Raw genomic sequence first — 62,073 nt, 5'->3', positions numbered from 1 at the left:
TCTATGTGGAAAAAACACAAGGCAAGCTTTTATTTAAAGTCAAGTAGAAGAAAATTGTCTAAAGTTAACCAACTTTAGGTAAAAACTTCATAAAAACACAATGGATTTTTTAGAGTCTAAGAAGACATATGGTTGAATTTTGTTCACTAATACCTCGTACAGTATACCATTACTTTGGGGACTTGAGTTATCTATGGGGAATTGAGCTATCATTAACTGAAATACAACTTCCCACTGGCTCTAAAACTTTGTTACATTTGAAAGGTTAACATATGCAGCCTTTCCAATAAAATTATGAGTTCATTATTCTATAGCCTTATAAATTGTCTACCCCTTCAAGAAAATAATTCTTCTAGTCTGATATTTGGTCATGTCTAATGCATTGTAGTTAAAATGTCCTCATAAAAATGGGACTATCAGTGTTGCCTATATCATGATTCTGCTATGGGAAATTTCCATGAGCAACTAGTTTTGGTTTTGTGTGGTACTGCAGAATCGACTGAAGATATATTGTATGCTGTGGGATACAGCTTTCTCTAGTCAATTGCTTAATGCACCGTTTTCAAGTGCTCAGAGACAATAGCCATTCTGGGCCACAGTTAGAGAGCCTTTCAAAATCAGTAATTTTGTAATTTTATGTGATCCAGAGAAACATCATACTACCAGAGCTCATGGTTTGGGACTAACATAGGATGACTGTGAAGTTGTGAAATGGATAATGAAGAAAACTCTCCGCCAGTATGAATTGTTACAAATCTCGTAAGTGGGTGAATGTGGAGAAAGAGATAAAATGAGGCTACCACTCAGAAGGTGGAGGATGACACCACAGCTTTGTAAGTAGACAGAGTCCTAAGTTACTAAACACTGAAAGACATACTTTTGAGAGGTACCATGAAACTTTGAATTTTATGTCCTTGTTAAGGCATTTAGACTCCTCCAAGCCTCCTTTTCAACTTCATGTAATAACTGGAATTATTAAGGGTTTATAAACTATATCCAAGGAATTTGCACATATCTATAAAGATATTTTAGGCTGTAGGCTTGTTTGTCTTCTGTAGCAGCAACTAAAATCAAAGTTGGTTCCCCCATGAACAGTTGCAGCCCATCATCACAACTGTCTAGTGATGTCTCATCACTGTTGACTGCCATCTGAATTGTTTCAGAAATTTTATAATGGGAAGAAAGAGTTTATGGTCTACAACAGAGGGAGATGCCCACAGGAAGTAAGCTCAATGATTTCTCTAGGTTACTGTCTTTAATGAAACTCCCTAAAATGAGAAAGGATACCACCAGTAGACAATAGCTATAATATGAAAGAATTACAGTGTTTGTTAAACATGCTGCAAGATCCCCGGCAGCAATAGGCAGCGGGCCCACAGAGCAGTTAGTCCCAGGCAGACACAGCTGCCAGTCTCCAAGCGGTGGCTGGTCCTAGGCAGGGAGACACATGGCGGGCGGGCTGGTCCCAGTGAACCTGGGGTTGTGAGCTAGCGGCGGGTAGAAGGCACATGGACAGACACATCGTACAGAGTAGAATTGGATATTTATTACTTAGAGGAGAGAGGGGGGAAGAAGGAGAAGAGAAAAGGGGAGCGGGGAGAAGGGGGGCCCACCAAAGGCGAGAAGCCAAGATGGCGAGAGGAGCGGAGGGGTTGCAGGGGGAGTGGGCGTGGCTTGTCTCTTAAAGTGACAATTAATCATAATAGTGTTTGCTACAGAAAGGGTGTAGAAATAAATATAGCACACCAAACCTCTTTAAGAGTATTCACGCCAGGCAGTGGTGGTGCATGCCTTTAATCTCAGCACTCAGGAGGGAGGTAGAGACAGGTGGATCTATGTGAGTTCAAGTCCAGTCTGGTCTACAACCGCTAGTTCCAGGAGAGGCTCCAAAGCTCTAGTAAAATCCCGTCTGGAAAAATCAAAAAGAAAAAAAAAAAGAATAGTCATTATTCAAAAGTAAATTCATAATAACCAACACCCAGTCAAAACTAACCAAGCATGAATAAAACAACAACAACAGCAACAATATAAGTTCTCTATGTAGAGTGGAATCAATCAAAAGAAAGTGAATTAATACTAAAAAAATTAAGAATTTATCAAAGGATAAATTACACATATTTTAAAGGCCATGAAATAAGACAATATTAAATTGGGGGGGTGTGTGATCATATCCTTTAAAAGTAGCATAAATTGAAGACATAAAGGTGGAAAATACTGTATTTAAAGTGAAAAAATACTTTGGATAGAATTAACAGGATATTTTATAAAAAGAACAGAAAAACATACATTAAAATATCCCAGATGACACATACAATACAATTGAAAAGAATGACGCATCCCAAAATAACCTCTGTTGGTTTGTTTGCTATATGTGCATAATTGGAATCTCAAGATAAACAGTGACAAAATATTTGCCAAAAAGTAGCCACCCACATTTTCTAGACTGGATGAAAATAATAAACTCAGAGCTCTGAACTGCTCACTAAGTTCCAGTTGCGTCGCTGTTTCCTTGGTATTAAAACATCCACTGTGGAGGAAGAGTGGAGGCCCACACAACACACAGGAAAGTCACACTGCATCAAGGAACCTTCAAGACTCTCCAGGCTCCTCCTCAAGAATATTCAACAATAAACAATGGCTGAAGAGAAGACTCTTTGGTGACACAGCTGCCTGCCAGTTGCATAGGAAGCTCCTGTGGTAGTGCCTTCCTGAGTCTTTATTTGTGCTGGCATGGATTCATTGGTGAAGAAGTTGCCTGGTCACCTGCTGTGGCTGTAAGTAACCCAAAACAACTCAAGGCTCACCCCACTAGCTCAGATAAAATTGTTTCTTTCATCTCTCATTGTCTTATCCATATGGGAAGAATAGAAATAGACTTCATAGGAAATGTAATGTTATAACTCCAAAGAATATTTTTTTAAAAAAACAAGATAAATCATAACCAATTATCTATAAACTAGTGACAAGGGTAGAATCTTCTTCTTCTTCCTCTTCCTCTTCTTTTTCTTCTTCTTCTTCTTCTTCTTCTTCTTCTTCTTCTTCTTCTTCTTTTTATTTGGCACTTAAAAAGGCACGTACAGAAGCTCCCAACTAAGGACACAGAAGGAGCGAATGCAGAGAACAGTAGGGCAGCACACTCAGTGTGGTAAAAGGAAGATATATTAGCCTGGAATGCTTTGCCGAGTGATGGGAAGGTATAGACATAAGATGAACAGAAGCCATAGGTGTTTAAGGCAAGAAGTCTAAGAGATACTAAAGGACATCTTCTTGGCCAAATAAAATGACATAAAACAAATTTCACTCTTCAATGAGTCAAAAGCTAACAATCCAAATAGAAAATACATGGATTGATGATTTTAAATTGTCTCACCATGTAAGAGACCGCTGACTTTTAAAATCAGAGATTAAGGCATGTAGCTTTCATAACACAAGTAATAACAACATAGAATAACCCTAGCATGAAAAATGGAAGGAGTAAATTTCACTACTGTGTGAACTTGATGAGAAAAGGCATTTTATGTGTAAATCAAAACATTAACAAAAATACAATTTAAATCCTAAAGCAGATTTGGAAAACTACAATCCTCATCAAAATCTGACCTCCTGGCTGAATTTGGTCAAGTCTTTTAGCTTACATGATATCTGGAATTGTGCTTGTTCTGCAAAGGCAAGGCCAAGCAGTTGAAACAGAAAAATAAAATAGAGCTGAAAGTCACTGTCTTGTTACAAAAAATGTTTGTCACATACCAGCTTTGAAGCAACCAGTCAAAACAATAAAACAGAAGACTTTATATAGTAAATAGTGAAGCAAAACAGAATCATAAAATACTCAACACAAAAGAAATCCCAAAGTAGAAGAAAGAGGGGAACAGAAGGTAGGTTTCCTAAATAGAAAACAAATGGCAATACTTTAAAATATAACTATATCAATTATTATATGCAATACATCTCATATTAAAAGTAGGTTATTTAAAATCAGAAATAATCAAATATCCAAGAGTAAAATAATAAAAAACAAAATGTTTTTAAAATGTATATGCCCGAATCTATCCCTAAACATTTGAACAATTATAGAAAAAAGAGAACATGCTTCACATCCATTAAATAGCAACTGTTTAAAGAGACTGTGGCATTACTATACAAGAGGAAACTCAGCAATGACAAAGGAATGACGAGCTAGTGTAGGCAATGATGGGTATCATCTCATATGCATTACACTAAATAAAAGATGTGCACAGAGGATAACATTCTCTGATGCAGTCGTATCAAATCTAAAGTAGATAAGACAACAGTAATAAAAACAGAATATTGGCACTCCATATTTTTAATGCAGGGTAGGTTAATAGCAACAAGGGAATGTTATGGTGTGGTAGAAAGGATCCACATGTTGACTGATGTTACTAATTTAGCTGGCTGTCTACTGCTGTGATAAAATGCATGCCAAGCTTCTAGACGGCAGTTTACTTGCCTTCACATCCCTTGCCAGGGCCCACACGTGTAAGTCCTTTACACCTTGACTAAAGATCAGAGAGTTTGAGCTTATTCTTTCTCTCTCAAAGTTGTTGACAATAAGTGTGACTACAAATAAGAGATCCTGATCTAGGGTGTGGTTAGTTAGTATTTTGGGTTCAGAGTTGGGTCTACTCCACCTTGACCAGAGGTCAGAGAATTCAGGTCTATTCTGCCCCTGCAAGGGGATTAGAAGGAGGTTCCAGGGACCGGTTTACTGCAGGATGCTTGGCCTATTCCTTTTGTCATGTTAATGAAGTTTGTTGCCTCTCCCCTTCCCTTTTAGAGTTAAATCCTTAAGCATGTGGAAATAAACGCGGGTGATTTCAGTATTCAGTGAATTTCCCTCCCAGTGCTGTTCTGTGTTTCTGTTTTATTTCTTTCAAATCTCCGTTCCTTTTGCTTAATAATTCTAATCCTCATGCTCCTACCCTGAAACCCGTGGAACTCATTGAGGCTGAACCACAACAGATGTTACCTTAAAGTATAGCTTATGACAGTCCCTTTTATATACTACCATTGAGAGAAGCCGGGACAGGAGCTCAAGGCAGAAACTGGAGTCAAGAACTGAAGTAGAGACTTTGGAAAACACTGCTTACTAACTTCTTCACTCTGCTTTCTTCTACACCCTGGGATCGCCTAGAGAAGGCACCACCCACACAATGGGCTAGGTCTTCCTACATCATTAATCAAGAAAATGCCCTGTAGATGTTTCTAGAGTCCCAGATGACCTTATAGTGTATCAAGGTGACAAAAAGCTAACCAGTATACCAACACACAATTAGACAAGAATATGAAAATTTATTAAAAATTTGCTTTAGAAACTGGTGAATTTTATTTGTTGCAAATCACATAACAAAGCATTATACTCTGCAAAGATTATTATTATTAATGGATATTATCATTCAATAAATAGCAGTGTGTGTATTTAATGACAGTGGTATTGGGACTCATCAAACATTAAAATTCTTGATTATTATCTTTCATTTTATGAAACCAACTTGAAATATGTGTGTTGTCAGTGGGCAAGTTTTTTTTTTTTTCCTGAGTTCGTATTCCCCTGTGGCGTTATAAATTAGGGTGATAACTGACCTGATGTGGACTAAAAAGAACATACAAGATTCCTGAGAAGTCTGTAACATTCCATGTCTTGAGTACCAACAAGAAAAATGTTCAATTTGTAAAATTCATATGTGAAACCCCCAATATAGTACATAAAAGTAAAGTTTCAAATAGACTGTAAGCAGCAATTGTGCAAATAAAATCCTGGCGTTTCTTAATGAACATGAAGCAGTGTCTACATACCTGCACCATCATCATCTTTAGTCTTTAAAAGGGAGAAGGCAGAAGAGAATAAGCGACACACATTGTGGGCTCTTGTTATTAGCAATTCTGAAGTGTCTGGTATGGTCTTTGTTAAAGGAGCCTTGAACTAGGCAAACTGTGTCAGAGATCGCTCAAGGTTCTTGTGTCTTTGGTGACAGTAATAACGGCATGATTTCCTTCTGATGCAAAGTTCAGAAAGGCTCTCTCCCTGTAAGAGCCAAAATGACAAGAGCATTAAACAACATTTCATCCAGTGGAGCAAAAGTGTTTTTGTATAGTGATTTCTGGATATGTAATTGAATCAATTTCAGGATACATGATTTGAATCTGTTCGATGGCATTATCAGGCATCCCATTTTCAGTGGAAGGAGAACAATGATCCAATGTTTTTCCCTGAATTAGGTTTGTTTATGTCACTTTCTTTTCAGAGTAACCTGTGTGTGGCATACGATACAGCTTTCCCACAACACTGTCAAATCCCGTTTTGAAGACACTTAAGGTGGTACATTCCTACAATTCCAGCACTCAGGAGGTGGAGGAGAGCAAAGGACAGCTTGGACTACTTAGTAAAATCCTGTCTCCAAAGCAAAAGATAAATATAAGATAATCGTTTTATAGAAGGACTGGCTTTCTGATTATGTATAAGAAGACAACAGAGGAGAATTAGTTCAGAAGCAGGTTGGATGGATATCCTTTTTAGCATATTGGATGAGACTTCCAATAATCAATCACAGTTATGAACACTGAGATAGTCTATACTTTGTAAGTTGCCTGGGAACTAATGTTATAGCTAGGTGCGTAGACACATAAATACTTCATAAGACATAGCCCCATAATACCTCTTTTCATTGTTTAAAACATTTTATGCATGTTTCAGGAGCATGCATGTATCAAACACATGTTTTAAAATGTTTTACATGAAACTATACCTGAAGTACCCTTTATACCAATTCTCTCTAAAATTTATATAACCAAAAGGGCACATTTTGTACAATCCGTTTTAAAATATGAATATCCAAGTTCCCAGAGGGTCTCTTTCATTTGAGAGCTTTATTCAAATATGAATTTGAAGCTTTTTTTTCTTTCTAAAGTCTCATTATTCCAGGAAAAAAAAATGAAGTTAGTGGAAGTCAATGTCATTTCCTTCCTAAATACTTCGGAGTCCTCAGTTGATTGACCCTTAAAAATAAGAGTCTAAGACTGCTGCTTACGGGTGGACTGGGACAAATCCCATGTGACAGAGGACATGGAAAAGAATCTGATGTTTCCAGCTACAACTCTCTGGCTCCAACAATAGAGAAACCTGTTTCAATCAATAAAGAAAGAAGATTTTCCCCTGGCAGATACCAGCATCACACAGATGAAGCGCAAAAGGTGACAGTGCACTCTACTCAGTCATTTTCTGAACATAGCAGTAGTTGGAGGATGAGCATTTAACTCTTTTGTTATTTATTTAAGCAATAATCCAGAGGTGAGGACACTGGCTTCCTGGAAACTTTGTATTGACCTCCTAGTGGCTCCATAAGCTAAGGAAACAGAATGAGCAGTGGCCAAAGACTGAGTCATCCTGCAGAGAAAGCTTTCAAATGCACCGTGTTTCCCTCATTTTCTACTTTAAGACTGTGTAGCCAGCAGAGAAACAGATGAATATACCCAAGGAAGCTGTAAAAAGCTGTTCTTCAGGGTTGCAATTCTCCTACTTACTTTCAGGAAGAGAGTAGACATATCATAACGTGTGTGTGTGCGTTCCTTACTTGGGCATTAATATCAGAAGATTAATGTATCATACTTTTGCTTGCATTTCTATTCTCAAACGTAATGGCTCAGCTAAGTGCCTTCTGTTTTTATTAATGTCTCCAGAATGTGAAAGTGATGGCTGGATCTGTCTTCAGGGTATGCAAATTTTATGAAATCCAAATATATTGGAGAAATGTAAACACACTTGTATTGACTAAGGGCTGTAGCTGAGGATTGAGTTCTTGGTTTGAAATTTTCAGAAAGGAGTACGTTATATAGTTTCAAAATCTGTTCATATGCAAAGTTTTATTTAATAACGGTATACCTATGAGGGATCTATTGTGATAATTCTTATTTGACAAGTGGGGAACAGTATGATATTTATTTTTACAGTTTCAATAAAGGGCAGAGCTGCCTATCAGTCACAGATCTCTTCACCCCGAAGACATATTGTGTGTCAGATATAATTCTGGATGTTAGAGGACCAAGATAAACAAAGGAGAGGACTAATATTACATAATACGGCATAAAGCAAGCTATAAAAACCTTACCAAGCCTGTTGGAGGTGGCACATGCCTTTAATCCCAGTACTCTGGAGGCAGAGGAAGGTGGATCTCTATGACTTCGAGGCCAACCTGGTCTACAAGAGCTAGTTCCAGGACAGACTCCAAAGCTACAGAGAAACCCTGTCTCAAGATCTCCTGAGCAAATTGGGAGCATGGGGATCATGGGAGTGAGTAAAAAGGTAAGGGAAAGGAGGGTGAGGAAGCAGAGAAAAGTGTAAAACTAAAAAAAAAAAAAACCCTGTCTCAAAAAAAAAAAGAAACTTTCTAAAATATTCTGTTTTTAGGAGTCAGTACATCTAGAATGTCATAGGAAAACACAAATCTACAGATAATGTAGTTTATCTGTATGTACCAGAGGGCTGTAAAAAATTAGCAGGTAAAGCATTGGTGAAGGTTAATAGGATAAAGGACTACATAGGACATCCAAGGTAGTAATCAGTATGCAATGTCGAATGATTTTCTACGTAATCATGGAACCAACCAATCTACAAGAGGTTCAGGAACATACATACGGTCAGCGAGTAGAGTGATGGCTAATTAAACTGCGCTTCTGAGGGTGAGATCCTGAGAGATCCTCAGATTTTGCCAAGGAGGTTTTATATTGACCATAAGACCATGGGAAATCATGAAGACATCTTTGGAGGAACACACATTTGTTTTCACAGAACAAAACAAAGCCACTTCTGGCAGCATGAGTAAGAATGGTTTAGAGATGAGATAGAGGTAGAAACAGATATGAATCTTCAGCTGACAAAGCAAAGCCTCCATTAAGGTAAGAAGGGGCCCTAAGAATATAAGCACAGAGAAATTTTTTTTCTTTTATTAATTAATTTTTTAAGACAATCTTTTTTTTCATTTTACGTACCAATCCAAGTTCCCTCTCCCTCCTCTCTTTCCACTCCCTCCACCTTCTATCCATCCCACCCCAATCCACGCCTCAGGGAGGATAAGGCTTTGGGGAGTCAACAAATTCTGGCATCATTTTGAGGCAGGAACAAGGCCCTCCCCCCTATACCTAGGCTAAGCAAGGTATCCCTCCAAGAGAATGGACTCCCAAAAGTCAGTCCAAGCACTAGGGATAAATCTTGGTCCCACTGCCAGTAACCCCACAGACTGCCCCAGCCAAAGATCTGTCACTGACATTCAGAGGGCCTGATTTGGTCCTCTGCTGGTTCCCCTGCTGTCAGTCTGGAGTGAGTTTCCATTAGCTCAGGTCAACTGTTAATGTTGGTGTCCCCATCATGGTCTTGACCCCTTTGCTCATATTATCACTCCTCCCTCTCTTCAAATAGACTCTGGAAGCTCAGCCCAGTGTTAGCTGTGGATCTCTGCATCTGCTTCCATCAGTTTCTGGATGAAGTTTCTATGATGACAATTAAGGTAGTTGTCAATCTGATTACAGGGGAAGGCTATTTCAGGCATCCTCTCTACTATTGCTTAGGGTCTTAGCTGGGATCATCCTTGTGAATTCCTGAGAATTTCCCAAGTGCCAGGTTTCTTCCTGGTCCCATAATGACTTCTTCAATCAAGAGAGTTCTTTCCTTGCTCTCCCTCTCAGTCCTTCCCCCTTCTTGAGCATACAGTTTCCTTACATTCTCCTCTCCAACCTCCTTCTCCTATCCCCCTCCCCTTCTGCCCTTCCTTCTCTGCCATCTCCCCAAGCTCCAAATTTTCTCAGGAGGTTTTGTCTACTTCCTCTTCCCAAGGGAATCCATATATGTCTCTCTTATGGTTCTCCTTGTTACCTAGTTTCTCTGAGGCCATGGACTATAGGCTGGTTATCATTAGTTTTATGTCTAATATCCACTTATGACTTATGAGTGAGTACATACCGTGTTTTTCTTTCTAGGTCTGGTAACGTTTTTAACCACAGAGTAGTACTCCATTGTGGAAATGTACCATATTTTCCTTATCCATTCTTCAGTTGAGGGGCATCTTGGTTGTTTCCAGATTCTGGCTATTAGAAATAATGCTACTATGAACATAGTTAAACAAATGTCCTTATGGTATGATGGAGTATTCTTTTGGTATATGTAGAAAAGTATTATTGCTGGGTCTTGAGGTCGATTGGTTCCCAATTTCCTGAAAAACTGCCATTGTGATTTCCAAAGTGGCTAACAAGTTTGCACTCCCACCAGCAATGGAAGAATGTTCCCCTTGCTCCACATCCTCTCCAGCTTGTGAACAAAAGTGGGATTAATTTAGCTGTGAACCACAAGCGAGAAGGGAAGACGACAGAGACAATGGCTTTTTGGGGGAATTGGTAATATGAGTTATGTGAAAAAAATAAATGAACTTCTCATATATACCAACATGTATGACTAAATACTGAACCAGGAAGTCTAATCACAAGTTCTTACGTCGTGTTTTACCATTTTAAATGGTTTTAGCTTCTAAAACCTTTCACTACTTAGCAGATTGGCTAGTTTGTGTTGCTAAGGAAGTAAAGCCTTGATCTCATGATCTCTGACAGGCTGGAAGTGTCTGAACCTTTGTACTGAGTAGCAAAAAGAGGAACTGTGAGTGGCCCAGAAACCCTATTATTACTCTGTGCCAAGAAGAAGCTGCAGGTGAGGCTCTCCCCTTTGAATTTAAGGGTAGCGCTCTGGGCAACTGCAGAAGCAAAGTTCAGAGACTCTCTACATAAAAGTAAGGGTCGCACTAAATTCCTGGATTGGAAGCCTAAACTTTTAACAGAAGTGGCCTCATGGAAGGCCTGATTCACACAGTGGTAGGAGTCCTGAGTCACAGGTAAAGCAGCCAATGCTACCTCCAGTTCGCTCTTTTTTTCTTTTTCTTTTACAGTTACCTAAATTTCGGGTATGATTGTCCTATCCTGAAACTATCCTTTAGAGAATACGTATTTATCTGAACCTACCCTTTGTGTCAGACCCAGAAGGGTGTTGAGACCTTTAGTGATCAGAGCAATACCTGCTTCATAGTGTCCACAACTTCACAATGATGAGGAGAAATGTATCACGTCACACCGTGTCTTCCCCTCTCTCTTGGCTCTGTGCATCACCCTCCACGTTTCCCTCCTCTTTGTTCAGGCATTACCTCTTTCCAAGACCTTTAATGGTTAATAAGGTCAGTGGTGAGCACCACCTTTCTTCTCTTCTTTGCTGCAAATCCTCGATCTAACCCTGTTAGAGCACCAGCCATTATTTATGGGATGATCTGGATGAGGCACTGGTCATAGTTTCCATGTAGGCAATTCTCTCTTCTCCTGCTTCAAACTTTTCTTTTGGAGCAAAGAGATCATAGTTCAGTTTAAGAAAAACTAAGCAGCAAGCAAACCAAGGCCCTCATGGTTTGCCACCGGGTTCTCTATGTATATGCTATAGTGGTTAGCTTGTTGTTTCCTGGATCTCCTAACAGTGGGAGTGGGGGTATCTCTGACTTTTCTACCTGCTCCTGGGACTCTTTTCCTCTTTCTGGTATACCTTGTTCAGCCCTGATATGAGGGCTTTCTCCGTGTCTTTTCGCATCTTGTTTTGTAACGTGTTTGGTTGTTGTCTCTTGGAGGCCTGTTCTTTTCTGAAGGGAAATAGAGGAGGCATGAATCTGCAGGTGAAGGGAGGTGGCAGAGTGCTTGGAGGAATGGGAGGAAGGGAAACTGTGAGATGTATTTTATGATTGAAGAATATATTTTCAATAAAAAAATAAAAATAAATAGAAACGTTTTTACAGACTAAGTCTTCTATTTCTTTTGGTACAGCTACCAAGCCATGAATCCCAGTGAACTAGGTTTTAGCAGCCCAGGTTCATTCCCATTGAGTTTCACAAAGTGAGATTCTTCGGGAAAAGCAGTTGAACCCAGGTGTCTTTCTTTTGACTTCCTCTATTTCCTTGCCATTTTTCTTCACCTGTTCAGGATGGCATCTTGGATCTTGGGGTGTTTACTATGCCCAATACATATCTACTTTTCTTGGCAATAATCCTTCCCCTAACTTGCTTGCTTAGAACAATGCCAGCATCATGCTGAATGACACTGGAGGCTGTGTCAGCTTTGCCTTGGTAACGTCTATGGAGCTTTCTTTGTTGAACAGTGCCCATTCCCTGGCTATCAACAGTATCGCCCTTCTAATAAAGTCCTATAAACATGGCCAAAGGAATAACTCCATGTTTTCTAAAAGGTCTGGGGAACATATAGTGGGTGTCTCTCCTCTTACCCTTTATGACGGTGCTTTTTAGTAGTTACTGGCAGAGTAGTGGTTCTGGCTGAGAAGGAGGCAAACTTCTTTAACTGGCTGACTCTTCTTTTTCAGAACTCAGCCTCACACAATTCAGCTCCTGACATATGATTGTTTAAAACTATCATGGCAGTGACTATAATACAGTGAGGAATATGTGAGAAGATGAATATAAAATTATATAAGGACACAGAGGACAGAGTAACATTTGGATCAGACTTAGAAAAACCAGTAGTTTTTCTAAGCTAAGCTAAAGTTGGTATTCGTTCACCAAAGAGGGATTAGTTTGAGCAGAAACAAATATTCATAGGCGTTCTCAGTCCCATGGGGAAAAGGTCAAGGTAGTCAGTTTAGACTAATACAACAGAATACCAGAACCTGGGTGAATTAGCCACCAGACAGAGTGATTACATAGTATGCTTCCTACCCACACACCCTCATCTTAACCCAATTATCTCAAAAATCTAAATTCCTTCACCGTTTGCTCAAAATATTCCCCAGACATATTGTAAAGAGACACACTTCAGTCTAGAAATGACACTGGGAAATGATACTGGAATTCAACTCTATCACATTTTGTAGATGAAGTCAAGCATTTGCCTAACCACGATCACTGTCAAATGCAGGAGCAACTTCACTACTTTCTCACTTTGAATGGCTAAGATGATCAGGAAGTTTTGACTTTATGCTTGAGATAATATGACTTTGGGATAGATTTGCGGTTTGGATGAGAAACGACCTCTACAGGCTCATCTGTTTGATGTGGTTGCCAGCTTAGGAGATCGTTCACGGAACCCTCAGGAGGTGATTGCTACCTTGCTGAAGGAAGAACGTCACTGGGTAAGGAGCTGGAGTTTGAAGGTCATTATACAACATGATCCCAGTTCCTGTTCTGAGCCTCTCTGCTTCTTGGGCGCTGCTGAAATATTCTCAGTCTGAGTCCTGACTGCCAGGCTGGTCTCACATGCGTGCTGTCACGTCTTCCCCATCGTGATGGACTCTAGTCCTCTGGAACTGTAAGCAAAAAGAAACTCTTTCTTCTTTAACTTGCTTTCTGTCAGGGTATTTTTTTTTTAAATCAAAACAGAAATGTCACAATTTCAGATAGGTTAGCAACTAATGTTCAGACACTCTGTGCTGATGGTGATTTGTGTAAGATACCCTCCAAGACAAAATTTCAGGGGTCAGTGTCTATTTAAACACTCAGTGACCAATCACTGTGACACTTCCTCATAGGCAACATTTATAGCTCTGATTCTAATTATACAGAGCATGGGCCATTTGACCGTGGGTCTTAGGGCCTCTGGTATTCCTGAAACCTTATCTCAGGGGTGGCATTTTAACTCAGCCACTTGTCTGAATCTTGGCTACAGTGAAACCAACCCTGGAAATTTTTGCCTTTGATGTTCCAGGAATCAAAAGCAGGCGTTTAATCACTTTTGTTTCAGGTGGAGGCTCCCAGACCAGTACTTTGCCATGATAGGCTGGGGAACGGCACTCTGAGCTAATGCCCATGGTCCATGCAGTCCCATGTAGTCCCATGTAGTCGAAAGGTTTTGCCCTCATTCTCATCCATCTGTCTGTGGTTGGCTGTACTTAGATGACATGCAGAGCAATGAAACCATGTCTTTGGTGGAGCCTCTTTTAAAAAAAGAAAAACAGAAGTATCCATCCAGAAATTTTCGAGATAACTACCCGAAAAAAAATTGTGGGCAGTATACATGAAAACAAGAATGTCAGACTGTTGATAATTGTTGATATTAAATATATATGTATGTATACATAGTAGTTGAATATTTGATCTTTCCACTTTGTGTATATTTAAAGATTTCAAACTAAGAATCTTTAATGCAATGTTTCAACTCTAAGTAACTCATACTGTGAAAATGGTGGTGATTAGTCAGCACCAGAGATTGAAGGCTGTCACCTCACACTAAATGGCGTGCCAGGGGAAGGCAAACTTTATCTGACTGCTTTTGTTGAGAATTATGGATGAAAATCTGGCTTAAGCCTGCATACCAAGTGTCAGTAATAGACATGGTTGTTAAGTCATCTTTATGGATTTTTGCTATCCTAGTGGACACTTCTCTGAATAGCCCTGACAGTCCAGAGTAATGTCCCAAGTATTGGTGGTTTTCTTTTTAATTTCTAGAGTCAGATAAGGTCATTAGACTGACAAAGTAGGCTGTGTAAGATATATGCTGCACTATGGCTTTCCTACGAAGACGAACACATTTCTCTACTCCTGGAAAGCATTATTATTTCCGTTGCATAGCAAGGCTGAGGCTCACAGTCATTTCTCAGTAATGCCCTGGTCAAATGTAATAGATGCTAGCAGCAGGGGTCATACTGATTTCATCCAACCACCTTGTCCTCTCACCAGAGCTGGTTTTAAGGATCCTGGAAAGTCCAAATCAATTATACAGTCTAACAAAAGAACAGCAAGTCAGTCCAGATAAAAGAGCCAGAAACAGCTTCAGAAGCATAAAAATATAATAAGGTTTTATATAAGCTTCCAACACCCATGGGGTAGGACTGAGGAGGTAGATTCTGGAAGGAGGACCAGGACCCAGATCTACTCACATTTCTAGCTAGTCTTATTCCTATCTCTCTCTTAAGTCTGTACTGTGTCAGCAGAGGTCATAACCTCCTGCATTTCCATACAGCTTCTTAGCCTAGACGAGCAGATGCAGAGACTAGCCATCCTGGCCTATGGGGCTTGTCCCTGCCTGTAAGTGTTGCTGCTGCATTTGAACCTCAGCTGAGACAATCTATCCCCTGGCTGCTTGTAGCCTTACATTTGCTTGCTTTTAGCCTGGGGTTAATCCACTGTTCTTCGATTTTCAAATGGCCCTTTACTTTCTGAGCGGTAGCAAACTGGTGAGTCCATGAAACAGACGGCGTATAGATGCAACCGCGCAGAGATGAGACGTTTTAGTAACATCCATGACATGGACATTCCAGAGTTGGCGCCGATCACCACCAATGTTTCCCCGGGCACTTGCCACCCAGGGAATGTGCAATCTCCCCGTAAGGATGGGTCTTCGCCAAGAGAGACCATTAGCACTCCTTACTATGACTCTTAAAAGCCTAGCACTACACAATGCGGTGCATGAACAGCACAGGTACCCACACCTCTTACATTCCCTGGGCAGAGAAGCAGCTGAGTATATGTAAGCCTAGAAGTGAGTTTTGCTGTCTCACAGGGAAGGGAGCCTAATCCAGGCACAGCTGGCTGTAGAAGTCAAGTACTTCAGAGCAGATGCTCTGCCTTGTGTCCGCCCCCACACTCCTAATGGACTTGGGGATAGATGACATGTCATTGCCTCCCCCTTCCCGCACGCCTGAAGTGGAGACACTGCAACATCCCACTCGGGAATCAGGCTTTTTGCTGCTGAGTTTAACCAGGTGAGTTTATGTATGAACGCTCTTGGTAACAGTCAAGGGCCTCATATTCCCATCATGTCAGGCCTTGGGTGAGACATATTGAGAAAGTCCTGGGAGACGAAAAGCAGAGAGCCTAGTGAGAAGCCAGGTTGCAAAGTATCTGTCCTTGTTTGCTTACCAGATGCTCTTGTCTGCTTTCCTTCTTGCCATTTTACTGGACTACGGTGTCTAACAGACACACCCTTAGAGCCCTTGGGTAAGAATAACAACTGGGCTGGGCTTCTCTCTCATTATTCTGAGCCAGGTGTCCCCTATTGCGTCTCTCTAGCTCCAGGGCATTGGCTGATGGCCACTGAGTCAGGTGAACTAACAAGCTAAAAGTGGGCCCGATTGTTCTTGTGTGAGAAGGGAATGAATTCTAAATGCAGGAGGGAAATTGGTGTCCTTTGTTCTATCCACGGGCGTAGGGGAAAGAAATGGCACAGAAGAACTTGAACGGTAACAAATTGAGACAAATGATTTATGATTAGTGGCATGAGTGTATGTGTGGATCAAAGACAAAAAGTCAGAGAGAGGAGAAAAAAATGGAACTATAAGCTAAATGTACCTGGGCAAAGAGAAGCAGAGTAAGGGAAATAACAACCTTTACAGGTAAAGATACGACTTGAGTTTTGTGCATGGTGATAGATATGGATCTATTTTCATTCTTCTACAGGTTGACATTCAGTTATGCCTGCACCATTTGTTGAAGATGCTTTCCTTCTTCCATTGTATACTTTTAGCTCCTTTGTTGAAAATCAGGTGTTCATAGGTTTGTGGGTTAATATCCGGGCCTTCTATTCAATTCCATTGGTCGACTTCTCTGTTTTTATGCCAGTACCAAGCTGTTTTCATTACTGTAGCTCTGTAATAGAGTTTGAAGTCAGGGATGGTAATGCCTCCAGAAGTTCCTTTATTATATAAGATTGTTTTGGCTATCCTGGGTTTTTTGTTTTTCCATATAAAGTTGATTACTGTTTTCTCAAGGTCTGTGAAGAATTTTGTTGGAATTTTAATGTGGATTGCGTTGAATTTATATATTGCTTTTGGTAGAATTGCCATTTTTAATATGTTGATCCTACGCATCCAAGAGCATGGGAGATCCTTCCATTTTCTGGTGTCCTCTTCAATTTCTTTCTTCAATGTCTTAAAGTTCTTGTCAAATAGATCTTTCACTTCCTTGGCTAGAGTTACCCCAAGATACTTTATGCTATTTGTGGCAATCATAAAAGGTGAAGTTTTTCTGATTTCCCTCTCTGCTTCTCTATCCTTTGTGTATAGGAGGGCTACTGATTTTTTTTTTTGAGTTGATCTGGAAACCTGCCACATCACTGAAAGTATTTATCAGCTATAGAAGTTCTTTGGTAGAGTTTTTGGTGTCAGTAATGTACACTATCATATCATCTGCAAATTACGAAAGTTTGACTTCTTCCTTTCTGATTCAAATCCCCTTGATCTCCTTATGTTGTCTTATTGTTATTGCTTGAACTTCAAGAACTATGTTGAAGAGATATGGTGAGAGTGGACAGCCTTGTCTTGTTCCTGAGTTTAGTGGAATGGCTTCGAGTTTCTCTCCATTTAATTTGATAAAGACCTCAATATTAATCTGAACACACTGAACCTGATAGAAGAGAAAGTGGGAAGTAGTCTGCAACACATGGGCACAGGAGACCAGTTCCTACGTATAACCCCAATAACACAGACAATAAGGGCAACATTTAATAAATGGGACCTCCTAAAACTGAGAAGCTTCTGTAAATCAAAGGACACTGTCAATAAGACAAAAAGGCAACCTACTGATTGAGAGAAGATCTTCATCAACCCCACATCAGACAAAGGCCTGATCTCCAAAATATATAAAGAAATCAAGAAACTAGACTTAAAATGCAAATTAACCCAATTAAAAAATGGGGTACTGAACTGAACAGAGAATTCTCAACAGAAGAAGTTCAAATGGCCAAAAGACACTTAAGATCATGCTCAACCTCCTTAGCAATCAGGGAAATGTAAATTAAAACAACTTTGAGATAGCATATTACACCTGTCAGAATAGCTAAAATCAAAAACACCAATGACAGCCTTTGCTGGAGAGGATGTGGAGTAAGGGGAACACTCATCCATTGCTGGTGGGAATGCAAACTTGTGCAACCACTTTGGAAATCAGTGTGGCAGTTTCTCAGGAAATTCGGGATTAGCCTACCCCAGGATACAGCAATACCACTCCTGAGAATATACCCAAGAGATGCCCTATCATACCATAAAAGCATTTGTTCAACTATGTTCATAGCAGCATTATTTGTAAGAGCCAGAACTTGGAAACAACCTAGATGCCCCTCAGTGGAAGAAGGGATAAAGAAAGTGTGGAATATATAAGCATTAGAATACTACTCAGCGGTAAAAAAACAATGACATCTTGAATTTTGCATGCAAATGGATGGAAATAGAAAATACTATCCTGAGTGAGGTAACCTAGACCCAAAAAGATGAATATGGTATGTACTCACTCATAAGTGGATTCTAGCCATAATTAAAGGACATTGAGCCTATAATTCGTGATCCTAGAGAAGCTAAATAAGAAGGTGAACCCAAAGAAAAAACATATAGTTATCCTCCTGGATATTGGAAGTAGACAAAATTGCCAGGCAAAAATTGGGAGCTTGGGGGTGGGGGTGGTGTGGGGGTAAGGGGAGATGGGGAGAGAGAAGGGAGTAGGGGAGGATGGGGAGAACTTGGGGGAATGGGATGGTTGGGATGGAGGAAGGGTAGATATGGAAACAGGGAAGTAGATATCTTAATTAAGGGAGCTATTTTAGGGTTTGTAAGATACTTGATTCTAGAAGGGTTCCCAGGTGTCCAAGGAGATGTCCCCAGCTTGTTCCTTGGGCAGGTGAAGAGAGGGCACCTGAACTGATCTTATTCTATAGGCACACTGATGAATATCTTGCATATCACCATAGAACCTTCATCTGGCGATGGTTGGAGATAGAGACAGACACCCACATTGGAGCACTGGACTGACCTCCCAAGGTCCAGATGAAGAGCAGAAGGAGGGAGAAGATGAGCAAGGAAGTCAGGACCATGACGGATATGTCCCCAGCTAGGTCTTTGGGCAGCAGAGGAGAGGGTGCCTGAATTGGCCTTGTCCCATAGCCACACTGATGAATATCTTGAATATCACCATAGAACTTTCATGCAGCTATGGATGGAAATAGAGACCGAGACCCACACTGGCTCTGGAGCCATATTGGACTGACCTCCCAAGGTCCAGATGAAGAGCAGAAGGAGGGAGAAGATGAGCAAGGAAGTCAGGACTGCGAGGGGTATATCCACCCACTGAGATGATGTGACTGATCTAATGGGTGCTCACCAAAGCCAGCTGGACTGGGACAGATGGAGCACATAATCAAATCAGACTCTCTGAATGTGGCTGACAATGAGGGCTGACTGAGAAGCCAATGGTAATAACACCCAGTTCTGATTCTACTGCATGTACTGGCTTTGTGGGAGCCTAGTCTGGTGGAAGCTCACCTTCCTAGACCTGGATGGAGGGGAGAGGACCTTGGTCTTCCCACAGGGCAGGAAAACCTGACTGCTCTTTGAACTGGAGAGGGAGGGGGAGGGATATGGGAGGAGGGAGTGAGGTGGAAATTTTTAATAATAAAAATATAAATAATAATAAAAATTAGGGAGATAATTTCCTCATCATATTAAAATAATTTTATCTCAACAAAAAGGTAAGGATACAATTCATTGTTTGTCAACATATGACTTTTTTTTACAAAAACATCCTATGACTTATTATCCACTATGTAGAATCCTGGACATGGGCTTCTATTTTTTCACATCTGTCTGTGCATGGTTTGCATGCACGTTAACATATGTGGGTACACATACGTGTGCTTGTGGAAGTCTGAGGCTGATGTGGAGTGTCTTCCTTGATTGGCCCCCACCTTCTTCATTCAATGAGGGTTTCGCTGTTGAGCCCAAGATCACACATTCAGCTATTTTAGCTAGCTTGTTTGCTGAAGGGACCCCATCTCTGCATTTTGAGTTCTGGGATACAAGTCAAGAACCACAGTCACCCAGAATTTATATGATTTCTAGGGATCTGAACTCTGGTCTTTACACTTGTGCATGCTAAGTGCTTTATCCTCTGAACCCAGGACATGGACTCAGACCTCTGTGAAGCCCATTAGTCCAAAGGCTAATCTTACTAAATCCAAGAGGGCTTTCAACTATTGTCACCTGTGTTCTTAAAGGATTGTACTCTCAAGTAATAATCCTACCACATTGGATTGGCATCCAATCATTGTATACTATTAGCAAAGATGAATCTGTTTTGCCTTGAAAGACTTTTGTTGGCTATACTGTTTGTTTTTAGTCTTTGTGGGTCAGTGTTTAGGCTGGGAGAAATAAAACCTCCCAAGAATAAGCTAATATGAGCACACATTAACAACTCCCATATTAACTATGCAGAACAATTTGGTGGATATTTCCCAGAAAAGGGGGGCATATAACCTTGAAGCCAGAAGCATTAGTGAGAACAAGAGTCAACAGAGAGATGGATTGCCCCTGACTCTCAGGAGGTACAGTTTCCCTGAGGCAACAGGAATCACAGAGCTTTGCATGATTGGCAGAAGCTCAGTGTGGCAGTAACAATTTTTTTTGAAAGTAATTTTATTAAATTATAAAAGTTTCCATTTACGCCCCTCTTCCCAACACCCTCCCACTCCCCCCACTCCCTCTCCTCCTCCCTCTTCGTCCCTAAGGGCAGTCAGGGTTTCCTGCCCTGTGGGAAGTTCAAGTTCCTCCCCCCTCCCTCCAGGTCCAGGAAGGTGAGTATCCAAACAGACTGGATCCCCAAAATCCAGTATATGCAGAGGAAACAAGTCCCAGTGTCGTTGTCAATGGCTTTTCAGAAAGACTCCGGGCCAACCACATTCAGAGAATCTGGCCACATTCAGAGAATCTGGTTGGATCACTTCCTCGTTCAGTCGCAGTCCAACTGGCCTTGGTAAACTCTCATTAGATCCGTCCCCTTGTATCAGTGGGTGATAGCATCCCTCGCAGTCCTTATTTCCTTTTTCATTTTCTTCGTCCTTCTGCTTCTAACCATAATTAAAGGTCTTTGAGCCTATTATTCGTGATCCTAGAGAAGCTAAATAAGAAGATGAACTTGATGAAGATTATTTAGCTATCCGCCAGGAGGTAGGAAATAGTCAAGAGTCCCAGGTAACCTCGGGTGCATGGGGGGGGTGGGAGGGTTGTCGGAAAGGGAGAGGGTTAGAGAGAAGGGAGTAGGGGAGGATTGGGGAAAGATCGGGGGACTGGGATGGGGGGGAGGGAGGAAGGATGGATATGGGATCAGGCAAGTATATACCTCAACTAAGGGAATCATTTTAGGGTTTACAAGAGACTTGATTATAAAGGGGATCCCTGGTCCAAGGAGAGATCCCCAGATGGTTCTCTGGACAGAGGAGAGGGTGCCTGAACCGGCCTTGGCCCACAACCATACTGATGAATATTTTGCATGTCACCATAGAACCCTCATCTGGCAATGGATGGAGATGGAGGCGGAGAACCACGTTGGAACACTGGACCTAGCTCCCTAGGTCCAAATGAGAGGCAGAAGGAAAGAGAACGTGAGCAAAGTGACAGACATTTTTACTTAACTTGTTCTTTCTACTTAGTTCGCCAGCTGCTCAAGTGCTCTGCAGCACAGCCGTGCTTCTTAAAGGACTGTAGCTGTTTTTCCCTGAGTTTTTCTTCTCTCTCTCTCTGTCTCTCTCTGTCTCTCTCTGTCTCTGTCTCTGTCTCTGTCTCTCTCTCTCTCTCTCTCTCGATTTCTCAGGTTCTATGTGGAAATTTAGGCCCCACATTGAACACCATTTGTAGTTGGAATTTTCTTTGGTCCACCAACTAGCTCCCAAATAAAGACATGGAGACCTATTATTAGTTATGAATGCTCAGCCTTAGCTTAGGCTTGTCTCACTAGCTCTTATAACTTAAATTAATCAATTTATATTAATCTATATTTTGCCACATGGTCTTTTCCCTTTCTTTCATTGTGTATGTCTGATTTCCTCCATGTCTACTTGGTGTCTTCTTGTACCTCAATTATCTCTTTCTCATTCTTTATGCCCGGAAGTCTCACCTATACTTCCTGTCTAGTTATTGGTTATTTAGCTTTTTTTTTAACACCAATCATGGCAATAAATTTTCATACAGTGTAAATATATTCCACGATAGAGTAATAAGGATAATTATATCCCTCAAGTACTTAGCACTCATCCATGAGATCATGTGGTGGTGTGAATGATCAGACCAGTGTTTTGTTTTTCACCAATAGTCAAAGACTCACTGAAGGCATGTTCTTAGGAAGAAGGAGTGTATTGAGCAGGTAAATCAAGCCTTAGTCACTCCTTGAACGCTTCATCCTGGGGATTATGTCTACTATTTTGAGAGGAGAAAAATATTTAAAAATCCTTTTGACTACTCTTTATGCATCTTGTCTTTTAATAATATTCTTGCATTAATTTATATTTATCATTCTCAAATATTTAAAAATCTCTTAATTTACCAGCCAATGTGTACCAATTCAGATACACCATGCTGGATTAATGCATTTGTCTTTACCTAAAGTTAGTAGTATTCTTTAACACTTCAAAAACTCTACAGAAACTAATGATTTGAGAATACTCAGGGGCATTTCAAATGTCCCCTTTCTAGGGTTGAGTGACCCTTTGTGCTAACACAGACCCAACATTATGGCATGTCTTACAATATTTAGATATCTGAATGACCAGTTAGACTTATGACTGCTTTTAGAAATAAAGAAAAATTATGATTAAATTATGGAGATTTTTAAGTGCAATTTTATTCTCCCCCACAAATAGAGATATAAATCCACACACGCATTAATAAAAAACTCAGTCCTAAGTTACTGAAAGGCAAAACTCACTCTCCAGTCAATGTTTTAGTCATTATTTTCATAAAAATATTCCGATGAGGATAAATATTATAAATGAATATTAGTTTATAAATATTATAAACGAATATTGAGACAGGTGTTATGGTGCGTTCATGTAACCTTAGCACTTGGGAGGTAGAGGCAAGAAGTTCAGAAGTTCAAGGCTCAGTTACATGGGAGTTTGAGACTAATGTGTGCTCTATGGAACCCTAAAAATCATAAACAAACAAACAAAGAAACAAATGGAAAGCTAGAATAAACACTTTCTTGTATCTACTAAAAGGTCACAAACAGTAAGTTAGAAAACAACAATTACCTTGTTCTTTTCTTTTCTTTTGATCCTATCAATATTTACAGATTGTGATTTTTCAGGTGACTGAGAAATCCTCAAGCACATGGTCCCTTTATAAGGACAGGGGTTATGAGGAATTTTGGGGGGAGTACAAGTTTAAAAATACAGTCTTCTTGTGGCATAGCTTGTCCACCTCTGTAGTAGACCAGAGAGAAGGCAGCAGAGCTGGCACATCTTGCTTCATTTTTACTAACTGTTGATAGTTTTCATATTTCTAAGTGACATCTGTTTCAAATGCTGTGGGCCTTCTGCTAAGATTCTATTCTGAAAGCTTGCTTTCTTCGGTCATCAATACATGCTACACTCCTCTTCTTATGATATCAAACAACACAAAATACTCAAAGCAAATGCTGCCCTACCTGCATCTACTACACTGGAGGACTTACTCATAAATTGTCTATTATGTCTGCTGACAACACGCACTTCAGTGACTTACGAGTATAAACTATTTTGTCTATAGTTTATATCTGAGGAGCATTATTTGGGTTTTACTATTATTAAAGGACAGTTTTTTGTTTTGTTTTGTTTAATTATCTTAAAGATATTGGTCCATTATTTTAAGACTTATATTCCTACGGAAAAGTTGTATGACCCCTTGTGATCCCACTTTCTCTGGCCTATGTTCATAGATTTTCTTGATCTCTGGTTTTTCAGTAATCATTTTAAAAACAGTATGGTGTGATTCTGTCTGTTCCATTAAAATTTCTTTGAAGTCTTTAAAGTTTCCATATAACTGTAAGGTTCTGGGCAGCAATTTTTCAAATTGCTTTTGCACTCATCTCCTCAATACTGACATCTTTGCTAGGCTGCATGGTGTTTGCTCTGCTATCACTGTGGCTTTGGATTTAGAGATGTGTCCTAAGCATCATACACTCTATTATGAACCTTTTTTCATGTATTTCTTCACTTTGAAAATTGTGTTTTTGGTCACTAGAAGTGGCACCTGTCTTTTTATATATTCTATTTCTTTGCATATTAGGGTGGTATTTTCTTTTAATTCTTAATCATATAAATTTTAATGAAACCACCACCATTAATCGATTCGTTCTTCTTGGTTTTGAACCAATTGAGCCAGTTTCTTCCTTCCTGCCTTCTTTCCTTCCTCCTTACCTTCCTTCCTTCCTTCTTTCTTTCCTTCCTTCCTTCCTTTTCTTCTTTCCTTGTTTTTTTTCTCACTTTGGGTACTCAAGCGTTTATTTCACGTGATGTAACTTCACATGTTACATATCTGAAATTCTGGATTTTATTGCTTTCTTTATAGTTGATAAAATTTTATATTGGTTGTAATAATGTTACTTGCACATTAACATAATATTTCCAAGTTTTGTTTGAAAAACTTCTGGGGAAAAAATTAAAGCAAATACCTCATAGGTTATGAATACCTTGGTGTTCATAAGGGATTTTTCTAGCATGGATAAATCTAAATGCATCCCAGTCTCAAGGACAATTTGGGAATGGTTAGAATTTCTATTTCTTTGCCTGTCATTCTTTGTCTGACTGCTCAAAACTCTCCCTTAAACATAGAGAAATTGCATTTGCAGCAGAACCTCGGCCCACTGTGTAGATGCTGTATAGATCCTGTTTTGCAATAATCATGTTGGAAATCCCTGGAGACCTATTTTTCTGCGATCACAGCTTCTTTCCTACAGTTAGCACCTTCCTAGTGCTCTTCATGCCATCGTGTCCAGTGTCTACAAAGTGACTCCACACAGAACCCGAAACATCTCTAAAACTGCCTCTGCTTCTCTCTTAAGGACCTTGGTTGGCTTACAGTGTTTGAAACTTACATGTCCTTCAGTGGTGCACGGCAGGAGGACAGGAAGTATTTTACATTCTCCATCCTGGCACCAGCATCTCCAGTTCTTTCATTTCCTCATGCCTTAGCCACCTGTGACTTTCCTTTCTGTGTCATGGCAACAGCATCTCCAGTGCCTTCATTGGCCTGTACCTTATCCATCTGTGACTGCCTGTAGCCTTGATTGTGACTTGACTCTCAAGAGCATGTTCTATGTTGCTTACAGAATTTTCCATGTATAATGGGAGAGATCATGTTTTATCAAGATTTATATTTAAAAACTGCTTCCCCTCTTATGGAGGTATCAAAAGATATTTTTCAGGCAATAAAGAAGGTACATGTTTTACTTTGAAATGGACCACAACCAATTCATTGGAGAATATTGACTAGATATGGCAATTTATACTACTGGTAACAAATGTGTGAACACCTGAGGAAATTGCAATTCTATAGGTGGCAAATATATTTAATTCCCTGCATTGTAAGTTCTGTCCTTTTTGTTTATGAATGGAGACATAAAGCATTAATTTGAATATGAGAAAGCAATATACATTCTAACCACAATGAAACTATACATGAGAATGCTTACTGTTTAAAGTACTCAGGGTGGACCAAGCTGAACAAAAATTCAATGACCTATTTATCTGTTCTCTGGAGATGAGCCTATTGCTGATTTGAAATGAGGAACCAGATTTTGTTGTTTTGTTTTTATTTTTTGATAGTGAAGACAGGGTTAGATAGGAATTGGAAACATAATAAAAGTCACTTGTCACCCATAGGAAATAAAACATTTTCCACTCATGTTTTCTCTAATATTTTTCTTTAGTGGACACAGAATTTCAGAAAACCATCACAAGCTCCCACACTCCCATGATAAATATGAAGCAATGGGTGTAAGCACAGCATCATGAAATCAGTAACTCCAGCTCTGACTTCACCTGCAGAAGCAGATTAGGTGCCTGAAAGCACACGCTTCTTTTTCTGTATCTTGCTGTGTTGTAAGAGGGCCATTTGTTCGGTTCCAGGTCGTCCAGACTCCCGAAATAATCACACAGAAACTATATTAATTAAATCACTGCTTGGCCTATTGGCTCTAGCTTCTTATTGGCTCTTACATATTAATTTAACCATTTCTGTTGATTTGTGTATCGCCTCGTGGCAGTGGCTTACTGGCAAAGTTTCAACATGTTTGACTCTGGCAGCTCCGTGGCTTCTCTAAACCCTGCCTTCCTTCTCCCAGCATTCAGCCTAGCTTTCCCCACCTGGCTACATTCTACCTTGCTATAGGCTAAGCCAGCTTCTTTATTCATTAACCAATAAAAATAACACATAAACAGGATATCCCATACTGCTGCTGTAGTCATTTTTATGTGTGTTTCCATGTTTCCCAAGAGTAATAAATATTTTCTTCTATGTCTCTTACTGCTTTTATTGTGAGTTCTAGCATTATTTATTAATTATGGAAGCATAGATTTTAATCAAGTAGTATAGAAGGAAATTATATTAGCTCAAAAGTTCCTTGGTCTGGGGAAAAAGCTCAGTCACTGAAATGCTTTTGAATTCAATACCCAGAAGCCATGTAAAAAAATGAGGTATGGTAGTGCATGTATATGAACATGCGTTTGGGATGCAGAGACAGGCAGATTCCTAGGGTACACCCTCCAGCCAGGCTAAGCTACTCAATCAGAGCCAATCCAATGTGAAACCCCGTCTCAACAAGGAAAATGGGCCGTGCCTAATGAAAGTTAACACTGTACCCTGACCTCCACATGCATGTCTATACATGTACATGCATGTCTGCACACAAATAGCAACATGCATGCACACATTAAAAAGCTCCACAAATTGTCAAGATTCTTCTTTCTGCTACTTTCATCAGGAAGCATTAGCTCATTTTAGTTTTACTTTTGTGTTTATACATACTTTTTGATGTATCTATGCAAAATTATAAAATATATTAACGTGTGTATGCATATATACACACATGCATACATACATATGCCCTTTTCTCAAAACAACTAAGCATAAAAAGTATTAAGGATGATACTGCAATTTTCCATAGAATTCAGTATGTGTTTTTGCCAGATTTAGGCCTGAGTAGTTTGGGATGCAATGAATTCTCAGGTAAATAATCTTTTAACATTTAATGTGTTGAAATTTGGGGCAAATAAACAAATATATGGTCTTCTTTTGTTTCCTTCCAAAGTTTGACCTCCCTTTCTCAATTCGACAATAAGCATTTTGCTTTAAGTCTCACTTATGTTTATAGTATTATAGAAACCTGTAAGTATGGATACTATGATCAATCAGCTAACGAATATATCACTTGAAACACAAGATTAAAAGGAGGGTCAGTGAACCGAGGGAAGCAGAATGGGGTAAAATTAAAGATGTTTCTCATTCATACAAAATACCTCTTCGGCGACAGAAGCTTCAAAAGACTCGGATGTCTACTTAAGCTTTTTGCAAGAATGAAGTTTCTCAAGTCATTATCAAAGGCATCTGATAGAGCACTTGATGTGTTTCTGAATAGATGTTCGATTCTTAAAATTACTGTGACTCTCTTTTCTCCATTAACTCCATTGTAAAGATTCCATTGATTTAAACAGCTGCCATTACCCATCGGAGCTCTGGTCTATTGTCTCTCTGTATCCTTTGTTCAGCAGTCATATTTGTCAATCACTATATTAATCATGCAAACAATGGAAGATGTGATAAAGAAAATTTCACCCGAGTCTCAGCATTTGGGGACAAATGGAAGGAGAAATACTAAGAAAAGGAAACCTGCATGGAAAACAAAAGGGGAGAAAATTGAGAGGCAAACTACAAGCTGCTTTGAAATGAGCTGTTCATTATCTGCAAAGGGAGTCATATGCTCTAAAACCTTGAAAGTTTTACAATAACAGCCACAGAATTCAAAACACACAAAGAAGGCCAGGACAAAACAGCTATCATCAGTGCCTGACAGCGTTAGTCCTGACTCAGAACTTCACCGCAACCTGTGCCCACTCAAGCTAAAGGTAGGCTTTCCTTTTCACCACCCACATCTATCTTTTGCCATCTCCCACCCTGCATGCCGTGGGCCTCCTTTTCCCTAGGGGACCTCTCGCTGTGTCTTCTCACAGTAGCTTGGGAGATTACTGCGTCGAGGAAAAAAGAGTGGCTTTCTTTACTCCTCACCTGCATCCGCAGGCTGTGGCACTGGCCTTGTGACCACAAGAGAATGGGCAATTTCTTCTGGGGTTGCTCCTGTCCTCACTGCACCCTGGACCACTGGTTTCTCATGACTTTCCAAACTTAGTGACGATAACTGGTTCCCATAATTGCTGAACTCTGAATTTTTATTAGTCCCACAATTCAGTAAATTAGCCCTTAATTAAAGCTTCTTACTTTGTACCCCTTGGAGTGAATTTCATTTTCTATCAGGATTCTGGTTTATATAAGAAGCACTTGCTATATCCATTAGAAAGGGTCCCAGTTCTGTTTTCTACTGAAAATAAAAAAATATGAATGTAATTTTGTATGCACCCAGGTACATTTAGATGTAGTCTACCTGAAGGGATAAAAACTGGCTTATTAAGCATGAGGCAATAAAGCCAGGTAGATGGAAAATAGTAGGTACCAAAACGTATTTACTCAATACCAAAAGATTTTGATTTTTTGTCTTTGATCCATTAGATTCTCAGTATATAAGAATGAAGTAGCTGAAGAAAACATTAAAATTTTTAACATTTTCAGCTTCTGGAAATATTTTCGACCTATTCCTATCAGTTTTGACTATAATCTTCTCCCAGTGAGTTCCTTGGTGTCATAGTTCACATGTCTGACCTCATTGGTTCACAATTTACTTTCAAACATTTCAGTCTATCTATTATTATCTTTTTTACTTTTACCATTTCAACTAACTTTTTCAACTAGCTAAACTCTACCATCTCTGATCAGACAGTTTATATAAAGTTCATTTTCCCATTTCTTCTCTACCATTTGAAATTTCTCTGTCATCAGAACTTTCTGGTTTACAGTATTCACAAACAGACTTACCTCTGACTTCCCAGCTTGGAACAACTTCTGCTCTCTGATTTGCTGATCCAGAGTCTCAGCTGGTTTTGTACCAGCTCTATTCACCTCACATATTAGAGCAATAAATCTATACCTGACAGCTGCAAATCAAACCTTTCCTAAACTGACGTGAATTTATCTAGCCATGAATCCTCCTTTATTCAATCAGATCCAAATTATACCCAGGTGTGTATGGAAATCAGAGGGAAGTGGTAAGTCTTCTGCATTTTTATTTTGCCTTTGTTTCATGAGAGATACTTTTTTCCAATAAATTTATCTATTACTAATCTTGTCTCACAGTCAGTGGTCATGTGTGGTTTCAGACATGAAAAGGCTTCCCACTTTTTCTAATCTCTGGTTTCAACTATCTTCTAATGTATGGATTTAATAGATTCAGCCCATGGTTAATTTAATATACTGAAGAGCCACTGTCATTATTGCCAATCACTCTGCATGAATAGCTTTGTTATAATAAGCAAAGCCTTGGATGGATGTGTCCTGATGAAACAAAACAATAATTCAAGGAATCATTTAAAAATGTTTTCAAAGTTCTGTAACATGAGGGGCTGGCTTGTTGGGGTTTCTGTCCTGCCCAGTACCCCACAGCTGGCAAGCCCAAAGAAAATCACACACAGGACTCCATAAGGCTATAAACTGATTGGCTCATTAGGTCAGGCTTCTTATTAGTCCTTGTAACTTATATTAATCCATTATCGTTATCTATGTTAGCCACATGGCTCCGTACCTTTCTCAGCTGTCAGCTCACATGTCATTGCCTCTTCGGTGGTCTGCGCAGGAGTGGCAGAGGAACCTCCCTGCTTCCCAGAATTCTCCTGTTCTCATTGTGTCACCTCTACTTCCTGTCTGGTTTTCCCGCCTATACTGCCTGCCTGGCCAATCAGCGTTTTATTAAAATGTGATTGACAGAATACAGACAATTCTCCCACATCAAAGTTCTAAACACCAGACCTCTTCAAGAACTGGACACATAAGAAAATGAGAACTTTCCTGGTCTTTCAGCTAAGATACTCGGCTCTATTTTAGTGCAAAGATTTTTTTTTAACATAATTGCAAATATATTCTTACAAACACTCTTGGGTCCCTGTCATAAGAAGCAGAAGAAAGGTAAGACAGAGCAGAGGTGACACAGTGTAACACTTACAGATGGCTTGCACACTGAATGCAGTTGGTAGAAGCATGGCAGCTCACGGTGGCTACAACTGACATGAAACTGCTTAATACTTTAAAATGAATCCTCCCAGTTTCCTGAGAAACTGCCACACTGATTTCCTAAGTGGTTGCACAAGTTTGCATTCCCACCAGCAATGGATGAGTGTTCCCCTTACTCCACATCCTCTCCAGCATAGTCTGTCATTGGTGTTTTTTATTTTAGGCATTCTGAAAGGTGTAAGATGGTATCTCAAAGTTGTTTTGATTTGCATTTCCCTGATTGCTAAGGAGGTTGAGCATGATCTTAAGTATCTTTTGGCCATTTGAACTTCTTCTGTCGAGAATTCTCTGTTCAGTTCAGTACCCCATTTTTTAACTGGGCTATTCAGAATTTTAATGTCTAGTTTCTTGATTTCTTTATATATTTTGGAGATCAGGCCTTTGTCTGATGCAGGGTTGGTGAAGATTTTCTTCCATTCAGTAGGTTGCCTTTTTGTCTTAATGACAGTGTCCTTTGCTTTACAGAAGCTTTTCAGTTTCAGAAGGTCCCATTTATTCATTTTTGCTCTTATTGTCTGTGCTACTGGGGTTATACATAGGAAGTGGTCTCCTGTGCCCATGTGTTGCAGACTACTTCCCACTTTCTCTTCTATCAGGTTCAGTGTTGTCAGATTTATATTGAAGTCTTTAATCCATTTGGACTTGAGTTTTGTGCATGGTGATAGATATGGATCTATTTCCATTCTTCTACAGGTTGACATCCAGTTATGCCAGCACCATTTGTTAAAGATGCTTGGCTCTAAAGAGGTTCCCAGGTGTCCAAGGGGATGTCCCCAGATAGGTCCTTTGGCAGCAGAGGAGAGGGTGCCTGAACTGGCCTTGTCCCATAGCCACATTGATGAATATCTTGAATATCACCATAGAACCTTCATCTGGTGATGGATGGAGATAGAGACAGAGACCCACATTGGAGCACTGGACTGAGTTTCCAAGGCCCAGATGAAGAAGAGAAGGAGGGAGAAGATGAGCAAGGAAGTCAGGACCGTGAGGGGTACATCCACCCACTGAGATGGTGTGACTGATCCGATGGGAGATCACAAAGGTCAGGTGGACTAGGACTGAATGAGCATATGATCAAACCGGACTCTCTGAATGTGGCTGACAATGGAGGCTGACTGAGAAGCCAATGATAATGGCACTGGGATTTGATTCTACTGCATGTACTGGCTTTTTTGGAGCCTAGTTTGTTTGGATGCACATCTTCCTAGACCTGGATGAAGAAGGGAGGGCCTTGGACTTTCCACAGGGCAGGGTACACTGACTGCTCTTAGGACTGGAGAGGGAGGAAGGGAGGAAGTGGAAATTTTTAATAAATAAATAAATAAAAGAAGGTAAAAAAAATTGAGTGAATCCCTGCACATAGACTTTGGGTCAGCCCCACCTCTCTCCCTGTCTCTGTTAAATGTGTGAACTGGAGAGGTTCCCATCATGTTCTAGGTCTTTCCCTTCTTCTCTGTCAGAGAGAGGCTAAAATTTGATACCATCAGGCTCTTTATAACTCCAACTTTCTGATAATCCCAGTTTGCTTACAAATCTGGTAAAAGCAACAGAAGGAGGCAGCTCACCCATTTGCAAAGAGAGTTGAAACCTGGCATAGGAATTCAGGACTGCATGTGGGAAGATGTGATTATAGTACAATCATTATGATTCATCAAGAGAATAAATTCCCTTGTTGGTTACACATACACACTCCCCACCCCTTCCCACTCACAACTTCTACTTCCTGGTTTAGGCATAGTCTAAAAGTAGAGGAAGATTGTGGGTGGAGTGGGTAGAAGGGAGGGCAGAGACTTTCTGGAAGCTCTTTCTCCGGCTCATGTGTACCACCTACAATGCTTCTATTCTTCCTTACAGAATGTTTGATTATCATAACCAGACAGAAAGTAATAAGTCAAAATACTTATTTCCACTTCTTTCCAAGCATAATAAGTTCAGCTAAAACATTTGCATACATTCACAAATGATGTTTTAATTCACTGAATAAATTAAAAGATAACGAAGTGAAGAAACTCAGTCAAGGGAAAGCAAAGAATAGTTGTCTTGTGAGGTAACTCCTGTCACAGTTCAATGGCTATGAGTGAGACCAAAAAAAAAGAAAAAAGAAAAAAAGAAAAAGAAGAGACAAAATTTGACCTTTAAAAGCAATTTTCCACCTTTTGTTCTGTGATAGAGTGAGCCCACTCTTAACTAATCAAATAGCTTTAAAGCGGAACATATAAGTCAATTTTATTAGCAGATAATATTAAGCTCAAGGGCTTGCTGGGTGATATTGCTGGTTCTGGCCGTCTGGGATCACAGGGTGGAAATGACTGGACTTGAACTGTTTCGGTGATTGTAGGGGGCTCATGCCAGCACAGAGCACTTAGCTGAGTGTTCGGCAGCCCTCAGAGAGAAAGGCCATTTCCAGCAAGAACAAGGAAGCATATATTCATTTCTCTCTGATGTTTCTTACAAGGTACCACTAAAACTCCCAGAAAACAATCCAAGGTGAGAACTGAAAATCAGAATAAGGATGACAAATTGTTCAGGAACCACAGATCTGGGTCGACAACAGACTCCATGCCTATCTACTAAAAGAAAGAAGACAATGTGCTTCTTACATATTAAGATGTATTAAGAGACTTAAGCTTGCAGCAGGTGGTTCTTGGGGACAATTTGGATCTCCCCAAGTCTATATGTTGAAGCCCTAGCCTGGTGCTGTGTTATTTGGAGGTGGATCCTTTGGAGGTAAATCAGTTTGGGTGAGGACATGAGAATGACTCCCACGATAAGCATATGTTTGGACAAGAAGAGGAAGATGCATTGAAGCATCTCCCCACATGCATGGAGCGCACTAGGAGAAGGTGGTCATCAAGCCAGAAAGAGAGCCCTCATTGGAACCCACTCACGGTGGCTCTTCCACCTGATGTGTAACACATGACTGCAAGAAGCTAAATACCTGTGCTTAAAGCCAACATGGTTTGTTGAAGTAGTTTGTGAGCATGGTTTGGATGAAAACAGTGGCCCCAAAGGTTCTACTTCCCCATGGAGACCCTATGAGCTCTGCTAACAATCCGGAAGAGACTAGAAGTCTAGTGAGGGGATTCTTTATAAGCTTTTTTTCCCCCTAATGTCCAGTATCATTCCTTCCCTGAAACTGTGAGAGTCCTGGTCTGCCATTGAGGAGAGACAGGAACAGGAAAGGCACAATACTGTCCTGGTTTCTGGGTCCGCCAGTGAACACCAACAAGAACAATCATGTTTAAGAAGTTACACCTGAGGGTCTTCTCTAGTTAAGGCTGGAAAAAGGCAGCTGAATGAGAGCCATATGAAATTTTCCAGAGTGCAGATATACAGAATGAGGTTAAGCTACTTATCATCCTTTGCGGCAAAACTCATGGAACAGTTAGACTGAAGCTGCCATGTTTCCCTACCACTAACACTGTTATCAAGGTTCTGTTCAGCATTGCTCCCAGCCTTGCCACCAATTTTTGGAATGCATGCTCCATGCAGTTGCAAACTTGGCGAGGCTGTGCTAATTTAGCACATCCCCTTATCAGAAGTCTTGATCTTTGTAGCAACAGTTATTCACAGTGCAAACTTTCAACAATTTTCGACATAGCTACTTGGAAGAGTAGCCCCACCCCGCCCAGGGTTCTCTGTAAATGCCAGCTGCATGCTTGACTCTGGAGAGGCATCTGCCTGCCTACTGCACCACTACTCTGCTCCACAACCAGAAACTGGCTCTTTCTCTTGGGCTCAGCCCAACACGAAGGAAATGGCAATAGTTTAATAGCCCCTAACTTGCTGGAAGAAAAAGTAATTCTCTAACTCAATCCAAACTGTAAAGCTAGTCCACTTGGAGCAAAACTACAGCACTTCTGCAGGCTGTTCAGTATCCTAGCAACTAAAGCTTCTCAGGGATTAATTATTTAAATGGTTGGGGCTAACTAGCTAATATACGCCCAGTCGAAACAGGGAAGCATGCTTCTGTGCTTTTGTGTTTGTGTTGAGTTTACATTGCATGTAAAATACAATCCATTCAACTCTGCAGTAATGAGTATTTAGTTTGAAGTGGTTAGTTTTCATTCTTTCATGTCTTCTTAATAATGACTTTTAGACTTTATTTTATATAGGGTAATTGCAAAGATAATACGGAGTTTTTCATACTTCTTACCTAATACTTTCATTAAATTACAGTATTTTGTCTCATCTATGAAATGATAAATTCACATTCATACATTACTATAAAGAAAACTAACCCTAGACCAGGATTTTCACATCAGTCATTGCCAAAGGTCTTGTCTGGGCTACACCAGCCTTAGTCGCCGTGCCTTCCCAGACTCCTCCTCTCTGATGGTTACTCAGCCTTGTTTCAATGAGGTTGGCAGTCTTGAGGATGACTTGCCAGCTAGATATTTTAGGAAATGCCCCCATCACATCTCAATGGGAATAAAGTCATAGGTTTAAGGAAAGAAACTGATACATGTGGTCTTGTCACATCAGGGAGAAACTTAATGTGCAAAAGCTATCACATATTAAATGCCACCATCTTGACAAGATGACTTTTCCAACTTTCTCCACAGTGAAGTTGTCGTTTTCTTCTTTCCCTCTTCTATTCTTTGTAATTTCAAAAGACTGTGTTAACCTATTTTGAAACACAGAAATTGGTAAATATATATATATATATATATATATATATATATATAACAAAACTTGTATACTGAATACTAAGATTTTAATAAGTTTTAAAATTTAGTTGTTTTGCTTCAGTGATTTTTAATTAAAAGAATATTACCCATTGAGTTGATATATGCTACTCTACAAGTTTCTTTTTCTTCTTATCCATTGCAAAAAAGTGATGAAAAATTAATGTTGAGTGAAAAGGAGTGAATTTCAAAATGACTGACAGTATGACAGCCTTTATACATATTTAAAGACACAGTAATAATCTGATGCAATATATTTTATGAATACCTGCAATACTGCTTCAGAGTCAAAGTAACAAAAATGTTTCTTTTATTTTCCTTCTTTGTCTTCGCCATTGGGATACCCTCTTTCTCTTCAGATCTACTTTTATGTCTATCACTGAATAGCTTTTCATTAGCAAGTGTTTGAAAATACTGAAGGTCTAACATTGACTACCAAAATGTTTTTCAGTGTGCACAAATTAATTAAATGATATTTTGCCTGGGTATGTAAAATTTTTCAAAATTCATAGAGAATTGTCCAACTGCTTTGAAGTATCTATTACAATGAACTGAATGCTCTTATTACTCTATTAGGCATTCTTTGGAAGATTAATAAATTTTCCCCTCTTTTTATTCTCAGTATTTTATATCACATTCACTGATTTTCCAGCATGAATCTAGATGTGATTCCATTTTATTTATGTGAATGAGTCAATGTATTCCTCTGATCCTTCAGGAATTTGGATTTTTCTTTCCACTTATTACGTGAGTCCATTGAAAACTTTCCTTTATCCAGTGAACAAAATTCATGCATCTGCAAACTGGAATTCATCTAGTTTCTGTTTCTTCACTGTTGGAACACTATAAAAGAATGGAGACCTGCAAGGGGAATTCTGAGTGCTTGTGAGAAAACATTAAGAAAATAAGACAAGAGTCTTCTGACCTCAGTTTCTTCAAAACACGTAGTTGTTCCTCCCAGGTGTAGAGGAAAGCCATGAGTTTACTTAGCTATTGTTACTCATGTTCCTTTATGGAAAAAAAGCATATTTTAGCCACCTGTGACTTGTCCCTGTGATTGTACACTTTACTCAAGTGAGTCCATTTAACCTTCAGAGTATAAATTGTCTGATGCTCTGAATAAAGTCAACTATTACATGAAACTTTGGTCCATCTCATTTTTAGGCCCACTCACCAAGGTTCTTGCCACCAATGATAGCAGTAAACATGAAGTCTACTTTTATATTGATATTGTTACTTTCCTTCTAGCTACAAAGGATTATGTGGTTAGGATGCTTTACTGAGTATTTTCATCTAAGATCTCTCCCCCTTCCTCCCCGCCTCTCTTTCTCTTTCATTTCCCTCCCTAACCCAAAAACTGATCATTCCCATTCAAAGTTTTAAATCAAGTAATAATTTAAATTAAAATTTAATTTACTCTATTCAGATTTCCTAAATGTTTTTAGGAGAGATGCAAACTGTCTGGATGTGTCGTGACAGTCTGCCATGCTGGTGACAATGAGCAAAACACCATTCTGTTGTACTTTTTCTTTTGATAGTATGAAATAAAACATAACAAAACTACAAATTCTATTTTTTCAGAGGTCCAAAAAAATTTTTTTGAGTCTGTTAGACTTACCAGATACACACTAATAATGTATAAAAGGAAAATATTGCTAGGAGACATTGTGTAATTATTTAGACTGCTTCGAAGCTTTGACTCATTAACCAGAATGTCTACATTTGAATCAAGCTCCAATATTGAAATGTTGTGTGGCTTTAAGCTAATTTTAAAAATATCTCTGTCCTCAAGCTTCACGCCCAGTATCAAGGCTTATGAGATGCTAATGCATTACTGATCTAAGTCTTGGTTGCTAATTTGGACTGGAGTCCTGATTCATAGAGTTATAGCACAGCCATTTGATTATTATCTCCTTGATGATCCAATATCATTGGATCAAATTTTTTATATTTATTTATTTATTATGTATACAATATCCTGTCTGTGTGTATGTCTGCAGGCCAGAAGAGGGCACCAGACCTCATTACAGATGGTTGTGAGCCACCATGTGGTTGCTGGGAATTGAACTCAGGACCTTTGGAAGAGCAAGCAATGCTCTTAACCACTGAGCCATCTCTCCAGCCCCCATTGGATCAATTTTAAGGCATATGCCGGAATCTGTATTTACTAATATGAATTGGGAACTGGTTTCACAGTCAACTCCAAAATAAGTATAATTTCTCAGAGAGCTTATTTCATGATAATAATTCATTTAAAAACAACTTGAATTGTGATTCAAATTCACACGAAGAATGAAGTTGTGTGCCTGCCTTTCAACTGATTAAAACCAAAGACAAATTTCCCATGGAATTTGGGGACTTTATTGGGCAGTGTGTGCCATAAACACAAATCATACAAAATAAACAAATCACACAAAAATGTTAAATCAATACTAAAGAAATAGAACTGACTTGTCAAGGAAGGAACTCTCCTGTGTTCATGGAAAAAAAAAAAACAAACACCTGTGGGGCCCGGATGTAGCAATCACTGTAGTAGATACAGGCAGACTGGAGATCTTCAGTAACTGGTCCAAGGAAAACCACTGGGGCATGATGGGGGAGCCAACATTGGTGTCTATTTTCAAGTCACTGCTAAGAACTCACGCCCTGGGGTAGAAAGCAACTGGAGGAACCTAAGACATCATCTCACAGGAGTTGTGGAAAACAAAAAGAAAGTACAGCAAAGGAATGTGCATGAAGCATAACAAGATTAATGGACCTGCCAGTCTCAGAGAGTACAGAGATATTTTACAACAGTGCCAGGCATATACGAACATTCTGTTTCAAACATCCTCAGTGAGTATGGAATGGGGCCAGAAAAGTGAGAGGCACACCCCCCCCCCCCGCATCGCTGTTTAGAACTCCCTGGTAAAGGAAGACCTTGCGTTACGTGACAGTGAAGACGGAAGGGACAGGACTCCCAGTTTGTAGAGTAAAATGCTCTATAGTTGAATAAAAATTAAAATGACGAAGATACGATACTTTTTTCTTCTTCTTTTTTATTTTTCCATTCAAAAATTTACACTTTCTCCCCTCCTTCCATTCCCCTCCCGCTCCCCCACTCATCCTCCTCCCTCCCCTTCTGATACTTTTCAAAACACAAATTTTTGACATACTCCATTGCTCTGAATTCTCATCAATGCAGTGCTGGATATATAGACTAAGTATTTTACTTCTCACTTCCCTTCCAAGATTCTCTGAATTTGAGTTTATTTTCTAATAATGACTGGTGCTTAGGATTATATAAGGCAATGTATACTGTCTTAGAAACATGACAGAAGAAAAGCTGTTTTTTTTTAAACAGAAAAGCTTTATATATTTTAACCAAATGCCTGCCAAGACACGCTTCAGATATTTCATGTTATCTAAATACAAAAATGGTATAGCATCGTGGTCTGTCATAACATGTATTGTTTAAAGAGTTCCAGAAAATTTGGGTCAAACATAAAAAATGCTACCATATATTATTATATATGAATTTGACCCAAATTAATATATGGATTAGAGCTTCTACATAACTCACTGTATTTAAACTTTCACCCACTTTGCTTAATAGCATGCCAGTTTATAAACCAAACACTCAGAAATAAGGCTCACAGATTGGCAGAGATACAGAAGTGGGTTTTGATTTGGGGATAAATTTCTGTAAGTATATGGCTATTAGGGTGCATTGAATATAATGTCTGAATTTTCTATATTTTAATCACTTCATGGCTTTCTTGGCTATATTGTTACATGAGCAATCATGCTCTTATTCTTTCCTCCCTATTTATTTGGTTGAAGAAATAAAGGAAAATTAAAGCTTGTGCTCTCCCTGGGTGGGAGAGCTGGGTGGGTGAATAAGGAGAATTGGGGAAGCATGGAGAGGGGGCTCCTGACTCTGGATTCTTATTGGTTGAACTCTGGGCATTAATGTAATTATGTCAGGCCACAGGTTGCCCACTGACAGCATACTGTTTTGCTCAGTTGTCTTTTCCCTTTCATGTTTAATGCTCTCATTAATTTTGACTCCTTTTTCCAATGCTTGTGCCTGATTCTGGACTAGTAACTCCTTAATGAAAACGCATCAACTCCCAGAGCAGCTACTTTGTCTTCATTCTTCCCTATCAGCACCTATCCCATTAGCCTTCCATTTGTATATATTCTGGATGGTCCTTTTAGTTTTTTCTTTTTTCTTTTCAAAACTACTTTAGGGTAGACATTGTAAGTTCACTTTGCAGTCAGATGACCTCAGGCTCAAAGCCTGCCCTCCACCACATATTAGCCTTCTGTGAGCTGGGGCAAGTTATTTAAACTCCCTGCTATTGAGTTTCTTCAAGTGTAAAATTGCAATGGCGATGCTGTTAAGGCTGTGTGAACCCTAGGGCAATTAAGATGGTATTATGATGTTTGCCCAGAACCTGAAGCCAAATCCGCTGCCCACAGGGTCCTTGAAGCAAGCACTTGAGCCTGCTTTGGTTCACTCAGCAGCTTCAAACCTGGAAAATGCATTCCCTTTTCACATCAGAGCAATGTAAGCCAGGTCTGCTTCAGCGCTCCCTCAAAATCTGAATATCAATCAAATAGAGCATTTGAATCATGGAGAAAGAATAAAATTACGTTCTCTAGTGAAAAAGGAATATTGGCTAGAAATAAGGTGATTGATTTGTCTTCAACTTAGGTAGGAAACAGATCCAGACCACGGCTATACACTCTTTGTCAACTTTGTGAGCAGAGAACACTCGGCTATTCATTGTTGCTCTGTTGTGTGCAGAACCTGGACACTAGGACTCATGTCCAGGATTAAACCTGAAGCTTGATTGGTTCATATCTATGTACTTCCTTCAGAAGACGGGGTAACTTAGATCTCTGCTCCTTTAGGGAATGACTGAACACTGACGGAGGAAAAGCGGATCTCAAAAGAATGCTAAATGCTCTGCCTTAGACGGCAACCACTGCCCTCCTCACTAGCTCATTGTAAAGATCAAATAAAATAATACATGAAAGCACACCGGCCATTGCCAGAAATAGAGATAGCAATTGCAAGTAGGAGACTGCAGAAATATTTGTCGAATTGATTATAACATTTTGCTAAATTGTCTACTTGGCTTGTGATCCTGTGTCTGCCCTGTAGGAGACTGGGTCTGAAGCCCCACCATGACTTTGAAGGAGATCACTGCATTTTAACCTCCTTAGAAGACTCTGTCTGTGAGCCTTGTGCAATCAGGACATAAAGGTAAAAACTACCCGTCTGCTGTTTTGAAAAGCTGAGGAGCCATTCTGATTGCCTAGTGGGACGGAAGAACCGCGCGGTGTGCTTGAGCGCTAAGAAGAGCTGATATGAAAGGGATTACACGAATCTTAGCTCTGTTGCTCCTTTGAAAATCAAAAAAGTCTGACAATGCGCCCTGGACACAGCTGTGCTGGCCTTCTCAGGCGGATGAGCCCATACTCGCCATCACAGTGATTTCAGACTCATTGCCTCCCTGGAAACGAGATTGTACTTGAAAGAGCAGGCTCTTGTTATCGCTCTCTGTTCTTCCAAATAATAGCAAGGAAAAAAATGTTCTTTCCGAAGTGAGACTCAGATGCATTTCATCAGTTAGCATGTTTGGAAATGTAGAACTCACTCCATACACACCGACCATGTTCTTGCTCAGGGCTGAGCCTGCAGGGCTGGTTGCTGCCAATAGAATCTGAGACTCTCCACAGGCCCCCCACCCTCATGGACCACTGGAAGCCTGGACAATGATAAATAACTTCACCGATGACACATTTTTCTCTAGATGTAAATTCTCATGTTAGCTGCATACTTTTATTGGACACTGGAATACTTGAGGAAAATAACATTTAGAGAAAGATTGAAAGAAGCATGATGAGTGTGAATTGACAACCCGGACCCTGAATGCTCTGGCTGCCATTTATAAATGATTTTATTGGGGCATTATCTCCTTTGCTAGGTCTCCTGAAACTTCGGTTTCTTGTTATTACAGGGTCTGAGAAAGAGAAGACTTGTAAGAGCTGATGTCAGGCTTGTTGTGCATCCCGTGCACCAGCTCTGGCTTTACCTGCAAGTCGCTGATGTCCAGCCTGCTTCTTACTAAAGTCTATAATCCTTTCCATTTCATTAACAGGCTCTGGTAAGCAACAGGAATTAGTCCTATATTTTCACTTACTGTTTATGTTCCATATTTCTTCCTTTTCCTCAGGATAGAAATGTTTATCACTTGTTTTCTCCATAAGCCTAACTTCGCATTCATTTATATGGTGAATTCTTGCCAGTAAAAAAAAAAAAAAAAAGAAAAGAAAAGAAAAAGAAAGAAAGGTTTAGCTTGGCCTCCAAATTGATGATGTGTTCAGTGAAGTATGTCTGTCCTCAATATTCCTGCAAAATTCCATCTCTTCTTGGTTAGGGCATCCAAGCTAACACTGCTCATACACTTTGCTCATAACAGTGGTTCTCAACCTGTGGGTCTTGACTCCATTGGTGTCACATATTAAGTAATTTGCATATCAGATATTTACATTACTATTACAACAGCAGCAAAATTACAAGTATGAGTATTAAGGAAATAATTTTGTTTGGGGGTCACCACAACATGAGGAACTGTGTTAGAGAGCCACAGCATTAGGGAGGTTGAAAACCACTGCTCGGAAGGAAATAATTAGTGTCTAATGGTGTGGGAAAATTGTCTGTAATCTGTCAATCATATTTTAAATAAATGCTGATTGGCCAGGCAGGGTGTATAGGCGGGAAAATCAGATAGGAAGTAGAGGTGATGCAATGAGAACAGGAGAATTCTGGGAAGCAGGAAGCTCCCTCCACCATTCCTGCCCAGACCACCGAAGGAGCAACATGTGAGCTGACAGCTGAAAAAGGTAACAAGCCATATAGATAACACAGACAAAAATTATGGGTTACTGTAAGATGTAAGATTAGTTAACGAGAAGCCTGAGCTAATGGGCCGATCAGTTTATAATCTTATGGAATTCTGTGTGTGATTTTCTTTGGGGCTTGCTGGTTGTGGGGTACTGAGTAGGACAGAAACCCCAACAAGCCGGCCCTTCATGTTACAGTCTAAGTGTTTTCTTTCTTTTTTTTCCTTTTGCTGTGCAAGGAACTAATCATCTGGCATTGCGTATTTTAAGCAAACACTCTACCACTAAGTTACATCCCAGGCAACAGTTCGTTTATTATTAAGTTGATTAGTTGATGGAAGCTGGTAAGATGGCTCAAAGGGTAAAGGCTCTTCCCACTCAGGCCTGATGACTGAAGTTCGATCCACAGACCACGCAGTGGGAAGAAAGAACCAATTTCCAGGTGTGCTTTGACATTCATATTCACACCACTGCACCACACACACATAGTAATAATACTAATGATGATGATTTCAAATTAATTTTTAGAGACTGTCTTGCTAGGAATTGTAGGACATGGGTCACATTGCACTTGAATAAGGTCCCTTGAATTTATGGTCCATACCATTTATGATTGTCACCCAGAAACCCTCAGCTTCTAGAAAAGTGAAACTACTTTTGAGAAGAGAAACAGAGAAGATAATTCTGTTGTATGTTGCCACATGAACAAAATATTTGCTTAGACTTTCTTTTGAACAAACCTATAATTGTGACACTCTCTTTCTAAATACATCTTTTTCTTTCTGCCTTCCAAAACTGTGTAAAAACCAGCTGGGTCCTAAAAAGGCAAAGGAACCATGTTTGCTGTTGACCAAGAAAACCCATGTGGCACATATTTTACAATACCTTCTTTGTTCAGAACCTTCAAAACCAAATGGACTTTCCCTACATGAATCAAGATTATGTGTGAACTGTTTAAGATGTTATTTTTATTGTTTTATTGAGCTATACATTTTTCTCCACTCTCTTCCCTTCCTCCCCTCTCCTTTTCTACCCTCTTCCATGACCCTCATGATCCCAATTAACTCAAGAGATCTTATCTTTTTCTCCTTCCGATGTAGATCCATGTATGTCTCTCTTAGAGTCTTCTTTGTTGTCTAGGTTCTCTGGGGTTGTGGACTGTAGGCTGGTTTTTCTTTGCTTTATGTCTAAAAGTCATTTATAAATGAGTATATATTATAATTATCTTTCTGCATCTGTGTTACCTCACTCAATATGGTGTTTTCTAGATCCATCCATTTGCCTGCAAATGGCAAAATGTCATTATTTTTTTCTCTGTGTAGTAGTCCATTATTTAAATGTATGACTTTTTTTTAATCCATTCTTCAGTCAAGGGGCATCTAGGTTGTTTCCAGCTTTTGCCTATTACAAATAATGTTGCATAGTTGAGCACATGCCCTAGTGGTATGATTGAGCACCCTTTGGACAAATACCCAAAAGTGGTATTGCTTGGTCTTGAGGTAGATTGTTTCCTAATTTTCTGAGAAATCTCCATACATTGATATGCCAAGCATCTGTACAAGTTTGCCCTTCCACCAGCAATGGAGGAGTGTTCCCCTTACCGAACATCCTCTCCAGCACAAGCAATCATCAGTGTTTTTGATTTTGGTCATTCTGACAAGTGTAAGATGGAATCTCAGAGTTGTTTTGATTTGCATTTTTCTGATGGCTAAGAATATTGAGCATTTCCTTAAGTGTCTTTCAGTCATTTGAGATTTGTCTGTTGGGAATTCTCTGTTTAGGTCCGTACCCCATTTTTTATTGGATTGTTTGGAATTTTGTTGTCAAGTTTCTTGTGTTCTTTGTATATTTTAAAGATCAGTCTTCTGTCTAAAGTAGGGTTGATGAAGATATTTTCCCATTCTATAGACTGCCATTTTGTCTTGTTGACTGTGTCCTTTGTTTTACAGAAGCTTCTCAGTTTCAAGCGGTCCCATGTATCATTCTTGCTCTCAGTGTCTGTGCTACTGGGGCTATATTTAGGAAGTGATCTCCTGTGCCAAAGTGTTCAAGTGTACTTCCCACTTACTATTCTAGGAGGTTCAATATGTTTGGTTTTATATTGAGGTCTTTGATTTGTTTGGACTTGAGTTTTGTGCATGGTGTTAGATATGGATCTATTTGCATTATTCTACATGTTGATATCTAGTTATGTCAGCACCAAATATTAAACATGCTTTTTTCCCATTTTATATTTTTGTTTTTGTAAAAAAATCAGGTGTTTGTCAGTGTGTGGATTGATTTTGGGGTCTTCAATTCAATTCCATTAGTCTTCATGTCTGTTTTTATGCCAATACCAGACTATTCTCATTACTGTAGCTCTATAGTAGACTTTGAAGTCAGGGATTGTGATGTCTCCAGAATTCCTTTCTTATACAGGATTGTTTACATATCTCGGGTTTTTGTTTTTTCATATGAAGTTGAGCATTGTTCTTTCAATGTCTGTGAAGTATTTTTTTAATTTATTTATTTGTTTATAAAAATTTTCACCTCCTCTCCATACCCTCCCATTCCCCCCACTCCCTCTCCTCCTCCTCCCCACTCCCTCTCCTTATCCCTCTCCAGTCCTAAGAGCAGTCAGGGTTTCCTGCCCTGTGGGAAGTTCAAGTTCCTCCCCTCTCCCTCCAGGTCTAGGAAGGTGAGAATCCAAACAGACTAGGATCCCAAAAAGCCAGTACATGCAGACAAAACAAGACCCAGTGCCATTGTCAATGGCTTCTCAGTCAGCCCCCATGTCAGCCACATTCAGAGACTCCGGTTTGATCACATGCTCGTTCAGTCCCAGTCCAGCTGGCCTTGGTGAGCTCTCAGCAAAAGGAGGGAGAACGTGAGCAAGAAAGGCAGGACCAGAGGGAACCTTCATCTGACGATAGATGGAGATAGAAATGGAGACCCACATTGGAGCACTGGACTGAGCCCCCAAGGTCCAAATGAAGAGCAGAAGGGGGGAGAACGTGAAAAAGGAAATCAGGACCACGAGGGGTGCATTCACCCTCTGATACAAGGGGACTGATCTGTGAAGTATTTTGATGGGAATTGCATTGAGTTGATAGATTGCTTTTGGTAAGATTTCCATTTTTATTATGTTGATCCTTCCTATCCAAGAGCATGGGAGATTTTTGTGGTTTTTTTTTTTTTTGGTGTTTCTTCATTCTTTCTTCAAAGACTTAAGGTTCTTGTCATACAGTTATTGCACTTGTTTGGTTATATTTACCCCAAGATATTTTATGTTATTTGTGACATTTGTGAAGGGTGATGATTCTCTGATTTGTTTCTCAGCCTGTTTATCATCTGCATAAAAGAGGGCCACTAAATTTTTTGAGTTAATCTTGTATCCTAATACATTACTGAAAGTATTTATGAGTTGTAGAAGTTTTCTGGTAGAATTTTTGGGGTCACTTATGACTTATGATATGATACTATCATATAAGTATCAAATAGTGAGATTTTAACTTCTTTTTTGATTTGTATCCTCTCGATCTTGTTTTGTTGTTTTATTGTTCTAGCTAGAACTTCAAGTACTATATTAAATAGATATGAAGAGAGTGGACATCTTGTCTTGTTCCTAATTTCAGTAGGATCGTTTTGAGTTTCTCTCCAGTTAGTAGGATGTTGGTTGTTAGCTTGCCATATATTGCATTTATTATGTTTAAGTATGTTCCTTGTATTGCTGCTCTCTCCAAGACTTTTATCATGAAGGGATATTGAATTTTGTCGAAGGCCTTTTCAGGGTTTAATGAGATGATTATGTGGCTTTTTCTTTTCTTGCAGTTTGTTTATATGGTGGATTACATCAACAGATTTTCATATGTTGAACCATCCCTGCACCTTTGGGGTGAAGCCTTGGCCATGGTGGATGATTTTTCTAATTTTTTTTTTTGGATTTGCTTTGCAAGTATTTTGTTGAGTATTTTTGCATTAATGTCCATGATGGTGATTGGTCTATAGTTCTCTTTCTTATTTTGTATTTGTGGTTTGGGTATCAAAGTATCTATAGCCTTGTCAAAAAGTTTGGCAATGTTCCTTCTGTTTCTACTGTATGTAACAATTTGAGGAGTATTGATATTAGTTCTTTGAAAGTCTTGTAAAAGTATGTACTGAAAACTTCTGGTCCTGGGCTTTTTTCTTTTTTTCTTTTCTTTTTTTTTGGGGGGGGGGGAAGACTTTGATGACTGTTTCTATTTCCTTTAGTGATTATAGGTCTATTTAATTTGTTTATCTGGTCTTAATTTAATTTTAGTAAGTGGTGCTTATCTAGAAAATTGTCCATTTCTTTCACATTTTCAAATTTGTGGAGTACAAGTTTTTGAAGTATGACCAGATGACTCTCTTTATTTCCTCTGTGTCTGTTGTTATGTCCTTTTTTATTTATGATTTTGTTAATTTGAATATTCTCTCTCTGTCTTTTGGCTAATTTGGATAAAGTTTGTCTATTTTGTTGATTTTCTCAAAGAACCAACTCTTAGTCTCATTGATTCTTTGTATTGTTTTCTTTGTTTCTATTTTGTTGATTTCAGCTCTCAATTTGATTATTTCTTGATTTCTACTCCTTTGGGTGAGTTTGCTTCTTTTCATTCTAAAGCTTTCAGGTGTTCTGTTAACTCGCTAGTGTGGGATTTTTCCAGCTTCTTTTGGTAGTTATTTAGTGCTAAGAACTTTCTTCTTAATGCTGCTTTCATTGTGTCCCATAAGTTTGGGTATGTTATACAGTCATTTCCATTGAAGTAAGATGGTTTTGACAATAACTGTAATGTTTTGTGAACACTAACATGTCTGGTCAGCATTGTATTTGTACTAAAAATGGCTTAGATGAGCATTAATTCTGTCTCCAGAACAACGGCCACAGCAATCCCAGGCTTTCGGAAAGTAATCCATAAATAGGTCTTGCAATGTAAACTGTAGTCAAAGATGTTTTCTACTAAACTGGATAGAGTCAGTCTCTAAATTGTTGGCATTAAGAAATTGAATAAGCTGTGTTCTCTGCATCTCTTTCCATCAGTTGCTGAGTGAAGACTCTCTGATGACAGTTGGGTTACGCACCAATCTATTAGTGTAGTAGAATATCATTAACAATAATTTTTATTGGATTTATTTATTTATTTTGCCAGTCATGTTTTCTTCTATCCTTGTTCTGTGAGGTATCCTGTCTCTGGGTCTTGGCCCTCAGGGATGAGCTCCATCTCAGGGCATGGGACTCCAGCTGGGTCTTTCATCAGTTGGCCACTCCCACAATTTCTGTGCAATCTTTACGCCAGCAAATCTTTTAGGTAGAACAAGCCCCACATCTAAACATGAGACAGAGCTCAGGGAATTCTGTTGAAGTGGGGAGGAAGGATTTCAGTAGTCAGTGGTGTCAAGGGCAACACAAGAAAATCCACAGGGGCTCAGAGATTGAACCAACAACTGGGGAGCCTGTATGGGACTAACCTAGGCTCTCTGCATATGTGCTACAGTTGTATAACTTGGTACTCTTGTGAGATTCCTAACAGTGAGAGCAGGGGCTGTCTCTCACTCTGTTGCCTGTTCTTGGAACCTATTCTTCTCATCAGATTCTCTCATCCAGCCTTAATAGAAGAGGAGTTGCCTAGTCTCACTGCAACTTGATATACCATGGATGGCTGATATCCATGGGAAGCCCTCCCATAATTGAAGAGAATAGAGGAGAAGGATTAGATGGGGTTAGTGAAGAAGAAGAACTGGGAGAAGAGAAGGGAGATGAAATCTGGGTAAAGATGTAAAAACAACAACAAAAGAAATTGAATAAGATCATGGAAGAATATAATGTTATATCATTTTGAAGTGTTGTACAACAACTTGTTAAAATGCATTAGGTATTTAAAAATACCATGTCTGTAAGTTATAAAATGGGAACTGACCATCAAGAGAAACACAATGTGGTGTGGGATGGCACTGGGTATTCAGAGAAACAGAGAGGGAGAGAACAAAGGTGTGCCTCCATTCCCTATAGTGTACCCCACAGTCACTGAGAATAGCTTACATTTGAAGTTATGTTAGAAGCAAAAAGAGAACATTCCATTCAGTTATAATAAATCTATATTTTTAGGCAATAGATTAAATTTATCATTTACTCTGAAGACAGATAAATATGGGTTAATCCTAAGAAGTAACTTAATCTCTCAGACCTGTATTTCTTTGTGTAAAACAAGGATCATAATCTTATGCCTAGTGTGCTCTAGAATTAAATGAAGTGTCATAGTAAAGGCTCTAACAAGGTAGCAACAGACTGACAAGTAGATGGCTAATAGTACCCTTCTTGTACCACTTTTTTTTTAAAAAAAAACTGATATGTCCTACAGTCCTTCCACATAGTACAAAAACTTGTTACCATATGTTTTATGCCATGATGCCTTTGGCTATCACTTTTATACTTTGAGGCCATTATTAACTAAAATAAGAGGTTACAACATCCTCGTGATAAGATATAGCCCTGTAGGTGGGTAGTGTATACATCATGGATATGCTAGGCAAAAAGATGGACTGCTAAAGATGCTATGACTGTACTCAGAATGGAATGCAACTTAAGGCTTATGAACTGTTTATATCTTGTCTATGTTTATACACAAGGAAGAGATTCCTTGTTGAGAAATAAGAACTTAAGCTTTCACCCTAACCCAATATCCCATTCATGAAGCAGAGGCACCACTCAGAGACTGATGGAGCACTGTCCTTCACCTTCCCTAGTGGTGCAATGGCAAAATGGTTTAGCAAAGATCAAAAAGGACATCAAGGACAGCAAGCTCTCAACTTATTCCAATGTCAAGTGATGACCTGGATGGACAGATTGCAGGAAAGTACAAATCAATGGCAGTAAGACAATAACAGAGGGGAAAAAATTGTATGCACCAAAAACTGGTGAATGTGAAGTTATGGCAGATGGGATATGACTCACTAAGTACTCTAGGTTTCTTTTTGTACTGAGAAAATGTGCTTGAATTAGGTTGAGGTGAAGGTAGTTGCTTAGCTGTGTAAATAACCTAAAAACCAGTGACTTCTGGGCTATACATTGATAGATTGACCACATGAATTATCCTCTACTACAGCCACTTTCCAAGAAGTGAGAAGGGGGCTAGGAAATGATGACTCAGTGGATGAGAGCATTTGCTGTGCACCCACGAGGACCTGAATGCCATTTTCCTTCATGCACAAAATAGCCGAGGGGTGTTTGCATGCATCTGTAACTCTAGTGTTACACTGAGTGGAGTCATAGAGATGGCTGAGGTTTGCTGACCTGGCAGCCTAGCCTTCAGGTTCCGTGAGAAGCTGTGTCTCAAGGAAATTACAGAGTGATGGGGTAGGGCACCCATCATCCTTCTCTGTCATCTGCCTATACAAGAGCACAGGCAAGTTGACACATAAGTGGGACACACACCCACACACATGTTAGGAATTTAAAAACTAAAGAAAGAATTAAGAATGCAAATAGAAAGATTTACTGTGCCTCAGTTTGGTCAAACGTAAGCCTAAGAGAACACACAGGTAAAAATTGAAAATCCACCTGTGTGTTACCCTCTAAGACCGGCTTTAGAGAAGGAGACAATACAAATGGTTAATACCATTTTCCTACACTTCAGCCAGAGTTCTGCATTCTGGTCCACCTGATCAAAACACCTAGCAAGCTTTAATTTGAAATATCTCAGGCTGACTCAGAAGGCACAAACAGGCAGGCTCTTTTATTTTTTTCCTTTGCTCCTTCTCGGCTTGCTTTTCAACATCCCCCACTGGAGGTGAATCTAGGCTCATTTGTCACATTCTTCACAGTGACACTGTTTAATTTCTATGGAAGAGAGCATGAAATCAACTTCAGAATGTAGTGGAGGATATTGATAATAGAAGCAATCTCAAACTTTACTCAAAAAAGAATAGAATCCACCAAGAGAGAATTTGTTGACAGCATCAAAAATGATTTTTAACTGAAAAAATATAGAACAAAAAAGCTTTTATTCTCTGCTTTAAACCCAATTGTGAAAAACAGATTTCCAGAAGAGAATCCAGGGCCACTGAGATGCTTCAGAGTATAGAAGCACCATCGCACAAAGGGTCGAAGGAACAGAGTTCATCCCTGGACCCAGTGGTGGAGGGAGAGAATCAACCAGAGAAAGTTGCATTCTGATCTGTATTTGTACACAACAGTATGTATGCCCACATTTGCACAAACACATCACACACTCACACTCACTCACACACACACCCTCCTACAGAATTGCATGACCTTTAAAATGTGCATGTCCTGGATAACACCACGAATTTCCATAAAGCCTAATGACTGCTATTTCTTCATTTTCGGTGACTCACCCTTACTGGCTTTACTCATGTGTCTATCCATGAGCTTTGAGTAGTTTCTTAAATTCCTAGTTTTCTTCTATGTTTTCACAGCCTTCTACAAACTTATGTTTATAGTAGTACCAACGAGTTCCACAATAACCCAGAATGGAGTATAATGAACTTTTATTTATTTGGGAATAAACTCACAGTAAAGGTAGCAATCTGCAGTCCTCTACATGCACTAGGAGCTGGAAACAAATCTATCAGAAAAGAGGGCCATACACACTTTCCTTCTGCATTTATAGTACACGAGAGCAAACTCAAAGTGGGCTGATACCTTAAAAGTTATTAACTGAAGGAGTTCCCACAATACTACCTCCTTTTGTCTAAATAACATAATTCTAAGTCTAATACAAAACTATATACAATATGAGTAAATATAAAGTATTGTCCAGGGAAAAGAAAAGGCAAAAACATACATAAAAATCAGAATTACAACAAGCATGAACAACATTAAACAAGAAACATATGTTAAATGTTTTAATAGTTTTCCTATCCTAAGGAGTCTAAGTTTTATACTAAAAATGACTTGCCTAAGCCACGAGAGAGAAGTAACTATGACTGTCTTGTCTTCAACCCCATCAAAGACCTGAAAAGGGAAATACTATATACCTGAGTAAACAGGAAGTACAATCAAGCAACTTCCAAAAGGTGCAAAAAAACGACAGAGACAACTGGCTACCTGGGCAATCACCCAACTAACTTTGGTTTAGGCCTAGAGTATCTGACAAACCATTTTCCAGAGACAGGAAAATTTGAAAAACTGTCTTGTCCTGTCTTGGCAAGGTTTGGCAGTCTTTTTGTATGTATCCTGCTTGTCCAATTTGGACTTTTGGGGCACCATTTTGTAGTAGTACCAAAGAGTGCCACAAAAGCTCAAAATGGAGTAGAACAAAGGTTTATTTACTTGGCGATAAACTTACAGTAAGGGTAACAATGCTCAGTCCTCTGAGTGTGCTGGGAACTGGAACTGAATCTAACAGAAAAGAGAGACACATACACTTTTCATCTGTATTATAGTACATGAGATCACACCCAAAGTGGGCTGGTATCTTAAAGGCTATTGGCTGAAGGAGTTCTTACAACATATAGTAAAAAATTTTGAAATAACGTTTGTGAATATTTTATTTTTTATGTTTTTCAGTACCCTGTTTCTAATTAAATTAACAAAATACCTCTAAAACATAACCTCACTTTCAAATACTATATCTAATGTGAAATAAATGTTAAGTGTTATATATATCTCAAATAACTGCATCAATAAAATTACTTCTCAAATAAAAACTGGGAAAACAATGGCAATACCTGGGGAAATCAGAGTAATTATCACTAAAATTGTCACGGTACTACTAAGTGTTTACTCCCAGATCATTTGTTAACAATATAGAAAGAAACAAATGCATAATAAAACAAATATTTGGTAAGCATCTGAAATTTAAAGCACTAGAATCTTTAAATTGAAGTGTTTTATGCCTTTGTTAAAGTAAATATACTGGAGGAGGTATGAATAGCCTTGCTCTAATGCCTAACAAACACACATGGAAGGCACTTTTCTTGTGCTGGGTGAGTTGCCATTCTGTCCCCTAGGCATGGATCAGCTTCCATTCTATCCTTAGCATAATTAATGTCATGAAACACTCCCACAAGTCCATTTATTAAAGGGAAAAGTTTTAACAGTGTACATTGCTCCAGGACATTTATGTTCTTTTCCAGCTAAATATTCTCTTATATATTATTTGTAGTTCTTATTTGGACTATGCATATGCCACTGGTTGCATATTAGTACTATAAATATTCCCTCCCACATTCTAGTTCTTCTTTCCATATTTTGAACAGATTAAATTTTTATTATGACACAATTTATCAAAATATTCTTCAGAACTGGTACTATGTCCTCTCTAATAACAGCTATTCTACCGTAAGTTAATGGAGCTATGTCCCTGTAACTTCCAAGTGTTATATTTCTAACAGTACAATGAAATAGTGTTTATTTCAATACATGTATAGACTTTGTTGTATTTTATTTCTATGTCTAAATTAGCAGTCCGCAAAACATTTATTTCTGTGTGTGAAGGAAGGAATAAAGATTTACATGGGCATTCTAGTAAGTAATACATACTGGAAAATATCTCCCTTGCAATTCAGTGTTGAAAATCAAATTTAGCAAATAGATTTGGTATAACTAACATTCCACTTAACCTATTTTCTATTACATTGCTAATGTTGACTGCCTATTATTGTTAATAAACAAAATCAATATTGAGTGACTCCAAACAGTTCTCAGAATGCTCTGGACTGATTGGGTTCAGCTAAATTGTTATTATTTGGGTATTGCCAAAGGAAGCTGGAATTGAGTCTGTCTGAAGACTCAAGGTGACTGGATATCAAATATGACTCATTTATTATCACATTGGGTACTTACAAACAGCTTGAGTGTGAGTAAGTAGACATTCCCCCACCCCCTAAGCATGACCTCTCATGGCTAACAGGAATCTCTCTGCTTAAACTTTACACACAGACTTGAACGTTCTCTAACTTTTACCTTAGAACCTTGAATATATTCATCATAATTATTTAAAATTCTCCAAGTCATTATATGCCTGTTTAGATGATTGTTTTGTAGCTCCTAGCTGTATTTTATCAATGTTCTTTTATGACCCTTAGACTTTTGTTGAAGTCCTAATATGTTGACTAAAACGGTAGATACTGGAAATATATATTTTTAATCTAAGACATTAATATCTACTTCCTCATTTTAGGATATAAGTGTGGAAATTTTGTTATTCTAGTCAGAAATTGTATTGAACTAAAGAACTCCATTTATGGTATACCTAGCCTTGACTAACTGTAATCTTCATAACTTAGATATTATCTTATGCTTGAGGAATGGTTTAACAACTGCTTCTCAATACCTGTTTCTGCTTAGTCTGTGAACCTTTACCTTGGCCTTGAGTCTTCTCTTTGACATGTCACAACAATTGAATCAGCTTCCAGTTCTTCCAGAGTTCAGTAAGATATCCTCACTAACAGCTTATCAGGAGCTGGGTGGTGAGGAAGGAAAGGAGAGGTGTTTCCTGTTCCTGAGATTTTTTTTTCTTTTTTGCTAAACCCCAGTGTTTAGCAGCTTTAGAAGAATAGCTGAAGATTTGGCTGGCCTGAATGAACATAGACAATGTCGATCCCAGATAAACTTATCCTGAGGTTCTGATTTCCCATGGGAGTTTCTTTCTCTAAATTTTGTGTCCATTTGGTCCTGCATATGAGTCAAAACTAGCTTTAGAATTGCAATTTACTTAGTTGTTGTCCTCTTGAAGGATGAGAACAGGGACCTTCAAACCTTTACCCTCTCCCAGCTAAAACTAGAAACCTCTGCAGGACTCCAAATGTACTTTTACTACTGTTTCCCATCATTGCCAGAGGCAGCATTGTGAGTGCCAACCTTATTCTAATATGTAAGAGCCTGGGGCATCGTGTACAAAGCATGAACATCTGCGAATAAATAAGTTATAAGTACATACATGTAAGGGGCCTCCATTCAACAATGAAATGAAATACAATGTGTTTGTTTTCATACAAATTTGATAGGTCTGGGAGACCCACCTTAAAATGTAGAAACGCTGAAACCAAAAGGAGCTGGTGTGAAGGCACATCTACACTGTGCATTGAAACAAGCATTTATAAAAAGCAACATTACAGATCTTCCCTGTGGTCTTTTCATGCAGATACCTACGGCATCTTAAAATAGTAGGGACTGGGGGATTAAGCGCTACCTCTTTTTTTAGTTTTGAAAATTTGAAATTCTCTTTCGAATCTAAGCTAATTTTCATGGGATAGACTATGAAAAGTCTTTGCTTTGTCTTAGTCATAGACTAATTTTCCTGTTCCTTTTTCTTATTTTTGACTTGAGAACTTCCATGTTTTTTCCATATTTACTTATCTATATTTAACCAAAACCTTCCTGATCTCAGTTCTGATTGGACTCCTCACAGGAGTCCACCACTCCCTAAACCTAAATTTGGCTCTCAGTCCTTCAGAGTAGAATACATTGCTTCCCATTTCTGACCATTGACGACTCCTCCTCCTCCTCCTCCTTCTCCTCCTCCTCCTCCTTCTTCCCTTTTCATGTGATATACTCTGTGTGCACAGGCATGTCTATGTGTGTGCGCTACATGTGTGTGCTACATGAAAGTGCATGCATATATTTATGCAAAAATGTTCACCTGTGTTGTTGCATTAGAGGACAGAGATTGCTGTTAAAATGTCTTTCCTCAGTTACTTCTCCAGTTTTGTTTGTTTGTTTGTTTGTTGTTTTGTTTTGTTTTTCCAGACAGGGTTTCTGGCATGAAACTCTGTTTTGGCTACACTGCCTGGGTAGAAGTCTAAGGATTTGCCTATCTCCACCCACAATATAGGGGGTTGTAGGCATATCGGCACACACTGCTGTGCCCAGCCTTTATGTGCATTCTGGGTATTAAATTCCATTCTCTCATTTGCATATCAAGTACTTTAGTAACTGATCCATTTTCCAGCCCTCATATCATATTTCTTATACTTATTTTGTTTCCTTTTTAAAAAGTGTAATTGTGATATTTCCTCTTGTTAAATAAGAGTGACTTGTTTGTGTCTTCTACTTTGTTCTCCTTTATTTGAAAATGCATTTCCCTTTTTGGTATGAGTCTTTGTGCTAAACAACATGTTTCATAGAAGCTGCCATTTGGATGCTTCCCCATCCCCACCTCTGTTTCTCTCTGATCCCAAATAAAGCACCTTTTGCACCGATTAATGATGTCATTTGACTTCCTATGCGCTTAAACTCCTCTAATCTAACAGTGGCTGTCAAAAAGAAAACCGGAACAAAATGAATCAACTCTGGAAAATGGAGCACCGCAATGTGACAGTGTACTATGGACTAGGATGATCATTATCTTTCATTTTGTGGAGGTGAGCTTGACAATTTCCACATTTTATTGAAAATATCCCCCACATAGAATACACGAAGATGTGTAGTGGTGTAAATGGCAGAATAACGTTTACTTCTCTATCTGAGCAAGTTTCATTTACTTTCATTAATCACAATCTACTTACACGATATTGCCAGTCAGAATGGAATATGGAATTAATATATATGATAAAATGTTGAAGTCATTTCTCTCTCAGTTTCCACGTAATTTAGGAGTATGAAATCAGAATCCATTTTCACTTTTGTTTCTCACACTTACACGCCCCATGCTGACAGCCAGGGCTAGAGGCCAAGCTGTGCTGTAAATTCGTGCTGACTTGTGAACCTCTGGAGCATTGCAAGTCTCTGTCCATTCAATTTACAGAAACATTCATGCCTGAGTCCCTGAGCATGCAAAAAATAATTTGATGTAGATGTAATAGGAATTCTGAGCTTTTGTTTGGAAGGTAAGATATAACATATGAAGAAGGGGAAAGAATAGGAAACAGTAAAGAAAATTTACTTGTTTTCCTACTCTACCTCTAGCTATTATCTGGGTTTTGCCTTTATTTTTTGCTTTTGGATTGCTAACAATAAATTCTAATTTTATTCTACATATTTTCTTTGACTTTTTGTTTTGGATAGTTTCAAGTGATTGAAATTATCATTATCAGAACGGCAAAATTACAGTGAATAGCACTGGACATTGAGTGAAAAGCATAGATTTAACTGTGTTCTGTTTTTTACTAACTGGGTGAATTTCAACATTATTTAAACATAATCTTACACTTGTCTGTTCCATAAATTGAGAAACACAAGAAAACTAAAGGGATAAATCCCACATGTGTATATGTGCTGAGAATCCTCTGTTTTCTCACCCCCCTTTGTCATTCTCATGATATTTTCTTCTGTTTTCTCAGTTCTGTTTTGTGCACAAATGGATTAATCTCCAGAACTCATTACATAAAATATCTTCCCCTATATTTTTATTATTTCTTTTATTTTTTTAGCTTATAATATAATTTAATAATTTCCCTTTCCCTCTCCTCAAACCCTTCCATATACCCCTCTCTGCTCTCTTTCAAATCCATGAACTTTTTTCATTAATTGCTGTTATATATAATATACTTAGGTATGTGTATATGAACACACACACATATATATATACATTTATATATGTATCTACACAAATACATAAATACAGCATGATCAGGCTGTACAATGATACTTGCATGTATTCTTACACTGACCATTTGGTATTGAATAACCAATTGGTGTGTTCTTCCTCGGAGAAGAGTATTTCCCCTGCTCTCAGTGTTCCTTAGTTACCTGTAGCTCTTTGTGTAAGGCTGCGGCCTTGGGACTTTCCACCTGTCCACCCTAGCAAAGCTATTGTTGTCCTTGTTAAGCTTGTGTTAATGACCAGCCTAGCACAATAATTCTAGAGGTGCTGTGGTTGCATGGAGACTTTGGTGGTAACCAACAGCTCTCTAATTGGACTTAAGACCCACACAACAAGAGGGAAATCATGCCTGGTACTGGAAACCTAGCCAACAACCTATCTAACAACCTATCCAGGACTAGTGAGTTAAAAGATCTTTGAGGAGAACTTATAACTTCCATTTTACTAAACCTTCTGTCTTTAAAATTATAATTAATTACCAAAATTTTTTAGCAAGAACATGAGATAATTTTGGTGACTTCCTTTCTGTTCTAACTTCAGATCACTTGGTTATCCTCTCTGTTTCTCCACCCCTTTTGGAACTTACTCTCTGTGAACGTAGCTGTTGCTATACTCTTGAAGTGTTAGCTGCTGCCCCTTGATTCTTTGTGTTTAGGGCAGTAGGAACTTTGTGTTAGTCCCCAATTTTGGACATCTCAGCACATTTTATTCGGTTTCAAATTCTTTCCACAATTATGAAATATTCGTTTCATTCCAAAACAGCAGTTTAAAATAAAACCAGTAATACTGATATTTGATGATTTAATAACATGTCCTTCATTATTGTGTGAATGGCAAGCGTGCTTCCTACTCACTTTCATATGCCCAATGTTTATTGTTGATCTCATATTCTGCTGTATCTAAGAAAAACCCCTACCATTGAATCTCTTCATATGATATTTTTCTCTTGAAAATGTAGCAAGAAGAATTGCAGATAGACCTCAAGGTGCAGAAATTTTATGGATTTGAAACATATGTCATACTTTTTAAATGGTTTGCATGTTTTAAATAATTTTAAGAATTGATTATTATTATTTACTTAAAATACATTAAAACAAACTTTTTAGGAAAGTCTATGTTCTCTCTCTCTCCACTTCTACACACACACACATACACACACACACACACACACACACACACACACACTTCCTTAAGTACAATTTAAAAGGATAGCTCTAATGATTTTTCTCTAATCCATCTTCCACATTGAAGATCAGGCTCGCTTAAAAGTAATTTCAATTTATCCAATCAATATTTTCTACTGTCTTTTGTACATTCTTTTTATCAGACAAAAGCAAGCACCTCTGGTAGCCATGAGTGCCCTTGGCATCTATGAAATTTTCTAAACATCCTTCCAGCTGTACTGATTCTACAGAGAAGAAAAATAAAATGTTTGTCATCATTTTAGGAACTGTGAACTTTGCTCTGCTGCTTTACTCTTATGACTAAAAATAAAAGCAAGGAAAGGAGAAGGATAAGAATGATAATGAACCGCTATATCTCAGAGAAGTACTGTTCTTTTCGAAGAAGCCTTGTTTTACACTTACTGACAGACATCACATGCTCCTTGTTGAAAGGGAAAGCAAATGTTTATTTTCCAACTCTATTGCTAATGAGTAGTAGCCCTGGATTGGTTGACAAAGACAAGAAAACCTTGGCTGGAGGCAATGCAGTGAATACAAATTCAATAATAACTCACCTGCATCGACATCTATAGAAATGAAGGAAAAGCAACTGGGCAGATACTCCAGGCTTGTTGCTGCTGAGGCTCAGAATTCCAAGGAAAGGCAAAGAGATGAGCAAAACCGTGGTTAAACTTGCTAATTCTCCAGGATCCACGCTGGCGTCTCAAAGATTACTCTTTAATCTCTTAGCTTTCTTTGACAAAACCCAACATTTCTGTGAATAGTGGTACCAGATTAAAGAGGAAGAGAAATAGGAGGAGCAGGAGCAGAACTGAACACACAGAACATAACATGAGGAGTGCTTTGGAGAGTTGGCGTGCTGCCTCCGTGGTCATGGAACTTCTGAGAAGGGTCAGTTAATGGTTAACACATTTGACCCAGAGTGTGCCTGCCTCCACGGTTGTGGATCTTCTGAGAAGGGTCAGTTTGTGGTTAACACATTTGATCCAGAGTGTTCCTAAAGCTAAACAGAGTATGGTCATGGAACTCCTTCAGTGCTCAAATACCTAAACCACCCGGGCCTCCAGGGTTCTTAGAAAATGAAATTCACTAAAACTTTGAGCCAGTTCAACCCCTAAGCTGCATCTGGAAAAGCCTAAAAATCAAAACTGTGTCCAATTATATATTGCATTTATATTGTAGCTTTCCAAATACTACACATCTATGATTAAAATACACAAGTTATTATGACCATGTGCATTATCCAAACCAATACATTTCAAAGTGAAAATCAATTTTATTATGAAGTTTTTTTTTTCCCAGGACAACATGACTAACCCAAGGAGAAACTAGGATCACCCAAACATCATTCAACACAACGTGGGTATTAGTAACATATGAGAAAGTCATGGAGTTAAGGCTAGAAGGCACAGGCAGGCAGTGAATAACAGCAATTTGACAATGGAGGCACTTATGTTTTCTTTGCTGATTTAAGAATCCCCTCTGCAGCATATTTGACCAATTAGATTCCACAGTGTGTTCCTTTGTCAAAATTTGAAGATCAAAGGCAAAGACATTTGTTATCAGTTATTTTACACACGCTATCATGATATGAGGCTAAATACTTTGCAAGTTTTAGGACTACAATTTGTAGTCCACTTATTAAATGACAGGTATGATATTTGTGTAAAAGGAGATATACAAATGATCATGATATAGGTCCTAAACCCTGGTGACAACACTGATTTATATAAAGTCAAAATATTTGCCATAGAGTGGAATAAAATATAATTTTTAAGTAAAAATAAGTAGTAAAGATATTCAAAGAAAAGAATTTGAATCAGGTCTATTTTCTACTCTATATGTTCCCTACATAGAAAACAACAATATTGAACCTTCTTCACAGAAAGCTGGTATGTTATTGGGCTACTTATCCAAACTTTAGTTATGATAACCAATGTAGGCATTCACAATAACACGGATGCTAGAATAAAATGTCTTGATTGGTCCAGTCATTTGCAATCCCAGGCTCCAGTAAAAGACAGATCATTGAGAGGTTATGTAAGCCTAGTCAACTTTGTCCAAATACATTTCCCTGTATGTTTTTATTTCCCCATAAACTCTAGCCTGCAGGGTTAGCTCTCTCCCAGTGCACAGGCATAATCCATTTCCCAATGCATAACAAGTTTATGTGGGGGAGTTCCTTACGCAAGCAACTTTCTGAGAAGCATAATAGGCTGCAAAGAAAGGAGCTGATTGTTTCGGAGCAGTGTGAACAAGGTATGAGGTTGTTGTACCTTTGGGAACAACAAGATAAACCAAGCTGTCATCTAAAATTATACCTGTCACAATACAATGAAATAGTACACATGGTTGTTTTCCCCATAGACTATGACGCTCAATTGCTTTTCTTTTTTGAAAATATTGTTTCTGCCCTTGATTTAAGGTCTGATGATTCAAATTTTAGACATTAGTACTGCTGCTAGATGTTGAAAAGCATATAATAAAAGTTGAAAAATCATCTTTGTTACAAGCTAAACAAAATACAGTGTATCCCAAACCTAACAGTTCTTTGCATAAATTTAAATACATTAAAACTTGAATTATCCACTAGGAGAATAATGTCTAGCTATAGTTTTGGTCTTTCTCAAGGCAGAATTTACTATTGTTTGTCCATAATGCAGTGATTTCTGTGTACTCTCTAATTCAAATTAACATATCATGGATATTACTTAAATAAGCAGAAGATTAAAATTCCCCATTTTGACATGGGGAGTCAGTTAGGTCTCATACATCTAGTTATGCCTGATTTCATGAAGTAAGGGATCAGAAATGAGGTATCCTAAAGCATTCTTGCTACTAAGGGGTAGTATGAGATCTAGAAAACTTTTCTATCTTATAATCTAATCATTCTTGATGTTTTAAAACTCAAGTTTCTTAGAAAAGATATTCAATATACAATTATCATCATTGATAGACTCTACTGCTGGATTCAATGGGGGTATAAAATAGACTATGGAACTAAGGTTAGCAAGAGATTAATAATTAAGTTATCGGTGATTAAAAATAAAGACTAGTCTTCTGATGTTTAGACTCTTAGTCAATGGTTCCTTCTATGTGTGTGAGTGCAAATATGCACATACATATATATGTATGAAAGGGCAAAAGAAAGGGAGAGAGAGAGGGAAGGAGGGAGGGAGACAGAGGAGAGAGACCAAATGCTACTTAATTTCCCAATAATATAACTAATATAATATTATGTATTAAATTTTATGTACCCTCTACAGCCTACTGGCTATATTTGTTTATTTTCAGTTATAAAAAATAAACACTGGAAATTGTTATACTCATGATTCTCTTATGAAACCCAGTAATAAGCATATTTTACTTAACTTTAGGACCTATAATCAAGGTAAAGGTAATATTTGTCATTAACAATCATTTTCCATGTAGAACTGAGTTGTTCATTTTTTATTGCTATGACAATGTATCTGAACAATTAAAATTGAAAGAAGAAACATCTATTTTGGCTTGCAGTTTTAGAGCTTTCAGTCCATGATCAGCTATTTCTAGTCTATGGTAAAAATCAGAAGTTTGGCTGAAAATCATACCAGAGCAAAGCTGCTTGATTCAATGCAACCAGACAGAAGAGTGTGAGGAGGGGGAGGGAGAAGAGATAAGCCTTCCTGCGGCATATCCCTATTTACCACCTTCAGTGAAGAAGACCCTGTCTCCCACCCTTACAGCAATCCATCAACCAGCATCTCTTGATCCACTCGCTTTCCAAAAGTTTATCAACTTTCAACTAAACCTTCAAGATGTGAGCCCTGAGGGAATATTTCAGGTTCAAAATACACTAAAAATAAAAGCATAAATATGAATAAAACACCATTGTTGATTGCCACACACACACACACACACACACACACACACACACACACACACACATTGTTCCTCTCTTCTGGTTATAGAAAGATAAGTCTCAAAGAAACCATAGTTGAAAGGCTTAATGTTTAGCTAATGAAAATATTTATTTTCACATTTCTTTAATCAAGATGAAGGAACTGAGTTAGTAGCTTATGTTAGTAGATAGAAACAGCAAATGCGCATACAACTCTTCTCACAGACTAGCCAAAACAAAGGGCAACTTGACATGCACTGTCTGCACAGTTGGCTAATTTAAGTAGCATGTAATCAGTTAGTAGTTTCAGCCAGATGTTTTCTCAAAATCCATGAGATAACATACAGTTATGTGCAATAATAAGATTTTTAGTATATGGGGTGAAAGTTGAATCTACCTTGGTTAAGGGTGGTCTGAGAGTCCCTCACTTGTTCAGTATGGCAGAGGTGCCAGGCACAGATGGTTTTTGACCACTCTTGCTGAAGAGAGGGCCAATTCTGTGGAAAGTTTATGAAGCTGTATAAACATAGTTTATTATGCCTCTAGGGTGAAAGGCACTATATAAATGTAAGGTATTAAGGCACTTAATCAAAAGCACCTTTTTCATATCCCCTGTCAAGCTAAATAAACAAAGATGCAAAAGAATATAATCTATCACTGCCGGACTCTCTATCACAATCACACACCGTTATTCCATTTTTGGTCAGTTCTATTTGTACAGCCTTCAGTTCCAAAGGTTTCTAAATGTTTGTTGAAA

General features: G+C 38.7%; 1 long non-coding RNA gene across 1 annotated transcript; it reads right to left on the bottom strand.

Moving 5' to 3' along the window:
- Nucleotides 1-1,524: 1,524 nt before the first annotated feature.
- LOC146889497 (uncharacterized) lies at nucleotides 1,525-58,275 on the bottom strand. Its single transcript, XR_014999929.2, has 3 exons — nucleotides 57,991-58,275; nucleotides 5,815-6,043; nucleotides 1,525-1,909 (listed from the first exon to the last, which is right to left on the bottom strand). It is a non-coding gene; the product is annotated as an uncharacterized LOC146889497 (long non-coding RNA).
- Nucleotides 58,276-62,073: the final 3,798 nt, after the last annotated feature.

This window comes from Myodes glareolus, chromosome 25 (genome assembly GCF_982192425.1).
Source record: "Myodes glareolus chromosome 25, mMyoGla1.1, whole genome shotgun sequence".
NCBI lineage: Eukaryota > Metazoa > Chordata > Mammalia > Rodentia > Cricetidae > Myodes > Myodes glareolus.
The sequence above is the reverse complement of the archived record's forward strand: the minus strand, read 5'-3'. Positions and strand labels throughout refer to the sequence as shown.